General features: G+C 34.0%; 2 protein-coding genes and 1 long non-coding RNA gene across 3 annotated transcripts; all 3 read right to left on the bottom strand.

The window, feature by feature from the left end:
- Nucleotides 1-28,642: 28,642 nt before the first annotated feature.
- Nucleotides 28,643-30,503, bottom strand: LOC116123069 (MADS-box protein SVP-like). Its single transcript, XM_031408856.1, has 6 exons — nt 30,434-30,503; nt 30,095-30,194; nt 29,943-29,984; nt 29,422-29,463; nt 29,232-29,296; nt 28,643-28,893 (listed from the first exon to the last, which is right to left on the bottom strand). The coding sequence occupies exons 1-6, from the start codon at nt 30,472-30,474 to the stop codon at nt 28,875-28,877; spliced, it is 309 nt and encodes a 102-aa protein (XP_031264716.1). The 5' UTR covers nt 30,475-30,503; the 3' UTR covers nt 28,643-28,874.
- A 6,139-nt stretch (nt 30,504-36,642) lies between these two features.
- On the bottom strand, nt 36,643-37,383 carry LOC116123078. Its single transcript, XR_004126993.1, has 3 exons — nt 37,342-37,383; nt 36,835-36,876; nt 36,643-36,710 (listed from the first exon to the last, which is right to left on the bottom strand). It is a non-coding gene; the product is annotated as an uncharacterized LOC116123078 (long non-coding RNA).
- Nucleotides 37,384-43,431: 6,048 nt separating this feature from the next.
- On the bottom strand, nt 43,432-68,565 carry LOC116123217 (MADS-box protein SVP-like). Its single transcript, XM_031409018.1, has 9 exons — nt 68,477-68,565; nt 67,581-67,785; nt 50,968-51,049; nt 45,223-45,284; nt 44,884-44,983; nt 44,732-44,773; nt 44,211-44,252; nt 44,021-44,085; nt 43,432-43,682 (listed from the first exon to the last, which is right to left on the bottom strand). Exons 2-9 carry the CDS (start codon nt 67,760-67,762, stop codon nt 43,664-43,666), a joined length of 594 nt encoding a protein of 197 aa, XP_031264878.1. The 5' UTR covers nt 67,763-67,785; nt 68,477-68,565; the 3' UTR covers nt 43,432-43,663.
- Between the last annotated feature and the right edge of the window lie 3,524 nt (nt 68,566-72,089).

Raw genomic sequence — 72,089 nt, 5'->3', positions numbered from 1 at the left:
TTTTTATGACTATGTAGAGTTTATTCCTATATAGAGTATCATTAAAGCTAAGGTTTTACTATTATAACCTCTTAAAAACAATTTTCTAATTTTATTTAAGAGAAACTGAATGTGGATAATTTGGATTTTTGAGTTATCTTGAATATGGATGAGTATGATTGATTTTAAATACGTTATGAAATTTTTAAAATTATTAGAAAAATACATGTATGTTTTTTTCCAAATAAAGAAAACAAAGATAATAAAACTTTAAAATGGTTAAACAAAATAATGACCATCAAGGTATTGATCAAATAAACTTTTTGCTTAATTCTTTTTATCATAGTAATATTTCCCTTAGTTATTTTCTTAATATTTTTCCTTATAATCTTATTTTCTTAAATTATGTCCTTTATTCTTTATACCATAATTATATATTTTTCTTCCATGGTCAAGGAAGAAGCTTTGAAAATTTTAATATTTACTTATTTTTTATATTTGATCTTGGTTAATTTGTTATGCTATAATTCATGTGTTTATATAGTAATGAAAATCCATAATGATATTTCTACTTTTAATTATAATATTCTTGGTAATTTGCGAACAAGTATATATCAAATGTATAAATTTGTATTCAAAATAAATCTTTACATGTAGATTTAGCTTTTGTCTGATTAGATTTCAACATAATTGAATATATGTAACTTCTTGACATTTATTAATTATTACTAATGATTTCAGATTAATTATATAGTTTATTAAGTTTAATTTATGTAACTTTTTGTATGATTCCAAATATACTTGTAAGATTTGAAATTGAAAGTAGGGTTATAATAAAGAGCAAAAGACGTTTACCCACCCAAGGTTTGGCAAATCTACAAGTTCCCACCCGTGGTTTCATAAATTACAAATTTCAACCCTTAAATTTATAGAATCATTTCTAGTAATAGTCGAACGGTAAATTGATCATTGACTCTAATTTGAAATTAAAATGTCAACTCCTAAGGAAAAGTAGTGAAACATGTACAACAAGGTTACTTTTGACGGCTAGATTAATGAGAATACAACACAACTCTCTTATTCGCATTTCTCTAATCCAAGCCAAAATTGTAAACCAGAGAAAACCAAATGACAACCACCAACTTCAACCGGCAGACCACCATATGCGTTGCCAACACAGAACTCATCAAAAACGCAGTTGAGTTATCATTTTTGTCATTTGCGTTTTGAGAATACCAAATGACAATCCTAAACTGACGAAAACCAAATGACAAACACCTCTTTCAACCAACAGACCACCATACTTGTTGCCAACATAGAAACCATCATAAAAAATGCGATTGAGTTATCATCTCTTTCATTAGTGTTTCGCAAATACCAAACAACAAACCTAAACTGATGAAATTGAAACGACAACCACAACCATAAACCAACATGCCACCTACCAGTTCCATAGACTGAAACCCTAGACAACAGTTCGACGAGAAGATAAACCTTAACGGCTGGTGGAAGACAAGGTATCGATGAGAAGAGAACGCTTGATGAATGGAGGAATACGAGGTTTAACAAGTACCCTCGCCGGCTAGAGGAAGACGAGGGGTCAACGAGAACGATTGGCGGGTAGAGGAAAAAGAGGGGTCAACGAAAAGTAGGCTATGGCGATGAGGTCTACAACTAGGTATATCGCATCACATTTTTTTTTTTTTCATTTTATTGTATATGGCCTGTCTTTGTGTTGAATCAGTAGGTAAAATAATGAGATAAAATGATTATGGTTAGTATTAGGGACTTTGTGGTTATGGTAGGTTGTGGTAGGTGAATTTTTTGGTGGATTAGGGTTATGGTTGGTGGTCTATGTTTGGGGGTGGTGGTGATGATGGTGGCAAGGTGGGGGTATGGTGGTGATGGTGGTTGTCTAGTAGTGCTTAGGTTGTGGTGGTGGTGGTGGTGGTGTTAGAGTAGTGGTAAGTTGGTGGTTGGTGTTTTTTTCGGTGGATTAGGGTTAGGGTGGTGGTCTGGTGGTTGTAGGTGATTATTTGTGTTGCATGGCACTACTAGTGTTGGTGGTGGTGGTAGGGTGGTGGTGGTGGTAGGGTGGTGTTGGCTAACAAAATGATTTGGTGATGTTGCTGCTAATGTTTAATATGTTGCCATGTTTAGGTTATGTTTTTGCTACTGCATGTTTAATTTTTTGGTAGGGTTATGTTTTTATTGTTGCTACTATTTGGCAATTTTAAGGGTATATTGGCTAGAAACTAGTATCTGTCTTAAAAACTGCCTAGCAATTCTTGATGACCTCTAGTGTAATAACGCCTCGTACCTAGAAAAATTGCCACAACCTGCCAACATCCCCACCACCCACAACCATCACCCCCACAATTTTTAAGGGTATATTGGTTGGAAACTAGTGTCTGTCTTAAAAAAATTGTTAACATTACTTGATGACCTCTAGTGTAACAATGTCCCATACCTAGAAAAACTATCATGACCTTCTCACTGCCGCCACCCACTTGCCAACATCCCCACCACCCACAACCATCACCCCCCATAGTTTTTAAGGGTATATTAGCTGGAAACCAGTGCTTGCCTTAAAAACTATCTTGTAGTACTTAACGATCTCTAGTATAATAACATCACGTTCTCATTGCCTAGTATTATTTGTTCTGAATTGTGTTTATAGAATGTTTTTGTTTGGTTGTGTTTGTTTATGTAGGCTGAAACCAAAATCGTTTAACTTTAAAATTCAAGTGCTTGGTTTTCAATGCGAGATATTGAATGTTGATCCAGATGAGAATAGTTATATATGTTTTATTAAAGAAACATTGTGTGGCTGGTGAGAATCAGGTTGTCCAATTTTACCCTGATGAGAGGTTCAAGGTAGAGGCTGAGTTGCCTTATCAAGGGCTAGATACTTATTGAATAGGGATAATGATATGAACTTCATCTTTTAGGACTATGGGATTAAAGGCATGAGAATAATTAGGATTTGTTTAGAAGCCAAACCATTACATTTTGTTGAAGCTATAGACTTATTAGAAGTACCTAATCAGTCTGAGAATGATAGTGACTCTGATCTCCTATAAGGCAGGCTAATGATCTAGATGAAGTGGGTATTTTAGATAAGTTCCACTAGAGTGATGTAAGTGATGATGATAGAGATAATGACGTTGGGCAAGGAACTGGTTCTGTGGAAGGGAATGAACATGGTGCCTAGGATGGGTAGGGAAGTGGTGGTGTAGTGAAGAATCAAAGTGGTTAGGTTAAAGGGAATGAAAGTGCGGGGAGAGGGCAAATTGTCTAAACACCAGGAGGATTGTGAGGATGTAATGAAGTTGGAGTCTAGTGAGGATGATGACATAGTCTCTAGGTTTAGCAAGAATATGAAGGGTCAAGAGTTTGCATATGGGGTTGATAGGAAAATCTACTTCAAAGTTGGTCAAGTGTTGATGTTGTCTGGCCAAGAAGTGAGGAATTTGAAGTAAAAGATAAGAATTTTCTTCCCACTAGACATTATGTTTTAGATATACAATCTCAAACCTGTGAGTGTTGAATATGGCTTCTCTCTAGAGTCGCTTGTGTGTAGTGAGTGAGTTGTTTGCTTTTTAGAAACATCACAAATATGAAAGAGTATATAGACTCTTCATTGACCATCACTTCATACATGAAGACCTATGCTGATCACATTCACCCCATACCTAACCCACTTAGTTGGCTTGCGATTGGGAGTCGAAAGTTATACCCCTTATGAAACATAGCAAGGTTGGAAAACCTAAAAGTCTAGAAAAAAAGGATGTTGATGAAGAACCAAGGGTGACCAGAGCTACAACACTAAGGTGTGGTTTCATAAAACTCTAGGACATAACATGAGGAGTTGCCAACAAAATCCTCTCAATAGCAAGAGGCAAAAGGTAATTTAAAGCTTTTATTTAAGTTGATTTTCATTATGTATGTAAGGGAACTAATTGTAAGCTTACTAAATTGAGAAAGTCAATTTTAGGGATTTAAAAGACCAAATGAACTTCACTTCTTTGATTAAGTGAATAAACGGTAAGATTACAAGGATTGCTTACTTTATATATGTTTAGTAAAGCAAAACAGTAGCAAGTAAGACTGTGTAAAATAAAAACTAATCTGTACAAATTAAGCAGCTTCAAAACGACATCATTTTGGTCAAATAGTAAGTAGACCACCATATTCTGATTTCTGACTCTTTGGTCCACATGCCCACTCAAACTGAACCTTCCAGGGTTCACATGCCCACTCAAGCTGAACTTCCCATTTTGAACTTCTAAACTTCAGAATCTGAATTCCTGAATTGCAGTAATTTTGAACTTCTAAACTATAGTCATTCTGACTTTAGCAAGAATTTACCAATAAAGCATCAACGTTTAGCACCAAAGATGAGCTATATGCTAACCAATTCAACTGCCATGTAACTCAACCACCACAGATGATCATATCACAAGTAAACCAATTCAGCTTCACACAACTCAATCATCACAGATGCTTTAGAAACCAAAATCTGGGAAAATAAAGGAACCATAGCAAGAAGGAATCAAGTAGAACAAGTGACATGAATAACATTAAGTTTCTCCTTTAATTCCTGAATTTTAGCATTTGAAAGTGCTTTGGTTAAAATAACTGCAATCTACAACTTTATAGGTACATATTGGACTAAAAGTTACTTATCCAAGACTTGATCTCTTATATAATGAGCATCAATCTCGATGTGCTTGGTCTTGGCATGGAACACAAGATTAGTAGCCAAAGCTCTTGCACTAAGGTTGTCACACCAGATGATTGTTAGAGTAGGTGCCCTAGAGCCAATCAATTATTGTAGAATTGACTCTTTGTAATAATGTTCATTGATCAATAAAACGCATTTTGTTCTATATCGCGTAAATCATCATTGTATGTTTTGATATATGTCCTTAGAATGGTAGAACCGTGATGAGGGTATTAAGTGTTTCAAATCTTGATAGTGAGAACCCTATGAACACATATGGTGGCCATTCTAGAAACCTTCGTAGCCCTAGTATTATTCTGAAGTAAGGGCATAGATAATACGGTAAGGCTATCATAGTGTTGAATGATCCTATAGAAAGATAGTGACTGATCTCACTTGTCAAGGTTGTTTGGTGACAACCTGGTGCAAAGCATGGGTGCTTATTGTAGGCAAGTTCACTAGACTGACCCATCAGAGGATTTCATATGGATGGTAACCCTAGTGTCTATGGAACAAATCCTCTAATGAATGATGGTGCATGTGATCCTTAGACTTGAGATCACCGGAGCGCCTTGTGCATTGATTGGTGTAGTTTGACACTAGCCCAACACAGTTCTATTCAGAGCAGTCAATACGGTAGTGATTGGCTGCATCAAGGAGTGTATCAAGACTATGGTGGATAGACAGAGGATTCATCACTCCCGGGTATGGGGGAATTTATCTCATGGCGCGATTCAGTAAATGGCAATGACACTAAAATTGTGGCCACAGTGGGATTGAGTTGTTGCTCTATCCAGTTTATAATTCAGGTCATTGGTCCAGTAATTGAATACATAATATCGAGAGTAACCGAGGTTGACACTATTTCTATGCCTCGGTCTCGTTGAGATAACGAATGATGAAAGGATTAGATTGTACAATAATCATATCATTGACAGGTAGCTGCTTTGCTGAATCCGAATCTATCGGGTAACCATGATGCCTTGCTAGGGGCCAATCTTGGTCTGTGTGTAGTGAGACAATTAATTGGTGTTAATCGCGATACTACACACGACCAGTATGATGAAGAGCCAATGGGTCACACATATAGAAGATAATTTAAGAATCATTTTATAAGAAGGGCATTTTCATCTTTTTAGGTGAAAAGGGTATTTTGGTAATTTCACAGTACAATTAAATTTGCTTAGGTCGTAGAATTAATTATGTGTTCGCATATATTTAAATGAATCATTGTTATTGTTAAATGTTAATATATATATATATATATATTTTTTTTTTTTTTTTGAAATAACAATAATAATTATTAAAATATCTAAATTGGACTGTTTGGACATAGGGGTTGTTTGGGTTGGTGCCCAAGCATATTCCATGATGGAATAGGGCATAGTGTGCACTATATATATATATATATATTTTGAAATAACAATAATAATTATTAAAATATCTAAATTGGACTGTTTGGACATAGGGGTTGTTTGGGTTGGTACCCAAGCCTATTCCATGATGGAATAGGGCATAGTGTGCACTATATAAGTGCAACACTTTGTGAAATTATTGTTTTTAATTCAATTCATTCACAAAGCAAAACTCCAACCCCCTTTTTCTCTCCCACGCCAGATTTCTTTTGCTTGAATCAAAGTTTCATTTTGTTTTTGTTCTTGGTTCTTAAGGCTAAAGAGGATCTAGCAAATCCCTCTTTAGTTCCTTGAGGTTATCTTCATGTGGACTAACGGTGGTTCGATCCTACCCTTGGATCGGTAGCGAAACCCATGCGGTGATAAATTTGGAGGAGCCTCTAAACATGGGTATGGTTTCTTAACTCTAGACTATTTTTCTGCATATTTGATTTTAATGCATAGATTGTTAAATTTGTACCCTGATCTTGGTTCTAAGGAACGATCCATGATGTTTATGATTTTTTGTTTCCACTGCCATAACTTGATCGTTTCCTTACAATGATAGGTGCTTAAGTGAAGTTTAATCCTAATTCAGAGAAAATACTTTTCAACCAAGCTACATCAGTTGTTGTATGAGCTAGTGCTCTATACTCGGCCTCTGTAGAAAACAAAGCAACAACTTTTCACTTCCTAGAACTCCACTGAATCAAATTGGGACCCAGGAATACACAATAGCCACTAGTGGATCTTCTATCATCAAATTGTTGCCCCAATCTACATCAGCATAGCATTCAACACACATTGATGATGCTGATTTAAACTAAAGACCATGATCTTGGGTGCCTTTGAGATATCGAAGCACCCACTTGCAAGCTTGCCATTGGATCTCTGTGGGAGCTTGCAAGTATTGACTTAGCTTATTAACAATAAAACTGATGTCAGGTCTCGTAAGTGTGAGATACTACAAAGCCCCCATTGTGCTCCTATACAGGGTTGGATCTTTAAAGGATTCATTATCTCCAGAGAACAGTTTAGTGCCCATGGCTAGAGGAGTTGGACATGGATGTGCATCTGCAATTTTCATTTTGACCAGAAAATCAGGGATATACTTGGTTTGTTTGAGATGAATGCCTTGATCAGTTCTGGTAGCCTCTATGCCAAGAAAATAGTTAACTGATCCAAGAATTTTGAGAGAGCACTGTTCATTAAGATCCTGGACCAGATTGTGAATAAAACCTTGTTCCCACTAGTGATCAAAATATCATCTACATAGATAAGAATGAAAGTCATGTGATCACCCTCTTTAAAGATGAACAAATTGGAATCTGACACTGAATTACTAAACCCTTTGTCAATTAAGGCTTGCTTCAACTTGTCAAACCAGGCCCTGGGTGCTTATTTGAGCCCATATTGTAATATACTGTCTAGCTAGTAATTCTTTAAGAAATACATGACAAAATCCACTAAATAACTTTTATAAACATATATACGTAGGGGTATATAATGTAAAATCCAAAAATTCTAATTTTAATTCATATAAATAGATACACAAAATAACTGATATACTTGAATAAGTACAAGGTAGTCTTGGACAGTGCCGCCAAACTCCTCCACTTCTTGACGTCCTACCCAATCGTAAATCACCTAGTACCTGCAAAACAGTAGAATAACAGAGTGAGCACTAATTGCTCAGTAAGTAAACCAAACTGCACTACTGTTTTTTCCTCCATTACTCATGTTCAGATTTTCCTTTTCTCACTTGAAACTTTGCTAATATTCTTCATTCTTTTCTGATATTCTGCATTCATTTCTGATATTTTGTTTTGCTACTTATCAACATGCAAAGACAATGAATAAAATTGTACATCGTCGAGCACATAAGAAATGCTAAATCATGCAAGTGGCATAACACATATGCAGAATAATAAACTTTCCTGAGAAAAGAACTTTCTTTTCTTTTCTGTTTTCTATCTCTTATCTTGTATCTCTTTCTTTTCTTTTCTATTCTGGTTTGCCGATCGGACTAGGTTGAGGCATGGATTTGGAACCCTAGCCATGTGAGTGTATACTAGGTACAGTCCTCATCTACATGCACTACTGACGGACTGTACTAATGTTGTTTCTCTCTGCTGAGGCCGCTCACTGATGGCGACGTGCATGTAGGTATTCTCTGTTTGGTATAGTCCTCATCCACATACACTGCTGACGGACTGTACAAATACTATATCTCTCTGCTGAGGACGCTCACTGATGGTGGTGTGCATGTGGGCATCTCTGTCACTCACGGGTTCCCTATCACAACAACCTTATAACATAACATGCTGTAGAAAGAGAATAGAACGAGATACTATACACATTTTAACATGAATTTCCAAGTTATGGAAATTCTACACTTGCATTCTTCAGTAAATGAGAAAAATACATATTTGCATGTTAGCTTAAAAGAAAACTACAAACCATTTTCTTTTCTTTCTTTTTCTCATTCTTTACTAACATATTCTTTAATATTCTCATTTATCAAATCAAGGCTAATACATAGATCATATGCACAATATATGTATGATCAAGCCCATTCTTTGATGTTCTTTCCAAGTTCAAATACACAAACTTGAAAATTCATTATGGCATAATGGTATGTCATAACATATTCTACCATTTTTATCAACAATGCCATATCAAAGGAACACTTTAACATACAATCCTTTTCTAACACTTTCATGTGCTATTCAAGAAGTAGTAAAGGTTCAGGTAACTAGAACCAAACACTAAGAGCCATTTCTTTCATGGAACTAACATGACCAAGTGATATTCTAAACTTTGGCATAACAATATGCACTCTTGAATACTAACATTTACACTTTGTTAAGCCCAACATAATCTTTTTACTTCAATTATTGTCTTTCTCTAACCCTTTCTTCAATAGGGTTTAGCCAACTCATGCATGCATTCTCTTTGGATTTTCATCAAACACTTCATATGCACATGCAACTACCATGTTGGCTACACTTCCACATCTCTCTAAATCCATCAAAATTTGAGCAAAAACTCACTAATTATAGCCATAAACCTGGCCGATTCCAATAAATCTCAACACTTCAAAATTTCAACACTAATTCTTCCATAACTTCACCAAATCACCACATACTCATACACTACTTCTCATGACTGGAAATTTCACATCATTCAACATCAAAAACAGCCAACAATTCTCACATACAATCACTTAAAAACATGCAAGAATCATTCTACACAAGTCTTACTCAAATCAAGGCTAAAATTAGGTTTACTTACATTGAATGTGTGATATCACCTCTTTTTTGCTAAAAGTCTCTTCCTCTTGGATCTAGATCATATAAAAACCATAAGAATTTAAAACTTTAAAGGTTAATCACACACCTTGTGCTAGAATCTTACCTTTGGATGCTTTAGAATTGAAAATCTATACAGATCCAAGCCAAATCCTATGATTTCCCCTTGAAATTTAGTGAAGAAAATTGAGAGAAAAAGAGGTAAAGGGTGGCGTGAACAAGGGTTAGAATGGTTGGGGTTTAGGTTATTGCAACCTTATAACTAAATAAATATATATATTCCCATTTTGCCCTTGCACTTTCTATGAAATCCTATCTATATCCTTTAGTCAATTACCAAAATACCCTCATTTTTTATTATCTTCTTAACATTGTTTTGCTTCCTTTCACTCCCCACTTTTTCATCTAATTAGGAGTGAAAAACCATTTTACCCCTAATGAAGTTTTAAGGAATTTCCTTCACATTTGTCTAAGGTAACTTCAAAGAAATCCAACCAAGGGTATTAGGGCATAAATAAAATTACGTACCTTGATGTGGGTGTTACACATACAAAACCTTTTGTAGTTTGCACACAAAACCAAGGAACTCAGGGTGCTCAAAACCTTTAGGTTGTTTCATTAACATAGTCTCATTTAGAGTACCATTCAAACAAACATTATTAATGTCTATTTGTTGAACGTCCCAACCATTGGTTATAGCTAAAGTAAGGACTATTCTGATACTAGAAAGTTTTACCACTAGTCTGAAGGTCTCAAAGTAGTCAAGACCTGGAGTTTGCTGAAACCCCTTTGCAACCAACCTTGCTTTGTATTTTTGAAATGAACCATCTAAGTTAAACTTGGTTCTAAAGACCCATTTATTCCCTACTACATTCATATCACCAGTAGGAGGAACTAAAGACTAGGTGTTGTTCTTAAGTAAAACATTAAATTCATCACTACAAGAATTTAGACTTCTTGCAACAAAATAATTTGTCACTATAAATATCAAAATTGTGACCATTTCGCTGATGTGAGGAATTATATTAGTCACCAGCTTGTTCACATTAAACTCATACTCTTAAGTGTATGGTGACGAAAGAGTATTTAGTCACCATAGCCTAATTATTTATTGTAACAATAATAATTTGTTATTGTAAACTAGTTTATTGTGATAAATTATTTGTAAAAATAGAAGACAATTTTTATCACTATAAGTAATATTTTGTCACAATTGATTTATATTTAAAGACCAAATAATAAGCTTTATGGTGAGAAAATAATATATGATGACAAAATTGATTTTGTCAAAATTGTGAATAATTACTAAATCATTTTCTCATAATTTTAATAGTGACCGAAATATATTTGTTATTGACTTTATTGTGACAACATTTATTTTGTCATATGTTTGTTTATATGATAATATTATTTGTCAAAAATTGTATAGTGATAGAAATAATTTTATAAAAAATTTAATAACATGACAAATAATTTTTAATACAGATATTTTTACATGACAAATTTTTAGTTGTCAAAAATTAAAATGATATAGGCTAGACAAATAATTTTTTTCATCTCAATATACTTCGTTTCTCTATCTTTGCATAACCCTTATTGTATATTTTTTGGGTAAAAGGTAATTATATAAAAAATAAAAGAATGAGTCCCAAAAAGAGGATCCCTACAAAGTCAAGTTCCTTGGACAAGCCCAAGCAACCAAGCCAAAGAAAACAAAAAAGGTGGCATGGATTTACATTCCAAAAAAGCCACCAAGCAAGCCTCAAAGAGGATTACAAAATGACCAGCAACACAAAAACAATGTCGGACTTTGGTGTACAAAAGCCAACTGCACATGCTATACACAAAAGAACCATCCACCCAAAGAACCCAACAATTCTGCACAACAACTACTGAAATCCTGCTTATATACACAACCAAAATAGAAGAAAAAGAGGGAGCAGTAGCCTGCAATCTATAAATAATTCCCCAACGAAAACAGCTCTAGAAAAGGTTCTGGTCAGCGGCGAGAAAAGTCTTCTTCCAAGCCTCCAAGGTTTCAACATGGAAATATCTACAAACCAAACAGTAATACTCGCCCAGCACACACGAATAAGTAAGCAAGAATATAGCAACTCCCTTGGAGGAAGAGACTTGGCAGCATCCAAAACCTGAAGAGTTAAAAAAACAAAAACAAAAAAAAGGATAAATATTGTCAATACAATATGAAAAATGTTTATAGCATTAAAATTTTTTGGAAAAGTATAAAGTGGTTGACGTTCTTAAGAGGGAATGGAAATGTAAGGTAATACAAAATAGCTACTATTGGGTGTTAAAGGTAAGCCCATGGAGGTTGCAACTAGTCAATTATGAGTAAAATACCCAAGAAAAACCAACATTATAACTATCTCCATTGACTTAAAGCTAGGAGTATTTGGCACATAAGGGTTAATCATTACTCCACACCAGGGCAACATCTTACAAATTATTTGCATTGGAAAACTAAAGATAATAAACTAACAGAATGATTTCTTGAATAAGCAGTTTGGCTGAAGGAATAAAAGCTACTGATTCATCAACACCAGTAGTACTGCCACATCAAAAACATAAACCAGATGCTCAAGAATTAATTATACCCATAGAACTTGATCATAGTTGTATCCTTCAACAGAACACACTTATCTTCTTATTACTTAATAAAGGGATAATAGAATATATGAAGTGATAAAATGATGCATCCTCGGAGAAGTTACAATTCTAGATTATTCTAGATTTCAACACTCATAGTCCAGCCAAGTGCATATCATACAAAAGTTATGCTGCTTCATGAGATGCACCAAATGCTTGTAGTTTGATCCTCACGCTAAACATCCAATAGATCATATCACAAAATAATGGAAAGTAATGTTTGTCTCTTACCCATAAGTGACACATGGCTCCACCTTTTGCAGCTGTTCTAATATGTCTTCACTATCCATGGCAAAGACATTGCTAAAGATTTTTGTCAATCTTTGTTTTTTGTACAGGATCTACCTAGTTTTTGGATGCATGCCATTTTGCCTGAATAAAATGATAGTGAGATATTAGAACCCAAAACAATACAAGGAAAAAAACTTTAGGCAAATCACCAAAGAATGCAACCTACCCTTGTATGTGTATGATAAAAAGCAGCTTAGATTTTGGCTTCACCAGAGCTGATGTCGCCCATTTCCCTCTATGTTTCATTCGGATAAGGTCCAATTCCTTTGTAGAGACACAGGTTAGTAATTGCTAATATCATACCATGTTTACACTAAACCGTAAACATTAAGGATAATGGGCAAACACAAAAAATTAATGTGTATCACAAACAAATTATCATCAAATTAATGATATTGAATCAAAGCTGAATCCAAGAACAATGGATTTAACAAGTAATATGATTTTGATTACAGTAAATCATAATAAAAACACCAACAAACATGCTAAAATCTTGTCTCTATATTTCTACAATTATATATTACAGGTCAATAAATTCCATTTTCCATTAATTTCTCCCACACAACCAACGCAATGCACCATATAATCAATTTAAACGCAATATGCCAACTCAAATGAAAAAAAAAATTAAGCTGAAAACACTAGAGATTCACTATATAAGCCTTAAAAATCAAACCTTCAAACGAAATTCACCACCGCCACCTCCCTGGTGACAATCCCTAGCCAGGTGACTATCCTGTTCTCAGTTGTAACGAGCCCCTCCGCCGCTGCCCCTTCCTCTTCTGCCTCCCTACCCACCACCGCCGTTGCCATAGCCTCCACCACCATCCAATTCGCACTAGGCCTAGGGTAGCACAGTGCGATTCCAGCAACCAATGCACCCTTAAACCATAATCGCAACAAACAAAAACCTCCAAACTACACATTATATTAACCCAACACAAGCAACCAGCATGCCCCAAACAACCATCAAATTCACCTTGAAAATGAACAAATCCATGAAAACATTAAACAAATAGCGAGAGAGGCAAAACAAGAATGAAGAGAAAGAAGAAATAAATTAGAGAAGGTGGCCACCTGCTAGAGTTTGTAGTGATTTCGATTGGAGGTTGTTAGATTTTGGGGGGGGGGGGGGGGGGGGGGAAGGAAATGACACGTTAAATTAAACAGAGTATCAACTAAACCCCGTATCAAACACCACCTCCAGAGTAGCTTGAATTACATAATTTACCTCAATCTTCTAATTTCATATGATCATATATTATATCTACTTTAGTATGTGATAACCCAAAAGAATGAAAGTGTTTTAAAGAGGATGAGACAACCGTCTGTATGGTCTAAAAATTATATTATTCATTAATCAAATACTAGTTGTAGGGTTTTTTCTGATATTAATTAATTTAGTCAAGTTTTATTAGTCTATAGTTATTATTAAAAGTTGGAGTAGTATTAGGATTAAGTATTGCTACGTATGATTAGGAATATTACTCATTACAAAATTAGGATATTATATCATTAGAATCCTTTTAGGATTATGAATTAAGATAACTTGTAAGTCTATGTAAGAAGCCTAAACATGGATTATCATTGTTTTTTATTGGATCAAGATATATTCTAATATGCCAAAATGGGTTCTTTTTTACTTTTCTTTTTCCAAATTAAGAGTAAATTGTGTGCAAAGATCATTGGTAGAGCTGCTGAACATTAATGAAATAAATTAGAAAAAAAAAAGACAAAAGAAAAAACATTTTTCTTTTTTTTTAAAATGAGTACTATGGGATTTTAATCTATGCACTCGTCTCTCAACTCTTTCCTTTGACCACTCAAGCAAACCTATTCATTTATTTTTTTTTCTTACTAATTATATATATTTATTTTGTTTGATATATCTATCTAAAAATACAAACTCAGCTAAAGTGTGAGGGAAACAATTACGTTTTAGAGTGTGTTTGTCCCCTCTCCTTGCTTCTTCTCCTTCTTGCGTTTTATTTTTCTTCTTTCAAGATTTGGTTTTCCCAATTCAATTTTTCTTAATTCAATTTTACAAAGAAAAGAAGAGACCAAAGGCGGCTCACTTCACCAAATTCAAATTTTCCCTTTTTTGTTGTAACACTGAAAAGAAAATTAGGAGAATCAAAAGAGATTTCATAAGGACATTCCCTTTTCGCCCAATTCAATTTTTCCCTTTTTCCCTTTTTGTAAACATGGCTAAATCGATTTATTTTTGTAATTTCATCTTTGATGTGAACATGTAATACAGACATTAATATTTAACATGTGATCGAAATATTAAGTCTATAACATTAAAAGTGAAAATGTAAATATTTGTATTCAGATTGAATTTGATTTGTATTTTTTTATATTAAAGCCATAAATGGTACATAATATTTACATTTATAAAATTATTAATGATTTTGTATTTTTTACAATTCTTTGGTCTTTTCGAGTTTTTAAAAATAAAAATTAAAGGAGACCATATTATATGTTTTTTTAGCAAATTTTTGTCACAAAATATCACATTTAATTTGACTCAAATNCAAGTTAGTAATTGCTAATATCATACCATGTTTACACTAAACCGTAAACATTAAGGATAATGGGCAAACACAAAAAATTAATGTGTATCACAAACAAATTATCATCAAATTAATGATATCGAATCAAAGCTGAATCCAAGAACAATGGATTTAACAAGTAATATGATTTTGATTACAGTAAATCACAATAAAAACACCAACAAACATGCTAAAATTTTGTCTCTATATTTCTACAATTATATATTACTGGTCAATAAATTCCATTTTCCATTAATTTCTCCCACACAACCAACGCAAGGCACCATATAATCAATTTAAACGCAATATGCCAACTCAAATGAAAAAAAATTAAGTTGAAAACGCTAGAGATTCACTATATAAGCCTTAAAAATCAAACCTTCAAACGAAATTCACCACCACCACCTCCCTGGTGACAATCCCTAGCCAAGTGACTATCCTGTTCTCAGTTGTAACAAGCCCTTCCGCCGCTGCCCCTTCCTCTTCTGCCTCCCTACCCACCACCACCGTCGCCATAGCCTCCACCACCATCCAGTTCGCACCAGGCCTGGGGTAGCACGGTGCGATTCCAGCAACCAATGCACCCTTAAACCATAACCGCAACAAACAAAAACCTCCAAACTACACATTACATTAACCCAACACAAGCAACCAGCGTGCCCCAAACAACCATCAAATTCACCTTGAAAATGAACAAATCCATGAAAACATTAAACAAATAGCGAGAGAGGCAAAACAAGAATGAAGAGAAAGAAGAAATAAATTAGAGAATGTGGCCACCTGCTAGAGTTTTTAGTGATTTCGATTGGAGGTTGTTAGATTTTGGGGCTATTGGAGGGAAGTCGGTGGGGATGAGGGAAGGTGAGCATCAGGCATGAAAGAAAATTGGGGGTGGAGTTTTTGGGGCGGCTCGGGAATGACACATTAAATTAAATAGAGTATCAACTAAACCACATTTCAAACACCCACCTCAAGAGTAGCTTGAATTGCATAATTTACCTCAATCTTCTAATTTCATATGATCATATACTATATCTACTTTAGTACGTGATAACCCAAAAGAATGAAAGTGTTTTAAAGAGGATGAGACAACCGCCTGTATGATCTAAAGATTATATTATTCATTAATCAAATACTAGTTGTAGGGTTTTTTCTGATATTAATTAATTTAGTCAAGTTTTATTAGTCTAGAGTTATTATTAAAAGTTGGAGTAGTATTAGGATTAAGTATTGCTACGTATGATTAGGAATATTACTCATTACAAAATTAGGATATTATATCATTAGAATCCTTTTAGGATTATGAATTAAGATAACTTGTAAGTCTATATAAGAAGCCTAAACATGGATTATCATTGTTTTTTATTGGATCAAGATATATTCTAATATGCCAAAATGGGTTCTTTTTTACTTTTCTTTTTCCAAATTAAGAGTAAATTGTGTGCAAAGATCATTGGTAGAGCTGCTGAACATTAATGAAATAAATTAGAAAAAAAAAAGACAAAAGAAAAAACATTTTTCTTTTTTTTTAAAATGAGTACTATGGGATTTTAATCTATGCACTCGTCTCTCAACTCTTTCCTTTGACCACTCAAGCAAACCTATTCATTTATTTTTTTTTCTTACTAATTATATATATTTATTTTGTTTGATATATCTATCTAAAAATACAAACTCAGCTAAAGTGTGAGGGAAACAATTACGTTTTAGAGTGTGTTTGTCCCCTCTCCTTGCTTCTTCTCCTTCTTGCGTTTTATTTTTCTTCTTTCAAGATTTGGTTTTCCCAATTCAATTTTTCTTAATTCAATTTTACAAAGAAAAGAAGAGACCAAAGGCGGCTCACTTCACCAAATTCAAATTTTCCCTTTTTTGTTGTAACACTGAAAAGAAAATTAGGAGAATCAAAAGAGATTTCATAAGGACATTCCCTTTTCGCCCAATTCAATTTTTCCCTTTTTCCCTTTTTGTAAACATGGCTAAATCGATTTATTTTTGTAATTTCATCTTTGATGTGAACATGTAATACAGACATTAATATTTAACATGTGATCGAAATATTAAGTCTATAACATTAAAAGTGAAAATGTAAATATTTGTATTCAGATTGAATTTGATTTGTATTTTTTTATATTAAAGCCATAAATGGTACATAATATTTACATTTATAAAATTATTAATGATTTTGTATTTTTTACAATTCTTTGGTCTTTTCGAGTTTTTAAAAATAAAAATTAAAGGAGACCATATTATATGTTTTTTTAGCAAATTTTTGTCACAAAATATCACATTTAATTTGACTCAAATATTTTGTCACTAATACCTCCATTATAACATTTATAAATGATAATTTTTTTTTTTTTTTTTGTAATGATAAATTAATCTTTTGTGACAAATTAGTTTGTAATTATAGAATGTACTATTAAATATAGTGACTAAAGTTTTTTATGACAAATATGTTTATCACGATAAACTATTTATCTCGACGCTTAAATTTTGACTCAAACATTTTGTCATTAATACCTCTATTTCAGCATATATTATGACAATTTTTTTTTTTGTAATAATAAATAAATTCTTTTGTGACAAAATAATTTGTAGTTATAGCATGTATAACTAAATGTAGTGACTAATATGTTTTATGAAAAAATATGGTTGTCACAATAAACAATTTACCCAGATGCCAAAATTTTGCGCCAAAAATTTGTGACAACATATTATGATAAAAATGTTTTTCTTCACTACATTTATTATGAGTCTCTTTATTGCCATAAAATATTATGACAATATTTTTTTTAGTGATTGTATATTTTCTTTATCATACTTAATGTGATGTTTCTTTATTTTGTCATAATAATTGTATTACTCATGACAAAATAACATTTGATAAAATTAATTTTGTCACAATATAATATATTTCTTGTAGTGCATTCTGCATTGCTTCTTGCTATTTAGTAGAACTCAAGGCTTCTTTGACAGAGCATGGCTCAAGTACAATAGGTGAAGTGAATGGTAAGCTGAAGGATGAGCTAGAGGTAAGTAGAACGGCTTTAGGATGAGTAGTATTTTTGGATTTGGCTCTAGTCACATAGGATGAATATTCTGACTGACTTAGGGAACACTGAGTGAAGCAGAGGACTATAATGAACCTGTATCAAATTCAAGGTTATAGGATGAGGCAGGTTGAGTTAAAATGGAAGTATAAGGAATGAAGTGTGTTTGAGTAGTGAGATCAACTAGCAGAAGACAAATGGGAGGAGAACTAGGTGAGGTATGTAATAAAGAAGATGAAGAAGGATAGAGGGAACCTGAATTGTTTAAAGAATGTCAAGAAAGGGAAGAATCTAATTGTTGAGAGGAGGATTGAGCCAAATTTGGAGAAAAGGATTCAAAAGTTGAAATTAAATCATTCTCACCAATTGCTGAGCAGGGACTAGTATGAGCACAAGGTACTGCAACAGGGAAAGATCCACCAATAGGAGTTGTATTAGAAGAAGTTGAGGTTTTGATAGACACAAAGGGAAAACTAATGACAGGGTTTTTAGACTGAGGTTCAATTAAAGTTGTGGAAGCAAGAATGGATGAACTAAACTAAGTAGCAGAAGGAAACTCTAACTCATTAAATTTGACATTTAGAGTGATATAAACTCTTCCAGTTGGACTTAAGGTTTTAAACCCTTTATGAATTAAACTATACCCCAGAAAAACACATTTTTCAAAATGAAAATTGAATTTATGCTGATGATAGTCTCTTAAGTAAGGATAACAAGTACAACCAAACACTTTCAAAGTAGAATAAAGAGGAGAATTGTGGAACATAACTTGATTAGGTGAAACAAAATTTAAAACAGAAGAAGCCATCCTATTAATCAGGAATACTGTTGTATCAAATGCATTCCACCAAAATTGTAAAGACATAAAAGCATGTGCTAGCAAAGTTAAACCAGTTTTAACCACATGTCTATGTTTTCTTTCACTCCTACCATTTTGCTGATGCACATATGCACAAGAGTGTCTAAACTGAATTCCAAAACTAGTAAAGTAAGAAATAAGTCCTTTGTATTCACCTCCTTGATCAGATTGTAAACACTTGAGTTTTGTACTAAACAATCTTCAACTAAATGGTGAAATTTAATGAAAACATACCTAACTTTACTCTTAGTTCTCAAAGGAAAAATCCAAGTAAATCTACTAAAATCATCTATAAACTAAACATAATATCTAAATCCTTCAAAAGACATAATGGGGGCAGGTTCCCAAACATCACTATGAACAAGTTCTAAAGGTGAGGTAGCTATAGACTGAGAAATAGGAAAGTTATTCCTATGCATTTTACCTAGATGACAAGCATCACATAAAGGTAGTGAGGAGGGACCATGTTTGGTTGATGATGAAGACATCTTAGGTATATGAGCCATAATTTTGTTAAACACCTCACTGTGAGGATGTCCTAACTTTTGTGCCAAACTAGAGCAATGTTGTCACTGGTTTTACTAGTTTGGGACTAGAGAACTGTAGGTTGTGATATATGATTAGAATGATTTTTAGAAACAAAGCAATTAGAAACATCATGCAAAGTAGTAGGAAAATTAACAGAATTAGAATTAGAATGCATTTGAGTAGAATCTAATGCAGCAAAATTAGGAAAATCTTCAACTTTATTAATTGAGAAAGAATTACAATTATTGGTGATAGACTCAACAACACTGGACTCATCAACATTCTCAATACATGGCATAGTAATGGACTGAACAAGATTGGTTTTGGCCACAATACAATCTGAAATCACAATGCTATCCTTATTCTCATTAACTTTGCTAAAATGATCTAAACTATCTACTTGACAACTTGACTTAATGGAATTATCAGAGAGAAACTGAACAGAAGACTTAGAACAAGCTAATGAAGTACTGACTGAAGGAAACTGTGAAGGTAAAGCAAAAGCAGAAGACAAGTTCAACTGATACAATCCAGTTTTAAGATCTCCCTACAGTAGCACTTGTTTGGTAACCTTTTTCTTAACCACACAGTAATCAGTAGAAATTTGAACAACAACGTTCTTATCCTTTGTAAACTTAGAGACACTAAGCAGATTTTTTTATATGAGGAACACATAAGACATTTTTCAAATTTAAAGACTTAGACGACAATGTACTAGGCAAAAGAGAAAAACCAACATGAGAGATATTAGGAACTCACCACTATCGACCTAAAGTTGTTCAATTCCATCGTAGTTTCTGCTTGCATTTAATTGTTTTAAGTCAGAGGTGAGATGGTATGTTGCTCTAGAATCCATATACCAGGCTAGATCTTGAATTGGAGTTGATGAAATATGAGCAAAGATGCCAAGAGGAATAGGGCTTGTTAAAGGATGAGCAGCAAAGTAAGCTTGACTACGAACTAAGGCAGGTGTTTGTTGGATAGGGATATTGTATGCTGAGGGTGCATTTGCTACTGAGTGTGCATGAGCAAAATTTGGTACTAACTACTATTGTTGTTGATAACCACCACTAGCTTCATACTTCTGATTTTCACCATATGAAGAGTTAGATGGATAGATAGATGTATTGATTTGCTGATTGGTTGATGGAGCACCATTATCAGCTTGATTACTTCCATGGATTTGACCTCCAAAAGGTGGAGGTGTGCCATTATAGGTGGAATTGTATTTGTGGTAACATTGCACTGCATTATGACCAATCTTGTTGTAGAGTTGACATATAGGTTTCCCTTTAGGATTTCCTCTACCACTACCTCTACCAAAAGGAGGAAAACTTGATGGTCTATAATTTTGGAAAGGGACTCCATATTGTCCAATATTAGCTGAGGCATGAAACTGATCACTTAATACAGATGTATTGGGAGAAGGAGATCCAATGTAAGAAGGATATTGGTGGTGCATCAGAGGACTTGGAGTATTTTTGGACAGGTGGATTTGAGGTAAAGTTGTTTGGCAAATTAAATGCTCCAGAAGGTGGCGTAGGAATGGATGGTGATGATACTGATGTAGGTAAAGGATTAACATGAAGAGAGTGAGATCCTAGGGTGCTAATTAACAGAACTGTTTAAGAAATCGACTGAATTGAACTTTTCAATCCTCATTTCATACTTCTGTAGTAAGTATTATGCTATTTGTATGGTAACTGAGTCAAATTTAGACTCAATTCATGATGTAAGATTGACTATTACAGCATAAAACCCAGGACCAAGGCCATCCAAAATAAATTGCAATAAATCTTCATCAGAGATTACCTGGCCACTAGCTGACAAACTCTCGGCTATTCCTTTCATCCTTTTAACATAGTCACTAATACTCAGGTTTCCATTATGAGTAGTTTGAAGCAAAGTTTTTAAGTGAAGAGCTCTGGATTTAGATTCATTTAGGAATTCACTTTCAAGAGTTAACCAAATTGCTGTAGAGGATTGACATTTTGAAACATATCCAAACATGCACTCAAAAATTGACGCTAACATCTAGATTACTAAAATTTATCAGTCCTTTTCCAGGAAACATAAGTAGGATTGACTTTCTCTTTTGACCTAACTTCACCTAATTCACTTAACACTTCATGATCTAAGGAAATTAAAGGTGCAAGACAAGGAACCAGACCTGTCAGATGATCTTCAAGTTCATGATCTCCCACGGCTGAAAGAATTTGTGATTTCCAGAAGAGATAATTGTCTCTATAGTTGTCTCTGGTCAATTTTGGTGTAACAACTTGAAAACTTGATGGAAAAACTAAGCTAAAGGAGCTGGAGGAGTTGTGAGTCATCTTTTCAAGCTAGTTCCAGACTGATTAGAAGTTGAGATCTTTGCCATTGACGTTAGTCGTTGGCTCTGATACCATGTGAGCTTAAAAAATTGAGAGAGTCAATTTTAGAGATTTGAAAGACAAAATGAACTTCACTTCTTTCATTAAGTGAATAAACAGTAAGATTACAAGGATTTCTTACTTTATATATGTTTAGTAAAGCAAAATAGTAGCAAGTAAGACTGTGTAAAATAGAAACTAATCCTGTACAAATTAAGCAGCTTCAAAACAACATCATTTTGGTCAATCACAAGCAGACCACCATATTCTGATTTCTAACTCTTTGGTCCACACTAATCTTAAGCTTTTTTTTTTTTTTTTTTTTTTGGTGAATTTGTTGTAGCGGTTTGTGGTGAATGTGGTGCAGTAGCATATAGAAATGTGCAGGAGTAGATAGAAATGTGCAACTTTTTTTTTTTTAATGTGCAAATCTGATACAATTCAACTGTGCAAATAGATAGAAATGTTTTAGGTTGTTTTTTGTAAATGTTGTCACTGTTGCAAAGGGTTTTTTTATGTAATATGCATAATTACTAGTTTGTTTATGGCTTAAAATATTTTTATGGAGTATTACTTTTTAATGTGATGTTATTATTGATTACACTAGATAAGTTCCTAGGTGCCACAATTTTTTATGATAATGATTTTTGTCAAATTTAGACAAGATATGTTTGGGTATGTCCCGGATGTGTTTGTGGGGGTTGTACATGATATGTCCAAGATGTGTTTATGGAGAGTTAGGCTCACAAGATGTGTCCAGCCATAGAGAACAAGAAGTCCAAGCATGACAATATATAATGTTGAATTTTTTGAAAAATTACCGTTATACTGTACCTCTCCAACATTAAAAAAAAAAAAAAAATTCAAATAAATAAACCAGACTTTCAAAAAATAGGGGCATTATGATAATTTAACTAAATTTAGTTATTCTTCACTACAAGGTTATTATGGGTCTATATAATAAATATGGGGCATTCTTGGTTTTTTATATGGTCATTCAATATTTTATTATCAAATAATGAAAAGTCAGATGTTCAAGAGCAATTTGGTAATGACACCTTCTATACCTGTGTCAGAGGGCAAAAGTGACTAACATTGTTAATTTAAGGATTAAAACTTGTAATTCATTAAACCACACATGGGAACTTGCAAATTCGTCAAACCTTGAGTGGGTAAATGTCTTTTACCCTTATAATAAATGGTAGAAGCGCAATTTTGTAATATTTAAGAACTCTTATTAGTATAAATTTTAACGGTTCACTAACAGTTCATTAATGACAAAAAATTTTGTTAGCTTAGAAATCTCAATAGAACTTTTGTTATTTTATTATACTTCAAGGTGTCCATCTCTTTAACCCTTAAAAATAAACATAAATTAATTGTATGGTTCCAAGTATGTTTTGCCTACTATCCGAGCCACCTCAGGTTTTAAGAAAGAGAATATACATAAATTAACCATACATGAAAGGGGATGAACAAAATTAACCACATCTCCCTCAATTATATATATTAACTAATAATTATCAATATTCTAAAATTAGCCTCGTATGGAAGCCAACCTTTCTCTCTCTCTCTCTCTCTCTCTCTCTCTCTCTCTCTCTCTCTCTCTCTCTTTTTCTAACTTTCTTTTTCTTTTTCTTTTGGTTTGAAATTTGATTTAAGTTTGGATTTTGAAAGGTAGTTTTACTTTAGGGAGTTGTTTTAATAAAATATATATAATGACAAACATTGAGAGTTGTGCATTTCATCGAAGAAGAAGAACTAGGGATTCACTTAACTCGCATACTTGAACTATGGGCTAACGTATAAGAACTTGGGTTAGCACCATACAAAGTGCTACAAAATTCAAAACAGGGGTTATTATAAACCAGATGACACTTTTATCACTTACAATTATATAACACTTATATTAGAAAAAACAATTAAATAATACTATACGGTTTAAAACAATATTAACTTTAACTTTATTAAGGATATTAAAATAATATTATGTGCAATATAGTTTGTAAAATAATTTGAAAAATATGACACATGTCAATAATTTGAAAAAAAATATATCAATAAAAAATGGCACATGTAAAATAAAAATAAATGAGGACATACTAGTACAAAAAGGTAAAAAAATAAAAATAACTGAGGACACATCAGTACAAAAAATTTGAAAAAATGGAAAACTAAGGAATGTTTTTTTTCTGAAACTATAGTTTATATTTTAGTTTTAATATTTTTAATATATATTGCTTTATTTTTTATTTTGTATAATTTTATATATTTTTATTTTTAAAAAATTCAAAGATGTATATATTGTTTTATTTCTATTTTTAAATTTTTAAAACAATAAAATCACTTACATATGAATATTTTAATCATTTAAAAAAAACTGTCAGTTTTATACCGTTAAATGTCCTACTATTGTCTTTTCTACTATTTGCATCATATCATTGTAAGTTTTTTTTTTTTTTTAATAAAAGTGTCATTTGATTGATAATAACCAAAAAGACAAATATAATAGGGATATTTATGCACCAAAGATGCATATGTTGGTAATATAATTTCGGGTTTGGAGGGGAGATTATTTTTGTTTAAGCCCTCTAAAATTTGATTAATTTAAAAATACCACTTTAAATAATAAGATCCTTAACCCCTTTTTGTTAAAATCCATCAGTAAAAATCTATTAAATTGGAAAAGGGTTATTTTACCTTCAACTTAAATTTCACAATTTATATGTAAAAAAACTGTAGAACTTTAAGGTGTGTTCTTTTATGAATTTTGTGTATCTGTTTTTCTTCTTTTTTAAATATTGAAAATAATTGGAAAAGATGAAAAAATGAAAACGTGTTTTACATGTTTGTCCGAAACATATTTAAAAACAAAAACAAATAAAAACATGTTTGTCTCAAAACACAAAAAAAAATAATGAAAAATATAAAATTAATCACCACCACAACCGTTAAAACCCCTTAAAATTATCACTTATAACGGTCGATTTCAGTTTGCAATTTTGTATTGCAAAATCTTAATTTAAACTGAGAACTGTTATTTTTAAAAAGAAAATAATAAAATATATAGAAAAATGAATATTATTTTAATTTTTAAATATTTGTATAAAAAGGTGGAGCCTATCATCTTTTAGTCTCTTCTGTTTTTTAGCTTAAACTTAAACAAAATAATAAATGATCGCAAATTACCCCTTTCCCAATGCAAAAAGAATAAAATGAAAACTCAAAATTTATAAACGAACGGGCTTTATAATTATTATACAAGTATGTATTCAAGGTTTAAACAAACACAGAGTGCAACTTAGGGCTAGTTTAGCATAGTTTCAAGTTTAATTAAAAGTAAACAACATTTTCCCACCCAAGGTTTGGCAAATCTACGTGCCCAACCCTAATTTCATAAATTGCAGATTCTCACCCTTAAATTAACAGAAAACTATTTAATGTAACAGTTAAAAGGGTAAAATAATCATTTCAAAGATGAAAATTTCAAAATAACCCTTCACTTCTCAAATTCACCCCACCGAAAAATTTTAAAATAACCCTTGACTTCTCAAATTCACCCCACCAGCGATTTCAGGCCATTCTGGCCTGTTCCCGGCACAGTCGACCTCTCCTAACACCACCATTACAATTCCCTTAACCCCCACATCAAAACCCCTAATCTCCCTGCCTGATTAAACCCCCCAATCGCCGGTCACCACTCTTAGTTTTAGTCGGCGTTTCATCCAAATTCTAGCAGGTCTCGGCACTGGAAACCACCTCCAACACCACCAATAGCATCACCAGCTTCTCCTTAACATTGTCAACCGCAATTGCTCGTCGATCACCTCCGCCTCTCCCTTAGGTTTTCCCCTTTTGTCGCACATTTCCAACCAAATTCTGACACCTTGCCGAGGTGCAATCAGATGGAAAAGTTAGGGGTTTTGGTGAGGAGAATAAGAGGATGTTGATGGTGGTGTCGAGGAGGTCCAATGGTGTTGGAATCAGGTTGGATTTTTGGCTTGGTGGGATCCTCTGGAGGTTATTTGAGAGAAATTTGAGATGTAGGAGTTATTTTGAGAGAAAGTAACGGTGTTAATTTAATGGTGGGAATTGCAATTTATGAAACCAGGGGTGGGAACTTGTCGATTCGCCAAACCTTGGGTGGGAAAATGTTGTTTACTCTTTAATTAATTAGCTTTTCCCCGAGTTTAGAAATAATCAGCTTTGAAAATAATATGTATTGTGTTTGGTGTAGACCTGGGCAAGGATCGGTCCCAACTGGGTCTGGGTCTGGGTCTGGGTCTGGGTCTAGGCCCGATTAGGACTGGTCCCATTTGGGACTAGTCACTCATGGGCCTGGGACCGGTCCTAGGCCCGTGAGAAATTTCAGGGCTCGGACTGGTCCCATGGACCTGAAAAATTTGATTCCACCCCCAACTCTTTTTATATTTAAGGGGTTAAATAAAATTATGTAGAGGGGTTTATGTAATTTTTAGGGGCTCGGGAAATTTTTTGTACCCCTGGAGATTAGTAAATTTTGTAAAATATCAATTTAACCTTCAATATTTTTGTCAATTTTAAAATTATAGAGGGGTTTTGGATATTTTTCAGATAACTTTTTTGAAAAAATGCAAAGCAGTTTGGGCTCAAGCTTGGGATTGGTCTTAGGCCCAGGCCTTGGAGGAGGACTTGATCTAGGGACCGTCCAATCCCTCCTCCATGGGCTTGGTCCAGGTTTGGGACCAGCCTCGTAGGACCGATCCTTGTGAGGACTGATCCTAGGACCGATTTTTTGGGACCGATCCCAAATGCCTAAGTCTAGTTTGGTAAATGTTATTTTTATAATTAATGTGGTTTCAAAATCTATAATTATGTGTTTGGTAAATTAAAATTTGAAATGGTTGTTGTATGTATAATGACCAAAAAAACCTTTTTATTTCTTAACATATTTTTCTAATTCAAAATTTATATAAATTTTGATAATTATTTAAAAATGTGTTAAAATTATTTGTATTAAATAAATTATTAATAATTCAAAAAATATTGGATTTGTTAGGCACTGGTCAACCACTAGTCAACATTGGTCAAACCATTGTTGACCGATGGTCAACGACGGCCAACAATGGCACGTTTTAGTCACAACTAGTTCCATTGGGACCGGATACTCCTGATCTAAGGAATTTGATGATTCACTAGATTCCAACTTTTATTTAGGCCACAGAAGGTAGACGAATATTTCGTCACCTCTTGAGGGAAAATAAGCGTCGAAATCAAGTGGAATACCAGATTCTTGTAGATTGAAAGTTTTCGGTCCTGATGGGACCAGTTTTGGCTTCAAATTGCTACTATTGACGAACATTGATCATCGGTCAACGGTGGTTGACCAACAATAACGCCAATAGCGACAATTGTTCAACACTAATAGTGCCATTTCTATTATTTTTAATTTTAAATAAATTATAAAATTATTTATTTAATAATATCAATTTAAGTTTACTGTGTAATTTGAAAGATTAGGTATAACTATATTTGTCAGTTTACAACGGGGAATCAACTTTAGAAATAATCTAATTTTTTAAAGCTATCAATCCTCGCTTTTAGAATCCATTTATAAAATTAATTTTTTTTATAATCAGCTACAAACTTAATATATTTTAAAAGTTATTTACCAAACACCTTTTTTTGTTATAGCTTAGGAAATAATTGATTATTTCTTAAACTACAACAATCTCAAACACACTCTTAACCCTTGCATCCACATGCATTATTCTAAGTTATGGATTTCATAAAATATAAATTCCAGAGTTTTTGTGCATATATGAATGTTTAATTACAATCATAATTAATAAAAGGTGTTCATCTTTGTCAAGAGTACCTGGCTATCAAGGAAAATGCATCCACAGTTATAGGGTTCATTTTGAACAAACTTCTTATAACACCACAAAAATTCAACAATTTCAGTACTCTGCAGCCCTAGCTCTAACATATTTCTTTTGATATTTATGCGTACAGTTTTTTCCTTCTCAGATATAAATAAGCTTCCTGACTCGAGACTGTTCTACCCATCATGCGCTATTCTTATTCCTATTATCACACAAACTATAACCATCAACCACCAACCACCAAGTTTATTATTTATACAGAGCCTGAATCCTCAAGCTTTGCTCAAGTTGCCCAGATTAATTATAAATACCTACCCAGCTCCCACAATTATTAATAGACACTAATGTTTTAATAACCAACCAGAGTGAAACCTATATTGCCGGTCAAACTGAGTGTCCAAAAGTTTAAAATTCACAATACACCCCCTAAATCTCCCGTTAAGTCTCTATAGATTTAAAATTTAGTATACACACCCCAAATACAAATTGGCAATCAACTGGTTGACAATGACGACACATAAATGCAATTTCAATCATCCCCTGAGCCATTCCCCAGAAAATCTACCCAAGATTTAACCAAAATCAAACTCTCACCACCGCTGGTGTAAACAACCCTCCCCATCATCATGAAAATACTTCTCTTAACCTCCTGACCAAAACCCATCTCACCCCACCCCTTTTCACCTCGCAAATCACCAGCAAAAGCCGACTGTTCCCACCATAGGTTTTTTTCGATTTTCGATCGATCCACTCACCGAAAATCACCTCTATACTACCATTGCACTCATCGACCCTTCCTCTTCAAAAACCCTAACATCCCAACCTTCAATTGTTCATCGATCATCATCCCAATTTCTAAGGTTTTCGGTGAATAAGAAATTTGGTAACCCGACCCAGTGAAGGCCCCAAGTCCCAGTTCAACCAACCAAGTCGGACCGGATTTTAAAACATTGCTGCACACACCACAGGAGTCATTTATTTATAGGCTTTTGGACATGAAGTTCAGAAAATTATATAATGCTTAACCCGAAAGCTTAAGCTATTAGGTGAATTTTCAAACATTAATATTTAAATCTAATAATACTGAAGTTGGATTACCTAGCGATTGTCAGTTTAGATACTAATAATAACAAAACCGGCAGAAATTAACTGAGTTTAGTACATAAATTCAAAAACAAAGGCAAACTTGTTTTCGGCTATAGATACTAAGGCATCGGCAGATCCTCCGTTTAGAATAAATGGCCATTTATTCTCAGTATTCTTCATTTGCTTCCACATCTAGTGAGGAAAGGGCAACCTGCAAGACATTCGAACAAAAGATGAAATTAAATGAATATATTTGCCTTATATCAAGCAGGAAGCTAAGCGAAAACAGAAGCACTTATATTACGATGCTGTTTGCATCGTTTTTGGGTTGAAAGTGTACAAAGACTGACTATGCATGTCAGTGTAGAATGGTTATGACAGGCGTAACGTGAAAAGTACTAAGAGGTTTGTGCTGCATCTTTGGGCTAGGATGGCAACGTGGGTTCATAAAATTTCGGCGCATTTGTTGCGTGGGAATGAAGCAATTTGTCTTGTGGTGTGATCATTAATTTTAGCAGTATGCATGGAAATGAAATTTAACAAACTAACCCCAACTTTAAGGAAGTATCAGAACTCTCATTGCAGGTATTGCCTCGTAAATGATTATTCTCTGTCTGCATGTCAAAAAACAATTAAAATAATAACAGTTCAATATGTATCTTAAAGACAGAAGAAACAGTCACTGTGAACTAATTAGAAAATAGGAAGCAAAAAGTACAAGGAATTTAGAATCTCTCACTCGCTTTTTCAAGTTCAAGTTCTCCTGCATCAGTTCAGCTCCCTGCATATATTTATTCAATAACATTAATTAAACATATATATGATAAGATTGTGCCGAGTACTTGGCCTAAGAATTTATGCTAGCTTGCTGTTTATCTCTTGCTAGGCTGATAAAACAATGATCAAAACTCTTAACGGCTTTACCTCTATCAATGTGAGTCTGCGGATATAATCTATGAAATACGGGTGCATGTTTCCTTAAATTTTCTCAGATTAAAGTGTCACTAATTCTGTCTTCATCTGTTTCCTGTTTCCAAAATTATAAACCCTAAATTCTAAAACATAAACCTAACAAACAAAAGCATGGGTGTGGGGAACAATCAAAACAAAAGAAAATCTATTTGTACTAAATAAAAGAAATCCAATCCCAGACGTCTCTCTTTTAGTACTCATTCTAATGAAATAAACAAACAAATTAAGGCCTGTGTATATATGAAACTAATTACATGAACCCTAGAACAACTAAGAGTTACATCTTACCTTTCTCCTGAGAGCTTCAATTTCTTTAACAATCCTGTCACCCTGAAATTAACACAATATATATGTGCCATATGTCAATAAAACATGAAAATTACAAAATAAGCCTCAGAACTTAAGCAAAATCAAGTAGAAGAAGAAAAAGAAGATCAGACTTTTATTTCTAGAACGCGGCTTAAACCTCCTTGAAGTGAGTTCTCCAGCTGCTTTAGTTGTTCAATATCTAATCCTTGAAGATCTTCTCCTTTCATCTGCCTGTTATGGTAGGATCATGTCTTAGTATTACGGCTAATATAAAAATAGTCATTCTCTAATTCGGACATTCTGAATTTTTTTCGTGCGGATTAAAGGCGAGCATTGAATCATTCACTTCAAACCCCATAATCAAAACCAGCAACTAGACGTTTAGCTTTAATCCGCAAGTAAAAAAAAATATATATATATATATTGCATTTAGGCAACAAACCAATATCTAGCTGTGCCTTTTTAATTACCTCAGTTCATGAGTCTTCTCTGCTATTTCCATACTCAACATGGCGTAGGTGCTGCTTTCAAGCTATGCAAACAGTGAATGTTTAATATTAAGTTATTCACCTTTCTAGCAACTTTTCTTCTTTCATTTTTTGTGTAAAGAAAATAAGTTTATCTAAAAGCTTAAATTATATATTATCTAAAAACTTAAACATTCATATTTAAGTCGTTCAAGTTCAATAGAGATAACATATGATGGATAAACCATAACAATTAACAAATGATTCATACTAACTCCATATACCATATACATGCTCACCAATATCAAGTCTTCTAATAAGAACCTACACCAACCCCGTATACCATATACAAATTCACTGGTATTAAACCTTCTAATAAGAATCTGCACAAATCCTATTTACCATATACAAACTCAATAGTATTAAGTCTTCTAAATCAAATCTGCATCAACCCCATGCCATATACAAACTCACTTATGTTAAGCCTTTTAATAAGATTTCACACTAAACAGAATAGATGACACCTAAAATAATTGAAAGCTGAAGTTATATAAAACTCAGAATACTTTGGTTCTAATACAGCGTTGAGAAACCACGTCATTCATTATAAAAGATAGTTTGTGTGCTCCATGGTGTATGAGTTGCATACTTTCGCAGAACAGAAGAGTTAGTTCTTTGGGGTGGATGACTTTGTCAATGCCCGTAGATTGTACTAGGTAACTTTAATGCAATTAGCAAGCCTAGTGAAAAGAGTGGTGGAGCTAACAAATGGAAGTCGGAGTGATTAGATATGAATAGGATGAGCTTAGATGCTAATCTTGATGACTTGAGGAATATGAGGTGTTTCTTTACTTGGAGTAGTCAGAGTAAGAAAAGTAGAACAATTGTGTGCAAGCTTGATAGAGTTCTTGTCAATGATCAATGGGCCTCTTCTTGTTAATGAACAATTGTGTTTCTGACCATAGTCCGGCCATGGTTGATTGTGGTACTCCAAGAGAGGTTAGGAAATCCCCTTTTAAGTTCTTCAACTTTTGGGCCCATGACACTAGGTTCTTGGAAATTGTAGAGTCAGTTTAGAGAGAAAATGCGGATGGTAGCCACATGTACCGGCTAATGACTAAACTCAAGAAGCTTAAAGGAGAACTTAGATTACTTAATCATAAGGAATATTGGTGTATCTTGGATAGAGTTAAAGAGGCTAAGGAATTGCTCTTGGAAGTTCAAAACAAATTGGTTGTCGATCCTTTCAATAAAAACCTTATTAAGGAAGAGAATGGTAAAACATTTAGATTCAAAAGATTGAGTTTGGCGGAAGACTCTTACTACACAAAAGGCGAGGGTTAATTGGCTCAGGGAAGGAGACCAAAACACAGCTTTCTTTTTCAAAACCATCAATGGGAAAAGAAATAAAAATAAGATTTCCTCTTTTGTTCTTGAGAATGGTGAGGTGACTCGAGACAATGCTAGAATCAAGGAGGAGTTTGTGGCATTCTACCAAAATCTTTTTTTGGAGGAGCCTAAAAGAAATTTTGAAAGCCTTGACTAGCTTATAACTCTCTGCATAAGGGATGAAGAGAAGATGTTCACAGAGGCCGAGGTGACCAAGGAAGAGATTAAAAGAACTTTTTTTGAGCTTGGTAATGATAAAGCGGTCAGCCCTAATGGATATGGTGCCTATTTTTTTAAACGAGCTTGGAGCATAGTGAGAGCAGATGTTATGGAGGCTATCCAAAAAAAAAATTAGATCCAGGAAAATCCTAAAAGAAATTAATTGTACAATTATAGCCCTCGTGCCGAAATGTAAGAAACCATCCACTTGTCATGACTTTAGACCAATTTCTTATTACAACACAATTTATAAATGTATCTTGAAGATTATTGCACATACAATCAATAATGCCCTCCCAAGCTTTATTGATCTAGTCCAAGCTGCTTTTGTTAAAGGTAGGAAAATTAGGAATAACATTCTTCTTTAACAAGAGTTTGTGCACCACTATGGGAGGAAATCGGCCAACAGTAAGAGATGTGCATTGAAAGTTGATTTAATGAAAGCTTACAACTCGGAGAATTGGGACTTCATCATCGAAATCCTTAAGAGGTATAGTTTCCCTCCTAAAGTTGTCCATTAGATTGAGGTTTGCATTAAGACATATATGTTTTCCATTGCCATTAATGTGGAGTTGGGAGGTTTTTTTGGTAGCTCTAAAGGGTTGAGGCAAAGGGACTCAATCTCTCCATATCTTTTTGTGATGGTTATGGATGTTCTCTCGCAGATCCTTGGGAAACTGGCTAAGGACCCCAGGTTCAAATTCCAACCGAGGTGTAGTGCAAAAAACATTACACATCTTTGCTTTGCAGATGATCTCATGATTTTTTGTAATGGGGACATATTATCTATTGGGTTAATTAAGCAAGCTTTGGGAACTTTCAAGGTATGGTTGGGGTTGGAGGCTAACGCTAGTAAGAGCAACTTGTTTTGTTCCGGTGTCTCAAAGGAGGAAAAATATAATATTTTGCGAGTTATCAACTTTAGAGAAGGAAATCTCCAAATCCGATATTTGAGCATCCCTCTTATTACAAGTAAATATGGTAATTGCAAAGTTCTTATTGACAAAATTCTTGCAAGTATTAATTCTTGGAGAAGGAAGTTTTTGTCTTATGCGGGACGAGTCATTCTCATCAAAGCTATTTTGTGAAGCATCCAAGTTTTTTGGTCCTAAATTTTCATCCTTCCCTTAAGAGTGCATAAGGAAATTGAGGCCTCCCTTAGGGCTTTCTTATGGTCCGAGTCGGATTTGAAGAAAACTAAAGCAAAGATTGCTTGGAAAGATGTATGTGTTCTTAAGGAAGAAGTGGGTCTAGGCATTATGAGAACTAAGGAATGGAACAAGGCGGCGATGATGAGACACATTTGGAACATTGCCCAAATTAATCCCTCATCGGGTTGAGTCTCTTGGATCAAAACTTATCTTTTTAAGAACAAAAGTATTTGGGAAATTCTCATTCTCATGATTGCTCTTTGACTTAGAAGAATGTTCTTAAGCTTAGAGGTGAGGCTAGGCTGAGAATCAACTGAGGTTGGTGATGTGAGAGATATTCGGCTTTGGCATGATAATTGGCACAATCTTGACCAGCTTGCCCTCAAATATCATCCTCATATTATTTACGAATCTGGTTTATCTAATGATGCTCGAGTTAATGAGATTTGCGATCAAGGTGAGTGAAAATGGACAATAGCAAACTCTTGTGCATTTTTGGAAATGAAAAGGTTGGTTAATTTCAATCCCACCACGAGGGAGGATAGAATTGTTTGGATCCCGTCTATCACTAAGGGTTTCTCTATTAGTTTGGCATGAACCGAAATAAGGATGAGGAAATCTAAGGTTAATTGGTCTCATCTTGTGTGGTTCCCGAAATCCATTCCATGACGTGCTATGATTCTTTGGATGGCTATCAAAGGGAAGCTCAACACAAAGGATAAGCTTGAGAGATATGGCATTTTGCAAACTCTTGTTTTTGTAATTCGGTCCAAGAAACTTTGGATCATCTCTTTTTCTCTTGCCCTTTCTCTAAGACTATTTAGAGTCGGATCCTTGCCATTAGCTTTATGGGCTACAAGGCAATGTCATGGAATGCTTATATTCATGGCTTATCCTTAAATTGGAAGAGAAATAAACTCAAGTATTTTTGGGTGAAGTTGTGTTTTAATGTCACTATCTATTAGATTTGGAGGGAAAGAAACAATAGGGTATTTGGAGGTGAGTGTAAAGATGTGCTAACTATCCACAATATCATTAGGTTAGTGGTAAGGGATAGACAATGGCGCCAAGGAAGATGAAGAAGACCATAGGAAATAGAAGCCTTGCACAAATTTGGGGGTTACCGATGTCTATTTTTTATAGGTGATCACTTTGGGTTTCCGATCTAAGGAATTTGATGATCACTAGATTCCACTTTTATTACGCCACAAAAGGCAGACGAATATTTCGTCACCTCTTGAGGGAAAATAAGCGTCGAAATCAAGTGGAATACCAGATTCTTGTAGATTGAAAGTTTTCGGTCTTGATGGGACCAGTTTACTTCAAATTGCCACTGTTGACGAACATTGACCATCGGTCAATGGTAGTTGACCAACAATAATGCCAATAGCGACAATTGTTCAACACTAATAGTGCCATTTCTATTATTTTTAATTTAAATAAATTATAAAATTATTTATTTAATATATCAATTTAAGTTATTTTGTAATTTGAAAAATTGGTATAACTATATTTGTCAGTTTACAATGGGGAATCAACTTTAGAAATAATCTAATTTTTTAAAGCTATCAATCCTCGCTTTTAGAATCCATTTATAAAATTGATTTTCTTATAATCAGCTTCAAACTTAATATATTTTAAAAGTTATTTACCAAACACCTTTTTTTGTTATCGCTTAGGAAATAATTAATTATTTCTTAAACTACCACATCTCAAACATACTCTAGCCCTTGCATCCACATGCATTATTCTAAGTTTGGATTTCATAAAATATAATTCCAGAGTTTTTGTGCATATATGAATGTTTAATTACAATCATATTAATAAAAGGTGTTCATCTTTGTCAAGAGTACCTGGCTATCAAGGAAAATGCATCCACAGTTATAGCGTTCTTTTGAACAAACTTCTTATACACCCACAAATATTCAACAATTTCAGTACTATGCAGCCCTAGCTCTAACATATTTCTTTTGATTATTATGCGTACAGTTTTTTCCTTCTCGGATATAAATAAGCTTCCTGACTCAAGACTGTTCTACCCATCATGTCTATTCTTATTCCTATTCACACAAACTATAACTATCAACCACCAACCACCAAGTTTATTATTTATACGAGCCTAATCCTCAAGCTTTGCTCAAGTTGCCCAGATTAATTATAATACCAACCCCAACTCCCACAATTATTAATGACACCATGTTTTAATAACCACCAGAGTGAACCTAAGTTGCCAGTCAAACTGGGTTCCAAAGTTTAAAATTCACAATACACCCCCTAAATCTCACTTTTAGTCCCTACAGATTTAAAATTTAGTAACACACCCCAAATACAAATTGACAATCAACTGGTTGACAATGACGACACACAAATGCAATCTCAATCATCCCCTGAGCCATTCCCCAGAAAATCTATCCAAGATTTAGCCAAAATCAAACTCTCACCACCGCTAGTGTAACAACCCTCCCCATCACCACGAAAATACTTCTCTTAACCTCCTGACCAAAACCCATCTCACCCCACCCCTTTTCACCTCGCAAATCACCAATAAAAGTCAATGTTCCCACCACAGGTTTTTTTCGATTTTCGATCGATTCACACTCCGGAAATCACCTCTATCACTACCATTGCACTCACGACCCTTCCTTTCAAAAACCCCAACATCCCACCTTCAATTGTTCATCGATCATCATCCCAATTCTAAGGTTTTCGGTGAATAAGAAATTTGGTAACCCGACCCGTGAAGGCCCCAAGTCCCAGTTCAACCAACCAAGTCGGACCGGATTTTAAAACATTGCTGCACACACCACAGGGTCATTTATTTATAGGCTTTTGGCATGAAGTTCAGAAAATTATATAATGCTTAACCCAAATTAAGCTATTAGGTGAATTTTCAAACATTAATATTTAAATCTAGTAATACTGAAGTTGATTACCTAGCGATGTCAGTTTAGATACTAATAATAACAAAACCGGCGAAATTAACTGAGTTTAGTACATAAATCAAAAACAAAGGCAAACTTTTTTCGGCTATAGATACTAAGGCTCGGCAGATCCTCCGTTTAGAATAAATGGCCATTTATTCTCAGTATTCTTCATTTGCTTCCACATCTAGTGAGGAAAGGTAACCTGCAAGACATTCGAACAAAAGATGAAATTAATGAATATATTTGCCTTATATCAAGCAGGAAGCTAAGCGAAAACAGAAGCACTTTATTACGATGCTGTTTGCATCGTTTTGGGTTGAAAGTGTACAAAGACTGACTATGCATGTCAGTGTAGAATGGTTAGACAGGCGTAACGTGAAAAGTACTAAGAGTATGTGCTGCATCTTGGGCTAGGATGCAACGTGGGTTCATAAAATTTCGGCGCATTTGTTGCGTGGGAATGAAGCAATTTGTCTTGTGGTGTGATCATTAATTTTAGCAGTATCATGGAAATGAAATTTAACAAACTAACCCCAACTTTAAGGAAGTATCAGAACTCTCATTGCAGGTATTGCCTCGTAAATGATTATTCTCTGTCTGCATGTCAAAAAACAATTAAATAATAACAGTTCAATATGTATCTTAAAGACAGAAGAAACAGTCACTCTGAACTAATTAGAAAATAGGAAGCAAAAAGTACAAGGAATTTAGAATCTCTCACTCGCTTTTTCAAGTTCAAGTTCTCCTGCATCAGTTCAGCTCCCTGCATATATTTATTCAATAACATTAATTAAACATATATATGATAAGATTGTGCCGAGTACTTGGCCTAAGAATTTATGCTAGCTTCTGTTTATCTCTTGCTAGGCTGATAAACAATGATCAAAACTCTAACGGCTTTACCTCTATCAATGTGAGTCGCTGCGGATATAACTATGAAATACGGGTGCATGTTTCCTTAAATTTTCTCAGATTAAAGTGTCACTAATTCTGTCTTCATCTGTTTCCTGTTTCCAAAATTATAAACCCTAAATTCTAAAACAAAACCTAACAACAAAGCATGGTTGTGGGAACAATCAAAACAAAGAAAATCTATTTGTACTAAATAAGAAACCTCAATCCCAGACGTCTCTCTTTTGTACTCATTCTAATGAAATAAACAAACAAATTAGGCTGTGTATATGAAACTAATTACATGAACCCAGAACAACTAAGAGTTACATCTCACCTTTCTCCTGAGAGCTTCAATTTCTTTAACAATCCTGTCACCCTGAAATTAACACAAATTATGTGCCATATGTCAATAAAACATGAAAATTACAAAATAAGCCTTAGAAGTTAGCAAAATCAAGTAGAAGAAGAAAAAAGATCAGACTTTTATTCTAGAACGCGGCTTAAGCCTCCTTGAAGTGAGTTCTCCAGCTGCTTAGTCTGTTCAATATAAATCCTTGAAGATCTTCTCTTCATCTGCCTGTTATGGTAGGATCATGTCTTAGTATTACGGCTATATAAAAATAGTCATTCTCTAATTCGGACATTCTGAATTTTTTTCGTGCGGATTAAAGGCGAGCATTGAATCATTCACTTCAAACCCCATAATCAAACCAGCAACTAGACGTTTGCTTTAATCCGCAAGTAAAAAAAATATATATATATATATTGCATTTAGGCAACAAACCAATATCTAGCTGTGCCTTTTTAATTACCTCAGTTCATGAGCTTCTCTCTATTTCCATACTCAACATGGCGTAGGTGCTGCTTTCAAGCTATGCAAACAGTGAATGTTAATATTAAGTTATTCACCTTTCTAGCAACTTTTCTTCTTTCATTTTTTGTAAAGAAAATAAGTTTATCTAAAGCTTAAATTATATATTATCTAAAAACTTAACATTCATATTTTGTCGTTCAAGTAAGTTCATAAGATAACATATGATGGATAAACCACGACAATTAACAAATGTTCATACTAACCCAATACCATATACATGCTCACCATATCAAGTTCTTCTAATAAGACCTACACCAACCCCGTATACCATATACAAATTCACTGGTATTAAACCTTACTAAGAATCTGCACAAATCCTATTTACCATATACAAACTCAATAGTATTAAGTCTTCTAATTCAAATCTGCATCACACCCATGCCATATACAAACTCACTTATGTTAAGCCTTTTAATAAGATTCACACTAAACAGAACGGATGACACCTAACATAATTGAAAGCTGAAGGTATATAAGACTCAGAATACTTTGGTTCCAATACAGTGTTAAGAAACCACCTCATCATTATAAAAGATAGTTTGTGTGCTCCATGGTGTATGAGTTGCATACTTTCGCAGAACAGAGGAGTTAGTTCTTGGGGTGGAAGACTTTGTCAATGCCCGTGGGTTGTACTAGGTAACTTTAATGCAATTAGCAAGCCTAGTGAAAAGAGTGGTGGAGCTAACAAATGGAAGTCGGAGTGCTTAGTATGAATAGGATGAGCTTAGATGCTACTGATGCTTGAGGATAGGGGTTTCTTTACTTGGAGTAGTCAGAGTAAGGAAAGTATAACAATGGTGTGCAAGCTTGATAGAGTTCTTGTCAATGAACAATGGTGTTTCCGACCATAGTCCGGCCATGGTTGATTGTGGAGAGAGGTTAGGAAATCCCCTTTTAAGTTCTTCAACTTTTGGGCCCATGACACTAGGTTCTTGGAAATGTAGAGTCGGTTAGAGAGAAAATGTGGATGGTAGCCACATGTACCTAATGACTAAACTCAAGAAGCTTAAAGGAGAACTTAGATTACTTAATCATAAAGAATATTGGTGTATCTCGGTAGAGTTAAAGAGGCTAAGGAATTGCTCTTGGAAGTTCAAAACAAATTGGTTGTCGATCCTTTCAATAGAAACCTTATTAAGGAAGAGAATGGTAAAACACTTAAATTCAAAAGATTGAGTTTGGCGGAAGACTCTTACTACACAAAAGGCGAGGGTTAATTGGCTCAGGGAAGGAGACCAAAACACGGCTTTCTTTTTCAAAACCATCAATGGGAAAGAAATAGGAATAAGATTTTTGTGGCGAATAGAGTTTGTGTTAGATGATGAAGAATGACAAGTTTTATTTTATTTTATTTTTGCTCTTTTCATGGTGCTGGGCAGCCTTTTAAAATGGTGAAAGATTAACTGTTGGACCTTAAAGCAATGGTTATATTCCATGCAGGAACTACTAATTTTAAGAAAGGCAAAATTGTCATTTCAATTATATTATTATGTACCAAATTGTTGTAAGAAAAGTGTTGCAACTCTTCTTTTGCTTTGAAAAGGGAATATATTCCTATCACTAAAATGTTCCAGTATTATTTCGTTCTTCTATTAATTAATTTATTTGTCATTTTAAAAGGAATATGAAAGATCTGTACTGCATACATTAATTGAATGCATGTGAATCATCCATATTTTATCAACACCAATAAGCAGCAAACACGGAAACCAATTAACGACATCTTAAATGGCAATCATATAACGATTCTCAGCAATCTTTAAACATAAAAACCCAATTAAAAAAAAAAAAAGAACAATAACAAAATGTTCTATTATAATCAATGTTTGACATATTTTTTTGTGAAACAATAGTCGTTTATAATTTCTTAAAATATAAAAATTTAATAATAAAATAAAAAAATATAATAAATAAATCCACGCAACGTGCGGGCGTGCCATCTAGTTATTATACAAGTATGTATTCAAGGTTTAAACAAACACAGAGTGCAACTTAGGGCTAGTTTAGCATAGTTTCAAGTTTAATTAAGAGTGAACAACATTTTCCCACCCAAGGTTTGGCGAATCTACGTGCCCACCCCTAGTTTCATAAATTACAGATTCCCACCCTTAAATTAACAGAAAACTATTTAATATAATAGTTAAAAGGGTAAAATAGTTATTTCAAAGATGAAAATTTCAAAATAACCCTTCACTTCTTAAATTCACCTCACCGAAAAATTTTAAAATAACCCTTGACTTCTCAAATTCACCCCACCGATTTCAGGCCATTCCGGCCTGTTCCCGGCACAGTCGACCTCTCCTAACACCACCATTACAATTCCCTCAACCCCCACATCAAAACCCCTAACCTCCCCGCTTGATTGAACCCCCCAATAGCCGGTCACTGCTCTTAGTTTTAGTCGGCGTTTCATCCAAATTCTAGTAGGTCCCGGCACTAGAAACCACCTCCAACACCACCAATAGCATCACCAGCTTCCCCCTAACATTGCTAACCGCAATTGCCTGCCGATCGCCTCGGCCTCTCCCTTAGGTTTTCCCGTTTTGTCGCACATTTCCAACCAAATTCTGACACCTTGCCGAGGTGCAATCAGATGGAAAAGTTAGAGGTTTTGGTGAGGAGAATAAGAGGATGTTGATGGTGGTGTCAAGGAGGTCCAATGGTGTTGGAATCAGGCCGGATTTTTGGCTTGGCTGGGATCCTTTGGGGGTTATTTGAGAGAAATTTGAGATGTAGGAGTTATTTTGAGAGAAAGTAACGGTGTTAATTTAAAGGTGGGAATTGCAATTTATGAAACCAGGGGTGGGAACTTGCAGATTCGCCAAACCTTGGGTGGGAAAATGTTGTTTACTCTTTAATTAATTAGCTTTTCCCCAAGTTTAGAAATAATCAGCTTTGAAAATAATATGTAATGTGTTTGGTATAAACCTAGGCAAGGACCGGTCCCAACTGGGTCTGGGTCTGGGCCCGATTGGGACTGGTCCCATTTGGGACTAGTCACTCATGGGCCTGGGACCGGTCCCAGGCTTGTGAGAAATTTCAGGGCCCGAACTGGTCCCATGGACCTGAAAAATTTGGTTCCACCCCCAACTTTTTTTATATTTAAGGGGTTAAATAAAATTATGTAGGGGGGTTTATGTAATTTTTAGGGGCCCGGGAAATTTTTTGTACCCCCAGAGATTAGTAAATTTTGTAAAATATCAATTTAACTCTCAATATTTTTGTTAATTTTAAAATTATAGAGGGGTTTTGGATATTTTTCAGATGACTTTTTTGAAAAAATGCAAAGGGGTTTCAAGCTTGGGATTGGTCTCAGGCCCGAGCCTTGGAGGAGGACCTGATCTAGGGACCGTTCAGTCCCTCCTCCATGGGCTTGGTCCAGGTTTGGGACCAGCCTCGTAGGACCGATCCTTATGAGGACTGATCCTAGGACCGATTTTTTGGGACCGGTCCCAAATGCCCAAGTCTAGTTTGGTAAATGTTATTTTTATAATTGATGTGGTTTCAAAATCTATAATTATGTGTTTGGTAAATTAAAATTTGAAATGGTTGTTGTATGTATAATGACCAAAAAAACCTTTTTATTTCTTAACATATTTTTCTAATTCAAAATTTATATAAATTTTGATAATTATTTAAAAATGTGTTAAAATTATTTGTATTAAATAAATTATTAATGATGTCAACCACTAGTCAACGTCGGTCAAACCATTGTTGACCGATGGTCAACGACAGCCAACAGTGGCACGTTTTAGTCACAACTAGTTCCATTGGGACCGGATACTCCCGATCTAAGGAATTTGATGATTCACTAGATTCCAACTTTTATTTAGGCCACAGAAGGTAGACGAATATTTCGTCACCTCTTGAGGGAAAATAAGCGTCGAAATCAAGTGGAATACCAGATTCTTGTAGATTGAAAGTTTTCGGTCCTGATGGGACCAGTTTTGGCTTCAAATTGCTACTATTGACGAACATTGATCATCGGTCAACGGTGGTTGACCAACAATAACGCCAATAGCGACAATTGTTCAACACTAATAGTGCCATTTCTATTATTTTTAATTTTAAATAAATTATAAAATTATTTATTTAATAATATCAATTTAAGTTTACTGTGTAATTTGAAAGATTAGGTATAACTATATTTGTCAGTTTACAACGGGGAATCAACTTTAGAAATAATCTAATTTTTTAAAGCTATCAATCCTCGCTTTTAGAATCCATTTATAAAATTAATTTTTTTTATAATCAGCTACAAACTTAATATATTTTAAAAGTTATTTACCAAACACCTTTTTTTGTTATAGCTTAGGAAATAATTGATTATTTCTTAAACTACAACAATCTCAAACACACTCTTAACCCTTGCATCCACATGCATTATTCTAAGTTATGGATTTCATAAAATATAAATTCCAGAGTTTTTGTGCATATATGAATGTTTAATTACAATCATAATTAATAAAAGGTGTTCATCTTTGTCAAGAGTACCTGGCTATCAAGGAAAATGCATCCACAGTTATAGCGTTCATTTTGAACAAACTTCTTATAACACCACAAATATTCAACAATTTCAGTACTATGCAGCCCTAGCTCTAACATATTTCTTTTGATATTTATGCGTACAGTTTTTTCCTTCTCGGATATAAATAAGCTTCCTGACTCAAGACTGTTCTACCCATCATGTGCTATTCTTATTCCTATTATCACACAAACTATAACTATCAACCACCAACCACCAAGTTTATTATTTATACAGAGCCTGAATCCTCAAGCTTTGCTCAAGTTGCCCAGATTAATTCTAAATACCAACCCCAACTCCCACAATTATTAATGGACACCAATGTTTTAATAACCAACCAGAGTGAAACCTAAGTTGCCAGTCAAACTGGGTGTCCAAAAGTTTAAAATTCACAATACACCCCCTAAATCTCACTTTTAAGTCCCTACAGATTTAAAATTTAGTAAACACACCCCAAATACAAATTGACAATCAACTGGTTGACAATGACGACACACAAATGCAATCTCAATCATCCCCTGAGCCATTCCCCAGAAAATCTATCCAAGATTTAGCCAAAATCAAACTCTCACCACCGCTAGTGTAAACAACCCTCCCCATCACCACGAAAATACTTCTCTTAACCTCCTGACCAAAACCCATCTCACCCCACCCCTTTTCACCTCGCAAATCACCAATAAAAGTCAAATGTTCCCACCACAGGTTTTTTTCGATTTTCGATCGATTCACTCACCGGAAATCACCTCTATCACTACCATTGCACTCATCGACCCTTCCTCTTCAAAAACCCCAACATCCCAACCTTCAATTGTTCATCGATCATCATCCCAATTTCTAAGGTTTTCGGTGAATAAGAAATTTGGTAACCCGACCCAGTGAAGGCCCCAAGTCCCAGTTCAACCAACCAAGTCGGACCGGATTTTAAAACATTGCTGCACACACCACAGGAGTCATTTATTTATAGGCTTTTGGACATGAAGTTCAGAAAATTATATAATGCTTAACCCGAAAGCTTAAGCTATTAGGTGAATTTTCAAACATTAATATTTAAATCTAATAATACTGAAGTTGGATTACCTAGCGATTGTCAGTTTAGATACTAATAATAACAAAACCGGCAGAAATTAACTGAGTTTAGTACATAAATTCAAAAACAAAGGCAAACTTGTTTTCGGCTATAGATACTAAGGCATCGGCAGATCCTCCGTTTAGAATAAATGGCCATTTATTCTCAGTATTCTTCATTTGCTTCCACATCTAGTGAGGAAAGGGCAACCTGCAAGACATTCGAACAAAAGATGAAATTAAATGAATATATTTGCCTTATATCAAGCAGGAAGCTAAGCGAAAACAGAAGCACTTATATTACGATGCTGTTTGCATCGTTTTTGGGTTGAAAGTGTACAAAGACTGACTATGCATGTCAGTGTAGAATGGTTATGACAGGCGTAACGTGAAAAGTACTAAGAGGTTTGTGCTGCATCTTTGGGCTAGGATGGCAACGTGGGTTCATAAAATTTCGGCGCATTTGTTGCGTGGGAATGAAGCAATTTGTCTTGTGGTGTGATCATTAATTTTAGCAGTATGCATGGAAATGAAATTTAACAAACTAACCCCAACTTTAAGGAAGTATCAGAACTCTCATTGCAGGTATTGCCTCGTAAATGATTATTCTCTGTCTGCATGTCAAAAAACAATTAAAATAATAACAGTTCAATATGTATCTTAAAGACAGAAGAAACAGTCACTGTGAACTAATTAGAAAATAGGAAGCAAAAAGTACAAGGAATTTAGAATCTCTCACTCGCTTTTTCAAGTTCAAGTTCTCCTGCATCAGTTCAGCTCCCTGCATATATTTATTCAATAACATTAATTAAACATATATATGATAAGATTGTGCCGAGTACTTGGCCTAAGAATTTATGCTAGCTTGCTGTTTATCTCTTGCTAGGCTGATAAAACAATGATCAAAACTCTTAACGGCTTTACCTCTATCAATGTGAGTCTGCGGATATAATCTATGAAATACGGGTGCATGTTTCCTTAAATTTTCTCAGATTAAAGTGTCACTAATTCTGTCTTCATCTGTTTCCTGTTTCCAAAATTATAAACCCTAAATTCTAAAACATAAACCTAACAAACAAAAGCATGGGTGTGGGGAACAATCAAAACAAAAGAAAATCTATTTGTACTAAATAAAAGAAATCCAATCCCAGACGTCTCTCTTTTAGTACTCATTCTAATGAAATAAACAAACAAATTAAGGCCTGTGTATATATGAAACTAATTACATGAACCCTAGAACAACTAAGAGTTACATCTTACCTTTCTCCTGAGAGCTTCAATTTCTTTAACAATCCTGTCACCCTGAAATTAACACAATATATATGTGCCATATGTCAATAAAACATGAAAATTACAAAATAAGCCTCAGAACTTAAGCAAAATCAAGTAGAAGAAGAAAAAGAAGATCAGACTTTTATTTCTAGAACGCGGCTTAAACCTCCTTGAAGTGAGTTCTCCAGCTGCTTTAGTTGTTCAATATCTAATCCTTGAAGATCTTCTCCTTTCATCTGCCTGTTATGGTAGGATCATGTCTTAGTATTACGGCTAATATAAAAATAGTCATTCTCTAATTCGGACATTCTGAATTTTTTTCGTGCGGATTAAAGGCGAGCATTGAATCATTCACTTCAAACCCCATAATCAAAACCAGCAACTAGACGTTTAGCTTTAATCCGCAAGTAAAAAAAAATATATATATATATATTGCATTTAGGCAACAAACCAATATCTAGCTGTGCCTTTTTAATTACCTCAGTTCATGAGTCTTCTCTGCTATTTCCATACTCAACATGGCGTAGGTGCTGCTTTCAAGCTATGCAAACAGTGAATGTTTAATATTAAGTTATTCACCTTTCTAGCAACTTTTCTTCTTTCATTTTTTGTGTAAAGAAAATAAGTTTATCTAAAAGCTTAAATTATATATTATCTAAAAACTTAAACATTCATATTTAAGTCGTTCAAGTTCAATAGAGATAACATATGATGGATAAACCATAACAATTAACAAATGATTCATACTAACTCCATATACCATATACATGCTCACCAATATCAAGTCTTCTAATAAGAACCTACACCAACCCCGTATACCATATACAAATTCACTGGTATTAAACCTTCTAATAAGAATCTGCACAAATCCTATTTACCATATACAAACTCAATAGTATTAAGTCTTCTAATTCAAATCTGCATCAACCCCATGCCATATACAAACTCACTTATGTTAAGCCTTTTAATAAGATTTCACACTAAACAGAACGGATGACACCTAACATAATTGAAAGCTGAAGGTATATAAGACTCAGAATACTTTGGTTCCAATACAGTGTTAAGAAACCACCTCATTCATTATAAAAGATAGTTTGTGTGCTCCATGGTGTATGAGTTGCATACTTTCGCAGAACAGAGGAGTTAGTTCTTTGGGGTGGAAGACTTTGTCAATGCCCGTGGGTTGTACTAGGTAACTTTAATGCAATTAGCAAGCCTAGTGAAAAGAGTGGTGGAGCTAACAAATGGAAGTCGGAGTGCTTAGATATGAATAGGATGAGCTTAGATGCTAATCTTGATGACTTGAGGAATATGAGGTGTTTCTTTACTTGGAGTAGTCAGAGTAAGGAAAGTATAACAATGGTGTGCAAGCTTGATAGAGTTCTTGTCAATGAACAATTGTGTTTCCGACCATAGTCCGGCCATGGTTGATTGTGGAGAGAGGTTAGGAAATCCCCTTTTAAGTTCTTCAACTTTTGGGCCCATGACACTAGGTTCTTGGAAATTGTAGAGTCGGTTTAGAGAGAAAATGTGGATGGTAGCCACATGTACCGGCTAATGACTAAACTCAAGAAGCTTAAAGGAGAACTTAGATTACTTAATCATAAAGAATATTGGTGTATCTCGGATAGAGTTAAAGAGGCTAAGGAATTGCTCTTGGAAGTTCAAAACAAATTGGTTGTCGATCCTTTCAATAGAAACCTTATTAAGGAAGAGAATGGTAAAACACTTAAATTCAAAAGATTGAGTTTGGCGGAAGACTCTTACTACACAAAAGGCGAGGGTTAATTGGCTCAGGGAAGGAGACCAAAACACGGCTTTCTTTTTCAAAACCATCAATGGGAAAAGAAATAGGAATAAGATTTCCTCTTTTGTTCTTGAGAATGGTGAGGTGACTCGAGACAATGCTAGAATCAAGGAGGAGTTTGTGGCGTTCTACCAAAATCTTTTTTTGGAGGAGCCTAAAAGAAATTTTGAAGGCCTTGACTAGCTTATAACTCCCTGCATAAGGGATGAAGAGAAGATGTTCATGGAGGCCAAGGTGACCAGGGAAGAGATTAAAAGAACTTTTTTTGAGCTTGGTAATGATAAAGCGGTCGGCCCTGATGGATATGGTGCCTATTTTTTTAAACGAGCTTGGAGCATAGTGGGAGCAGATGTTATGGAGGCTATCCAAAAAAATTTTAGATCCAGGAAAATCCTAAAGGAAATTAATTGTACAATTATAGCCCTCGCGCCGAAATGTAAGAAACCATCCACTTGTCATGACTTTAGACCAATTTCTTATTGCAACACAATTTATAAATGTATCTTGAAGATTATTGCACATAGAATCAATAATGCCCTCCCAGGCTTTATTGATCGAGCCCAAGCCACTTTTGTTAAAGGTAGGAAGATTAGGGATAACATTCTTCTTTAACAAGAGTTTGTGCATCACTATGGGAGGAAATCGGCCAAGAGTAAGAAATGTGCAATGAAAGTTAATTTGATGAAAGCTTACGACTCGGTGAATTGGGACTTCATCATCGAAATCCTTAAGAGGTATAGTTTCCCTCCTAAAGTTGTCCATTAGATTGAGGTTTGTATTAAAACATCTATGTTTTCTATTGCCATTAATGTGGAGTTGGGAGGTTTTTTTGGTAGTTCTAGAGGGTTGAGGCAAAGGGACTCAATCTCCCCATATCTTTCTGTGATGGTTATGGATGTTCTCTCTCAGATCCTTGGGAAACTGGCTACGGACCCCAGGTTCAAATTCCAACCAAGGTGTAGTGCCAAAAACATTACACATCTTTGCTTTGCGGATGATCTCATGATTTTTTGTAATGGGGACATATTATCTATTAGGTTAATTAAGCAAGCTTTGGGAACTTTCAAGGTATGGTTGGGGTTGGAGGCTAACACTAGTAAGAGCAACTTGTTTTGTTCCGGTGTCTCAAAGGAGGAAAAATATAATATTTTGCAAGTTATCAACTTTAGAGAAGGAAATCTCCCAATCCGATATTTGGGCATCCCTCTTATTACAAATAAATATGTTAATTACAAAGTTCTTATTAACAAAATTCTTGCAAGTATTAATTCTTAGAGAAGGAAGTTTTTGTCTTATGCGGGACGAGTCATTCTCATCAAAGCTATTTTGTGGAGCATCCAAGTTTTTTGGTCCTAAATTTTCATCATTCCCTTGAGAGTGCATAAGGAAATTGAGGCCTCCCTTAAGGCTTTCTTATGGTCCGAGTCGGATTTGAAGAAAACTAAAGCAAAGATTGCTTGGAAAGATGTATGTGTTCCTAAGGAAGAAGCGGGTCTAGGCATTATGAGAAATAAGGAATGGAACAAGACGGCGATGATGAGACACATTGGGAACATTGCCCAAATTAATCCCTCATCGGGTTGAGTCTCTTGGATCAAAACTTATCTTTTTAAGAACAAAAGTATTTGGAAAATTCTCATTCTCATGATTGCTCTTTGACTTAGAAGAACGTTCTTAAGCTTAGAGGTGAGGCTAGGTTGAGAATCAAGTGAGGTTGGTGATGTGAGAGATATTCGGCTTTGGCATGATACACAATCTTGACCCGCTTGCCCTCAAATATCATCCTCAGATTATTTACGAATCTGGTTTATCTAATGATGCTCGAGTTAATAAGATTTGCGATCAAGGTGAGTGAAAATGGACAATAGCAAACTCTTGTGCGTTTTTGGAAATGAAAAGGTTGGTTAATTTCAATCCCACCACTAGGGAGGATAGAATTGTTTGGATCCCGTCTATCACTAAGGGTTTCTCTATTAGTTTGGCATGAACCGAAATAAGGATGAGGAAATCTAAGGTTGATTGGTCTCATCTTGTGTGGTTCCCGAAATCCATTCCAAGACATGCTATGATTCTTTGGATGGCTATCAAAGGGAAGCTCAACACAAAGGATAAGCTTGAGAGATATGGCATTTCGCAAACTCTTGTTTTTGTAATTCGGTCCAAGAAACCTTGGATCATCTCTTTTTCTCTTGCCCTTTCTCTAAGACTATTTAGAGCCGGATCCTTGCCATTAGCTCTATGGGCTACAAGACAATGTCATGGAATGCTTATATTCATGGCTTATCCTTAAATTGGAAGAGAAAAAAGCTCAAGTATTTTTTGGTGAAGTTGTGTTTTAATGTCACTATCTATTAGATTTGGAGGGAGAGAAACAATAGGGTATTTGGAGGTGAGTGTAAAGATGTGCTAACCATCCACAATATCATTAGGTTAGTGGTAAGGGATAGACCATGGCGCCAAGGAAGATAAAGAAGACCATAGGAAATAGAAGCCTTGCACAAATTTGGGGGTTACCGATGCCTATTTTTTATGGGTGATCACTTTGGGTTTTGTGGTATTGGTGGTGGTGGGGTTCTAGGACAATGTTGTTATTGAGGCTTTTTGTCGAGCACAGGGTGGCAATGAGAGTAGGGGTGTTTTATTTTTTTTTATTTTTTTTTTTTTTTTATCTAAAGAGTTGGGTTGGTCAAGGCAAGCCCTGGGGGAGGTTTTCATCCTGTGGGGAATAGTGGAAGGCAGGCCTTGAGGCAACTATCTTTTATATGGTGCAAGCACGAGCACGCACACGTAGTGCTGGACGTGCCAGTTTGTGTGCGTCTACAACAGTGGCGTATCAGGTGGTTTTTTTTGAGTTCTTTGCCCACTTTTCAGTCATTTATGATTTTTTGAATGTTACTCCAACCCAAGGTATACAAAAAAAATATACATATATATATAATTAAAAATTATTTTGCTCAGTGCCTTGGGCTATTGTCACTACAGATGGAGTCTTTGCCATTTTCGATTAGAGGAGAGCTGGTTTTTTGGTTTTTTTGGCCTTTTTGGGCATTGTCTTCTGGCTTTCTTGATTTTTTTCCTAACCCGAGGCATGTCTCGAGGTAGGAAATGATTTTTGTGTTAATACCTAGTCTTGTATAGGCCATTTTTTTAGGTCCTAACCCAAGGACTTGTCTTGAGGTAAGCTGGCCACTTTTTATAGGCCTTTTATACATTCTTTTTCTCTTTTCTAATGAAAGCTTACTTACCCCAAAAAATAAAAAAATAAAAAAATAAAAAAATAAAAAAATATACTACAATTTAAGACTTCAACATTAATATTTAAATATAACAATAAATAAATGTTAAACAATATATAAAAGATAAATCAATGAGCTAAATACTCATAAAGTGGGTGAAAAAAGAGATTCAAAGATCGATGGGCAATAAATCTTTATAATATAGTAAGAAATACTGTGTGAAAACAATCTTTCATTCCCCCAAATCAAAAGAAAGTGAAATATGAAAAAAAAAAAAAAAAAGAACTTCGTGTCTTAGAAAAAAAAAAAATAGATAATCTGTTTCTAGGTATATAATCTAAAGAGAGCTAAAAGGACATCTCCCAGCAGTTCCAAGTTCCAACCTTCTCTTATGAAAAGCAAAACATCCTAAAAACCTGAAATGAATTATGCTTTCAATTAAGCAAACTAAAGGTAAATGAAGTTTGAATTAATATCAACTTATCTTACTTCCACGATTTCTACTATTAGTTTTCTACAAAAAGAAACAGCCTTAAATCTAAGTTTTCGTAACTATCTTATATGCTCAACTTTTCATACTTAGTACTTTTAGATATAGTAAGAAAAACAGTAAACTAGATATAGTTATTTTCAAAAATATAATTTTCCTTTATATTATATTCCAGGTTTACACTTCTTATTTATAACATAAACGAAAAGAAAAAGAATCTTTAAAACTAAAGATTTCTGTAATACACAGTTCCTTTGGGGACTTTTAAATCTTTTTAACTTTTCTTTCTGCTTGTAGAAACCATTTTCCATGCTTTTCAATGATCAGTCTATTTCAAGTTTTTCTAATGTACACTTCCTAAGTTTTGATGAGGTTTAAAATTTATGGTCTAGGATTAACGATATATGAGAACATTCTCCTTCACACGTTGATAGCCAACCCAACCAATATACTGTGGATATATATCTTTTTTTCCTTTTTACCATGTGATAACTCTCACCTACTTGAACTTTATCTTTTCATAAACTAATATAAGTAACAGTTGTTATAACCAAGTTGACAGAAATTGATTGAATGCAACGTTAGGTCTTTTCAGAAACAAGTCATCAATCATTCTTGTTTGATAATGATAACATGCTACTCAAAGTCATTACATAATATATAGAATAAATCTATGAATATTACATTGTACCTGCAATTCGAGAGATGGATGACCTATTTTGTAGAGGCGCTGAGATTGTACATTGTTATACCTTTCTATTATCTGCTTCATACTTCATCTCAAAAGAAACAGATAGCATTGTCACTTGTTGAACTACATAATCTTAAAAGATAACATTTGTATAACAGGTCTTTGGAAAGCAATATCAAAGAATAACAGTAGTTTTAAATTTCACTATGACAGATTTAGGTTTAAATATTTCTATGATTTCCCATTGGTATAATTATAATTGATAGGATTTTAGTTGATATTTGGATATCATGGTGCCACTACGGTGGAATTTCATTGCTACAAATCAATGGAGTAACATCAAATGAGAATTCTTACTTGTTCTCTAATCTCTCCCTTACTCAACAAAGATGTAACAACCCAATTGAATCCCATACAGTTAAGCTAAGGCTTGATAATTAGGATTATAAGCACTTGGGATTATTAGTTTATTGAGATACTTTTATTTACGTATTTTGTAAATTGATATGATGTAATTAGACAAAAAATATATATATATATATATATATTGATATCCTATCAAGAAATAGTAAAAAGTCATGCATGCCATAATATTATTTTTATATGATAAGAAGTAATAGATGCATTCAAATAATTGATAACACTAATCATGATGTTAAGTATTGGCATTCATGAACCCCAATTGGTTATAAAGTTTGGTTTAACACTGGCAAATCAATCAATTGGGTTTTGTGCTATAAAGGTAATGATTAATGAAATCTCCCATACGAATACTAGAAGTCATTGACGTATCTTACTCCTAATATTTTATTATTATAATATATTTATATTATTTAGTATCTTATTATTTAATTTTGATCTTAATATCTTATTTATCACATAAAATACTAGTTATGAAGGCTATGTTGAGTTTGATCTGTCAAATTGAGTCTATTGAGCTTGTTTTTCTTTCTTCATAGCTACTAGCATCAAGTGGATCCAAGATTATTAGAATGTATTAAACATACCCTATCAAGTACGATTTCAGTACTAGAGGGTAGACAATGCTAGAGTGTATGTAATACTTTTCAATAGCAATGGTAGGTGTGAAAGTTAGCTCAACATAAGGGTTGTTAAGTGACAAAATTCTATTATGGAGTTCAGTTTGAATGTTGGGCGGTAAAGCTGAGCAAGAAGACGAAACCTGAATCTGCCAAACTTAAAATTTTTTTTCAAGTCAGTGAACTTTCGGTTGAAATAGGCAACAACTTGTTTGTGTAAGAGGACATAATTCAAGAAGGATTAGGCCGGTTAGAGTTTCCTTGTAGGGATAGAATGAGCAAACATTGCATCCGAATTGGAAAAGGTTAGGTTCTTTATGCCCTACTAGAACTTTGAAAAGTCTTTGTAAACCATAGCTAAAAGACTTCACAAACACTTACATGGTTTGAAGCAAGCTCCCGACTTGATAAACTAAAGTATGTTTTGTTGTAGTGAGGAATTCAGAATTTCATATATGATAACAAACTCTTAATATCCGATGCAAAAGTAGTACATGTATACTTAGTAGTCTATACTGATGACATGTTTTACATCTTTTTTTAAATTTTAACACAAAATTCTCTCAAAGTATTGGGGTCATTAATTTACATGGTTTTGAAACTCAAAGGTTATCTGTTACCTAACTTTATCCTAACATAAGTACATTACTGACTTGCTGCACAAAACTAACATGGCAAATACTAAAATGTCAAACTCTCAATGCATAATGAAACATTTTTTTATTAGTCCTCTGTTTATAAAAGCTCCACAGGAGCTTTGCGATACTTAGCTATAAAAAGACCTAACATTTCATTTTTTGTGAATAATTAAGAATTTGTAAGGCCCTATAGCAGTTTGTTGACAAGCTTTTAAAAGGGCATTAAGATATTTGAAGGCTAATATAAACATGGCTTAATTTTTAAATTTGCAACTAATTTGATGTTGGAACTTGAAAGGTAATAGCATGCTAATTGAGCCCACAATGTTTTTGATAAAAGATTAGCATCATGTTATTGCATATACCTCAGTGATAATTTGATAAAGTGGAGCTCAACGAAACTAAAAGTGATTGCCAAGTCATCAGCAAAATCATAATAGAGCTCTTTATTTTAGGTTACTAAAAAAAATATAGCCATAAAGCTTGTTTGGATAGAACATTGAAGCTAGTTCTCCTGTTGGAAATATAATGTTTTATTTTAATATTAAACATGTTGAGATTTTGAACTGGGGTATTAGGCTACGGAGAATCAAGTGGCTAATTTGTTAATGAAACCTCTCTTAGCCTTTCTTTCATGCCTTTAAGAGACGAACTCATTCCTCTTTGCATATCAATATCACTCTAGGGTTAATCTTGATAAGAGAGACTATTATTGTGGTCAGTACAACTTAGTACTTAGTAGTCTATCTACTACACCTCTGTACTTTTTATAATCTAAACTAGTTAACATAAGCTCACATGAGTTGCATGAATATATGAATTGGCTTGACAGGTCGGTTTCAATTGAAAGTAAGTTTGACATGTCAGTTTAACTTTGTTAAAGTGTTCTTTAGAGCGTAAATATTTAGTTTTAGCCCTTGCACTACTGATATAATACAATCTTGTATATTAAATCATTAAGAATTACTAGATTTCTTGTTCCAACTATTTCAAAATAGATTTTCATTCATTATATTAAGGTAGTCATTGTAATGTTTGGTGGCTCATTATAGTGTTTCTAGGATGATAAGTTCATATGGGAATTGTGGCTAACAACTTGGTGTAAGGGAAAAACAAGAATTTGGTACAGTAGTAGATTTGCTATAACGAATCCTATTTTTCTGTAGTGAATCCAATTTTCTACAAGTTCGTTGTAGCAGGTTTTTCACTGTCAAGTTCGTTCACCGTAACGAAAGCCAAGTATGTCGTAGTGAGCCATAGTTCGCTGTAGCTAATGAGGATTTGGCAATTGTGATATTTGCCTACTTTGGAGGAATTACTTCCTAGTTTTGGAGAATGATTGCTTAGGAAGAATCCTCATGGGTTTGTATCTCCTAAAGAAAAGTTCCTAATTAGTTTGAATCATTTTGGAAAGTCCTTGTAAAGGAAGGATACAATTAATACAAGTAATACTACTTCTCCAAATAATCTTCAACTACAAAAAGAGTCTAAATCCTAGAATAAGCATATTAGAGCATTAAACACCAAAGAGAGAGTCTTTAAGAGAGTTAGTATTCCTCTAGTGAGTGAGTGGTTACAATCTCCATAGAGATTAAGGATTGTCACTACGGTTGTGTGGAAGGTTTTCTACATAAGGGTTTGTGATTGTAAATCTCTATAGGGTTGAGTGTGTGAGCCAAGGGCGGATCTGTGTTGAGTGAGAGAGAGATTAGAGAATAACTTGTATTCTCATCTTATTGTACTCCATTGATATATAGTGAAGAAACTCTATTGTAGTAGCACCATGGATGTAGCTAGATTTAGGGTGGACCACTTATATCTTGACTCTTCTTTATTTTATGTTAATTTCTTATTACTTCTGTGTGTTGTTTTGTCAAGTCACAAAGGGCTTGATCTTTTGGCTTGTTTTTCCACTGTGTAATTTGACAACAAATCAGTATCTTAGGGTATCAATTTTACAACACTCATATCGTATCATTAAGTATGAATTGTATTCATAACTAAAATTACTTGTGTAATTATAGTCATAAGCTATTTTCACACTTGATTATATTATTATAGTGTTTGGCTAAAATCCAAAATTATGTATATTACGTTTGAACAAAAAAGATGAAGATCATTAGACGATGAATAAAATTATGTCTTTTTTTTTTTAATATAAAATATGATTAGAACTAATTTTGTTTAAAATCTTAACACATCTAAATGACTAATTTTTAATGATATGTTTGTTTTTAAATTTTTTATGGTCAAATTTTAAGTAATAAGTTGTTTGTTTTTGGGAAGAAAACAGATCTTACAATTAACATTTAAATATATACATACTCATTTGATGTTTAATGTAGCCTTTTCTAAACAATGTTCTTAGTACTTAAAAAATATATGAGCCAGTATATAAGTTAACAAAACAATACACAAAATCAACATTTTTAAATCTTTTGAATTAATATTTTTAACCAAAAATAAAATAAAAATGATTAAATGTGTCAAATAGCTAATTTGCAATTGATTGTAATTCAATGTGATAAAGAACGAGTAATATTTAAATCTTAAACAATGTTAGTGTCGTTGCACAGATAAAAGCGTTTCTTTTAATGGGTATGGATTTAATTATGTTAGTTTCAAACAGTTTTATGAAAACAGATAAAGACTTTTTTTCACTAAATGAGAAGTAAAAAAATATTAGTTTTTCAATCCATTAATTTATCTAAAAGTTTGCTATCAAGTCAAAAAGAAACACCTTCAATCATTTGAATGACTTAAGTCATATTCAGACTTCGATTAAAAAATAAAAAAGTCTGGAGAGAGTCAAGAGTGTATTTTAGTGAAATAAATATTTTCAATTGTTTGAAGGTCACACATTTTAGTGAAGGACTACATAATATTAAATGTTTTTATTTGTATAGTTCCTAAATTTGTTTGAGTTGTCAAATATCACAAGTTCAAATCTGCACATCTCAATTGGATAAATAAAAAATAAATAATCCAAATTTCATGTAAGGAAACTTCTTCGTCTAAATATAATGTTGAACTCCTACATACTAGCTTAAGCTTTTATGTAAGTAGTAACTTGAATTTTTTTTTTTTTTTTTTTTTTTTTTTTTTTTTGTCAGTTTGTTAACTATCACAGCTTTTTTTCTCTTATTACAATTTTTTTATTTTGGCAAAAAAAAAAAAAAAAAAAAAAAAAAAAAAACCCCGCACACACATATAATTATATATAGTGCTCAATGTCAAAGAAATATTGTTTTGGATTTATCAATTAAACTGGTCATTAAAGCAACCTTAAACTTCTTCAATGGCCTATGTACTTCTACAAAAAATGCATATTAAAGAAAAATGATAGTAGATCATAAATCCACTGCTACAAAAATAACCCATCTAAAAAGGGGGTATCTCATAATTAAAGCAATAGATGTAAAACATAATTATTTGAAGCCAATTTGTTTCATACATATTGCATATAATATATGATAGATTATGATTAAGTTAATATTCATAGTTGAGCGTAAGACTAAGTTATATATTATGTGATGTATATGTATGGAAAATGTCTTGTACATGGAAGATATAAATCATGGGATCCTTAAACTTATCAAAGTTTATTTACAATTAGTACTTCATTAAGATTGTAAGACACTAATTTGTATGTCATATGGGATAACTTCTCTTAGTAATCAAAATGGAAATTTTGAATTAGTGTATTCGTGCATTTGGGATGTATGGAATAAGACCTAGTGAGATATTTATCCTATCAAAAGTTTATCATCTTGATAAATGTTCTCCAAGCTAGTTAGTTTCAAATTCCCTTAATCGTGAAAGGTAATATATTCGAGTCTAAATATTGGTCGCTTTTAAGTTAAAGCAGAGTGAGATCACAAAAAGATCAACACCTTCATATCAAATAATGTTTTGAGAATTGAGAACATATATCTTCATATGGAATCCATAAGGTCTTTACCGAGATTATTAATATCTTGTTTGGCTAACTTATGAAGCTATGGTCAAGAAATCTATGCATAATTATCCTAATAAAAAATTTGATTAGAATATAATTAATTACAAATTCTTTAAGAAATGATTTAATTTTATTCAATTTAATCCAGAAGAGGTCAAGGTCAAATTCAGATTGTTGTATTTTCATGAACATATGTATAGATGTATCATGATGATCACATTGTAACTTAGTGACTCAAGGAAATGAAAATAAAATATAATCTAAATAAGTTAAGAGTGCTTAAAATCAAATAAAAAAACTCTTAGATTATGTAAATTCAGTCACAAAGTCGAGGGCATAAGTTAATGTAAATAAAGTATGACTGCTTCAATATAATTTACGTAGGGGTCTAAAGTGAAATTATATTTTAATAGTTCTATTAAATTAATTAATCGATGAACAATATGTTAGAAGTTGAACTTGTTCCGTATCGCCTAGTTAGTAAATTATTATGGTCTATATATGTGATTGGGCTACCTCATTCCTTAAGTTAGTTTTCAGAAGTGGGTTCTACCCAAACTTATTTATCATGATATCAAAGATATTTGTTTGAAGGAGATGAGTTAGTGGATTGTTATAGTGTATATATGTACGTTTGTTTGAAAGCGTGGTATTAGAGCCACATTTGTTTGAAGGCGATGAGTTAATGAATTGTTATAGTGTATATAAGTACGTTTGTTTGAAAGCAATGAGTTAGTGGGTTGTTATGGTGTATATATGTACGTTTGTGTGAAAGCCTCTTTTGAAGGTGATGAATTAGTAGGTTGTTATTATGTATATATGTATGTTTGTTTGTTTGAAGGTGATGAGTTGGTGGGTTATTGTGGTTGGACGCCCTCCTCCCTTAAGCTAGCTTTTGCGAGTAATATAATTAAGACTTTGGTTTTCTATTGGAGCTGGTATTAGTCATAAGGTCTTTATAAAACCTCCTTAAGGCTAAAGATAGATGAGTTTAAAGTGAATTTCTTCATGCATTCCAAAAGAATGGATAGCCAAGTTCAGAAATAGCATTTTTGCCATCTAAGATCAATCTCTCATGGTTTCTCCAAGGCTTTTGGAGAGTAAGCGGCCAACACACCTGGTGACTCAAACCATAAAAGATAAGGTGGAAGACTTTAGGTTTTTGAAGAATGATTTTTTAAACCAATCTTGACAAAACTATCTTATTACTTAAGAGTCATACATTCAGCTAGATTGAGTGGGATTTTGGATTCAACTATATATTATAGACAAAATTATGCGCCTTTGTCTTAGCTTTTCTATGCCTCAAAAATCACATAATTTCGATAATCACATAGAAAGTTGAACTAAAGTATCATGTCAATGTCAAANCCCTCCTCCCTTAAGCTAGCTTTTGCGAGTAATATAATTAAGACTTTGGTTTTCTATTGGAGCTGGTATTAGTCATAAGGTCTTTATAAAACCTCCTTAAGGCTAAAGATAGATGAGTTTAAAGTGAATTTCTTCATGCATTCCAAAAGAATGGATAGCCAAGTTCAGAAATAGCATTTTTGCCATCTAATATCAATCTCTCATGGTTTCTCCAAGGCTTTTGGAGAGTAAGCGGCCAACACACCCGGTGACTCAAACTATAAAAGATAAGGTGGAAGACTTTAGGTTTTTGAAGAATGATTTTTTAAACCAATCTTGACAAAACTATCTTATTACTTAAGAGTCATACATTCAGCTAGATTGAGTGGGATTTTGGATTCAACTATATATTATAGACAAAATTATGCGCCTTTGTCTTAGCTTTTCTATGCCTCAAAAATCACTTAATTTCGATAATCACATAGAAAGTTGAACTAAAATATCATGTCAATGTCAAACAAAGATCTAATTCGGGATCGCAAAGAAAATCAAGGAAAATTAGTCTTTTAAATGACCTTTTTTGGTAGGTTTTAGAACTTATAGTGTTTTTGTGTTAGTTTCTAAAAAAAAAGGTCTCTAGGTAACCATACTTACACAGCAAAAGAAGGAATTAAACATTTCCTAGTCACTTTTTTAACTTCCAGAAAAGTTCTTATCTAAGTCAGCATACCAAACTATCTTCTGGCGGACTTGAATATATTTTAAGGGGGCATATGCTCCCCTGAAATTTGGAAACTCATTAATAACCCTAAATATTCATTCCTAATCGCAAATCTGCCCCTTTTTCAACATTAAGACAATTAGATACTTTTTCTTTTAATTTCAGCTTTTTACATATTATTTATCAACTTTTTATGATCAATTTGAACATTTCAATTCTGGTTTATCTTCTCTTAAATTTTAATATTTTTGTTTGATATAAAATTTAGTTAATATACAACTCGTCCATAATCATTTCAATTTTCACTTTCTTTACTTGATTATTCTTCATGACTCAGTCTACTTGAAACTGTTATCTTTGAGTAAACCTAGGATTTGAAAAAGGAAACCAGCTAGCTCAAATTAATTATACCACTTGTACTGGCTTAGAAGTTCTCATTTCTAACAATTGACAAACGATTCTCTTTATTGTTCATCCTTCTTTTTATCGTTTTTTTCTATTTTCTTTTTATATCAATTATTAATATTGTCACATGAAAAACAATTACTATAAAAAAAAACGATAGAAAAATAAACAATTAACTAACCCTGAGAACGCTATATAATATGTACGTTTTCACATCTTGCATGCAAAGCATGTGCCTTAGAGAGGTTTTGGTTGAGAGTTATTTGGAGACCTATTTTGATAGACTTTTTGCAGTAATTTGTGATTTGAGTAATTGATAAAGGTGAGATATTGAGGTATAGTTTTAGAATCATGTTATAATTTTGAGAGTTTATTTGTGTTGATTACGTTTTTTAATAAACACCACAAATCATTTGTGGGTATTTATTACGAACTCTAAGTGTCAACTACCATTCAAATGAGCATTTACTATGAATCCTAAGTGTCAACTACAATCACTGAAAACAATATTAAAATAAATTTAATGAGAAGGTTTTCTTGAAAAACTAATGAAACTTTAGAAAAACAAGAAGAGATCATAAAATTCAAGATTTTATTTGATAATTATATATCTCCATGTTGGTTGCATCAAATTTCTAGAATTAAAACCTCCAGGGTATTATCTTCATCAAATTTGTGGAAAATTTCAAAAACTAAAGTAAATGTTATCTTCGTCTTCCTTCCATATAAATCTTTCACCCGCATACTATTGACTTGTAAACAATATACATAATTTGATTGATTTAATGTTTGATATGATAAATATTCATATTTAAATGTTATAAATTGCAATATAAATAAAATCCTGTATAAGACTACTAAAATGATTGCAAAATGTTAAAGAGAGAATGTGTTTCATAATGTTTTTCTTTTCTTTTTTTTTTTTTTTCCTTTTTTTTTTTTTCCTTTTTTTAAGAATTCATTTGAGATATATGCCTAATTATTTATTTTTGCTGAGTCTTACAGCCACTTCTCTTTCTGTTATACCATGCTAAAGGAAGGAACAAAGAAGATCAGCATAAGTTGTTAAATTTATTTTAGACATATGCATAACTTTTTTTTTTTTTTTTTTTTAAACATATTTTTCATTATTTTTTTTTATAGGGTTGGGTGAAGCTTCAACGGTGTCTAAGTGAAACGCTGACGTTTTTGGTGTTAGCTTAGTGTCAATCCTCAGCATTGATTCTATTCAGATCTGACGGCTATTAGCTCATTAAGTCAAAGGTATAAAAGCAGCAAATCTGGAAAATTCGCACAGAAGCTTCGTCTTCTTCTTTCACGCATTTTCAACAGGTTTTAGTCTTCTGATTTCTACTTGAACATTGTAAAGGTAGATTCTTGTGAATCTTGTTAGCAGAAATTACAGAGTAGTGTTTCTGGTATAGGCTTTCAGTTTTTCGGTTAGCTATTGTGATTACAGGGAGGTTTGAGTGATTGTTGTATAAGTGTAGAGTTGAGAGATTTGGGTTGTGATTGAGTTGACTTGTAATTCTTTGATCCTAGTGCAGTGAGTCCCAATTTGCTTGGAGCTCAACGTGGACGTAGTTTATTCCATTGGAATAAGCGAAAACACGGTAAATCTTGTGTTCTTGATTGTGTTCTTGGTAGTTTAAGCCTTGTGATTCTGTTTGTGAGGTTGATTGTAGGTTTGAATTCTGTTCACGCACAACAGTGGTATCAGAGCGAGATTAGGGTTTATTCGGTCTGTGATTTGAGTGATTCTTGAAACCTAGGGTTTATACACAATTGGGGTTTCGGTATAATCAGTCAAATTAGTGGCTAGGGTTTAGAAAACCTTAGAATACCGACAATTTCGTGAATTAGTTCGAATTCAACCTTAACCACGATTAGGGTTTCTGTGTCAATTCTAGATCCAAACAGTAATCTGTCACTATGACTACTACAAGAGTCGAAATCACCCAATTTGATGGGAAAATTGATTTCAATAGTTGGAAAAAGAAAATGAAGGCGTTGTTATTTCATAACAAGTAGCCATCGCACTGGAGAAGGACGTGACCAAATGTCAGGAGAGAAACTGAAAAAAAAGGCAGAGTTGGAGGGGAGGCGTACAATCTGTAATCATGAACCTCTCCGACGCGGTCCTGCGAAAGGTAGACGGTTTTGAAACTCGACAGCGGTATGGGGTAAACGAATCTCTTTATGCATTACAATCTGCTCCTAATCAGCTTACTTAAAAGGTTTTTTATTTGCATATAAAATGGATAGCTCTAGGACTATTGATGAGAATATTGATGAGGTCTTGAAACTGACCCAAGGTGTGAAGGGGACAGATCAAGAATCGGAGACTCGAGTTTAGCTATGATTCTTTGAATCTTTGACTGAAGATTACCAGGTTGTAAAAAATGACCTTCAATATACTGGTACTGTCCCAAGCGTAGACTTAATAGTTCTGGATTAAAAGCTAGGGAATAGAGATTAAAGTGCAGAGAAGAACTGGTAGTAATCTTTTTGTTAAAGGAAAGGGTGATTTAATCAGAAGTAATTATGTCCAGTCTGATAGTGGGCCTAGGAATAAGAAAAAGGGAAAACAAAAAACGTTAAGGCCAAAGGAGAAACCAGGAAGTGTTTCTTTGTAACAAGGCTGGCCATTTGAAAAAGAACGTTATGCCTGGCTAGAAACAGAAACAAGGGAATATGAAAGCAACCTAGCAACCTCTAAGTCCGTTTAGAAGAATCTGAAGTTTTAACTGTTTCTAAAACAGAAAAGATAAATGATATTGGGTATGGACTCGGGTGCTCTTTTCATATGAGTCCCAATAAAGACTGGTTCAGGACTATGAGGAGAATAGGTTAGAAACTGTCTACATGGGGAATAATAATGCATGTAGGGGTGAAGGGATAGGCAGCATCACATAAAACAAACAGTGGTAAAACGTCAAGTTGACTAAAGTGAGGTATTCCAGAATTAAAAGAAACTTGATTTCATTAGGTATCTTAGATGAATCTGGTTGTAGTTATAAAGCTGAAAATGGTTGCCTGGAGTTTATAAAATCACTGTGTTTGCTTGAAGGAAAAAAGAAATGGCTTGTATATTCTGTCTGGATCCATATGCTGATTGTTTAAATTCTGCTTTGGTTTCTACTAACCTGAATGTTACTGAAAAATGGCACTTAAGATTAGGCCATATGAGCCAAAAGGGCCTGGACATCCTCTATAAGCAGGGCCTATTGGTAAGGACCTTATCAGACTCTTGATTTTTTGTGAGACCTGCATATGGGCAAGCAACACAGGTTGAGTTTCAAAAGGGGACTCACCTGGCTGCCAACTGCTTAGAATATCTGCAGCTGATCTGTGGGGACCCGAAAGGGTCAAACACACGGGGGTAGTAGTTATTTTCTGTCTATAGTAGATGATTACAGTAGGGAGGTGGGGTTTTCTGCTTAGGACTAAGGATGAAGCTTTGGGTAGGTTAAAAGTTGGAAGGTCCTTGTAGAGAACCAAACTGACAGAAAAATTAAAACCCTTAGAACAGACAATGGTTGAGGTTCTGTAACCAGGAATTTGACTCCTTCTGCACTGAACATGGCATCCTAAGACATAGAACTGTTAGGAGAACTCCTCAACAGAATGGGGGTTGCTGAACGAATGAACAGAAACCCTTTTAGAGAAGGTGAGATGCCTTTCTTCACATCCTGCCTTCCTAAGTCCTTTTGGGGAGAAGCCCTAAACACATCGCCATCTTATTAACAGAAGTCCCTCTAGTGTGCATCAGCTTTAAGTGTCCTGAGGAAAAATGGAGTGATAGGAAACCTAATTTAGCAACTTGAGGACCTTTGAATGTGCTGCCTACGTCCATAACAGTGAAGGGAAATTAGATCCCAGGTCTCTAGGTGTGTCTTCCAGGTTATCAAGAGGGAACAAAAGGGTATAGGCTTTGGGATAGAAGTACCCCAGGGTTAGAATAATAATTAGGAGGGATGTAATTTTTAATGAAAATATATTTCCTTGCAAGATTGCTAACCCTGATGCAGGATCAACAAGCAGCAATCCTATGAACCAGGACCAGCCTGAGGAGTCCAAATTGAGGTGGAGTCTGCTGAAATTCAACCTGGATTGGAACATCAGGAAGCTGAAGTAAATGAACCAGATCTGGACCCTGACTTGGATGAGGAAAAGCAACAGAACCTGCTTGAACCCCATTTATGACCTTTGCCCAGTACCAGCTAGCCAGGGAAGAAATAGGAGAGAAATCAAGCCCATCAAGATAATCCTATGCAGATTGATCTACACAGCCCTGGGGGCAGGGGCACAAGTTCAGAGGTCAGAACCAGACTGTTATGAGAAGCAGTTAGATTAAAGACAAAGCACAATGCAAGCTGCAATGAGGAAGAGATGCTGTCCCTTAAGGTAAATGGAACCTGGTCTTTGGTTCCAAATCCCAAAGACCAGAAACTGGTGGAGTGCAGATGGTATTCAAACTGAAGGAAGGTTGACCTCTTCGACCCTCTAGATATAAGGCTAGGTTGGTAGCTAAAGGCTACACACAGCGGGAGGATAGACTTTAACGAGATATTCTCCCCCGTTGTGAATATATAAACCATTAGGATCATGTTAGCCATTTTTGCCATAAGGACTTGGAATTAGAACAGTTGGAGTGCAAAACCGCCTTTTGCATGGGAATTGGATGAAAAAATTTAATGAGACAGCCCAATGGTTTTGTAGATAAAACCTGCCAAACCATGTAGCCTTCTTCACAAATCATTATATGGACTGAAACAGTCCCCTAGGCAGTGGTATAAACGTTTTGATGCTTTTATTCTTAGTGTTGGCTTCAAGAGAAGCAAATATGACAGCTGTTTCTATTATGCTTATAATGATGATATCCTTTGTATTTGCTACTGTTGTTGATGACATGCTTTTAATTTGCAAGTCTAAATCTAGGATAGAAGAGTTAAAGAAAAAATTAAACTCTGAATTTGATATGAAAGATTTAGGACATGCAAGAGAATTTAGGCATGGTCAGATAGAAACAGAAAGATAATGAACTAAAGGTGCACAGATTCATATTTGCAAAAACTGGTGACCAAATTGGCATGACAGGTTCTAAAGTAGTAACAGTACCTTGGCTGGACATTTCATGTTAAGTAAGAGTCAATGTCCCAAACAGAAGCAGAGATTAATTAAAATGGAAAATGTCCCTATGTAATGTAATTGGGTTGTATGATATGCATGAGCACTAGACCAGACCTCTCCTTTGCAATTTCCCTTTAACGATTTATGTCAAATCCTGGCTTTGAGCATTGGTTGCCCTCAAATGGTTGCTTAGGTATATAACAGTACATAAATGTTGGTCTGGAATATGGAAAAAGATTTGACTCACTTGATTTGTAGGTTTTGTAGACTCTGATTTGCAGGTGACAAGGAACAAGAAAGTCAACTAATGCATACTGTTTACCTGGGGGGAATTGTGTGAGCGGAGTCCCAGCTTCAGCAATTGTTGCACTGTCCACCACCGAGGCAGAATATGTGGCTGTCACGGACGTATTCAAAGAAGCCCTTTGGCTCCAAGGGTTACTATCAGAGGTAGAGCTGTGGATGGTACAGTTACTGTCTATTCGGACAGCCAAAGTGCAATCCACTATGCAAGAATCGGTGTACCACGAACGGACAAACATGTTGATGTCAAGTACACTTTGTGGGGAGCTAGTGAGAAAGGAGTGATCACCTGAAAAAGGTACCAACTGAAGACAATCCGCCGACATGGGAACAAAGGTGGTGACTCCGATTAGTTCAAGCACTGCTTGAACTTACTGCATGTCAAATGACCTGCAACAATCGAGCTGTGATAAGCAACCTGTGATGAAACCGCACTAATAAGGTTATTTTTTTTTTTGACTTGGTGGTGTGTTAAAGCTTCAAGGTGGGGTTGTTGGGTGAAGCTTCAACGGGTTCTAAGTGAAACGCTGACGTTTTTGGTGTTGCTTAAGTGTCAATCCTCACATTGATTCTATTCAGATCTGACGGCCATTATTGCTCATTAAGTCAAAGGTATAAAAAGCAAATCTGGAAAATTCGCACAGAAGCTTCGTTTCTTCTTCACGCATTTTACAACAGGTTTTAGTCTTCTGATTTTCTACTCTTTGAACATTGTAATCAGGTTAGATTCTTGTGAATCTTGTTAGCAGAAATTACAGAGTAGTGTTTCTGGTATAGGCTTTCAGTTTTTCGGGTTAGCTTATTGTGATTACAGGGAGGTTTGAGTGATTGTTGTATAAGTGTAAGAGTTGAGAGATTTGGGTTGTGATTGAGTTGTACTTGTAATTCTTTGATCCTTATAGTGCAGTGAGTCCCAATTTGCTTGGAGCTCAACGTGGACGTAGTTTATTCCATTGGAATAAGCGAACCACGGTAAAATCTTGTGTTCTTGATTGTGTTCTTGGTAGTTTAAGCCTTGTGATTCTGTTTGTGAGTGTTGATTGATAGGTTTGAATTCTGTTTCACGCACAACATATAGGATATTATTTTCATTAGTTACACTCCATAGTTTATCAGTTCACTGATCCTTGTGAAGAAGGTTGAGATTATGGCCACCTATAAACTTTTGTAATCCCAAGCACCATACTCTGTGAAACAGACATTCTCTTTTAGTTCTTAGCTAATTATGAATATCATTAATTAGAACAACCGAATCCCAATCGTTTTTTTCTTAATCTTGTCGATTCTAGTGAATTGTGGCAATCTAAAGTGCAAGAAGTCTCACTCAAAGTTTCAAAGATGAGATATTATCTCCATCAAGCGGCCATAGCACTCTTTGGTGGCCTGAACGTGAAGATTATGGACAAGGAGCTTTTTGTTGGTTGCCAAAAGAATTTCGTGAAAGTCCAACTATTTAAGATGGAGTGAGGTGCAGTTTCTAAATTTATGAAGATTTGGATATTTAAATCCTATAAGGATTAAAGATCCTAAGGCAAAATAAGATTTAACTTGCCAACTTTGGTTGTAACTCTTATTAGAGTACTTGAAGATCCTCATCCACCAATCAAATTAGTTACATACACTAATTTACCCAAACCTATTTATAGTGAATCTATAAGCAACTGGTTTCTTCCCAGATTTGATTCTCCCTACTTTCATTCTTTCAATCTTAGGAATCAATGTGATTTCTAGAGCTATTACTTGAGTTCAATTATGGCAAGGGAACTTCTAATATGATAATGACTTACAAAAAGAAAAACAAAGAATAAATGCAAAATTTAGGGTTTATATGCATGTATATTCTATAATATTAGCTTTGATGTTAAATACATCAAAATGTTACGCAATATCCAAAATATTATTATAATATTAAACAACATATCAACATGAGTCCATCAAGAAAATCTTTTTTCCTTAGAGATTGACCTTTTTTCCCTAAGACGTATCATCCTGCATGCCCATGTGATTAATTACATAATCCTAGAACCTCTACATATATTTGTTTTGAATCAAAATTGATAGTTATTTTCATGAACTTTAGTTAATTAGTTTTTTGATAATGTTTTCTTATATCTTAATCAATATGAACTAACAATCTTATATTATACTAGGGCAAATTAACTCTTTCTTTATCTTGTAAGAAATTCAAGCTTCTAATTTCTAAATTAAACTTAATAAATTGCAGAAATTTACTACTCTTGCAATGCTCCAACAGATTTCACAGTTTCCTATCCTAAAATACACAAATACATCCTTACTGTATCATGTTTTCTCTCAAGAGTCATTTGTATATATTAGCTTAATTACTTTCTAACCAAAAGTTTTCATTAATATTTAAGCGAATTACCACCCTCATTTCAAATTTTCATATATTATTTTATGAAGAAATTGTCAGAAACATGTAATTCTTGGTTGCTAGGTTGTTTTCCAAGCATGGCATTTCATTTAGACGAACAAAATACACAAAAACCTTTTCGTGAAATGATAATCAGACAATATATATATATACACACAACCGTAGCATTTAAATGTATATTGCAACTTGAAAACTTGTAGAATATATAAAAATAAAAAACATGAGGGCGATAAATAAACAGCCTAAAGAAAACCTTTAAAGAACTCCCAAATTCTACTATCTAAATAGCAGTAACATATATTATGCTTTAAAATTAAGTAGCAATAAGCACATTTAAAACTCTATGGAATTCTATATAGGCCATAAAATAATGACTCACTCTGCACTTTGCTAGTTACTAGAGTAAGTGAAAATACCATCAATAAATCTTTTTAATTTCGATATTATGTGTATGTGTGGATGGGTGAGAAACATGATCCAATTGGGGAAATAAAGGTATAAAATCATGTGATTAATTATCTTGTTTATTTGATTTGGATGGACCATCAAAATAAAAATGTAAAAAATACAAGCATAACAATGGATTAATGAATCCTTGCCATAATTACCCAAAAAAAAAAAAAAAACCCTTGACGTACGGAATACTAAAGTAATAAGATGAGAGAGGAACCTGGAGCTTGAGTATTCAAAGAGCTTTCCTGTTGTAGAAAAGACCATGACTGCTATTTCAGCATCACAAAGAGTCGAGAGTTCCTGTGCCTTTTTGAAAAGCCCCCTTCGCCTCTTAGAGAAAGTGACCTGCCTTGCCGATGGATTGACGATCTTCTTGATCTCAATTTTCTGCCGCGTCATTTTCCCAACAAAATCAACCGCCCCTTCAAACAATATCAACCAAAAGTATAAGCCAAAGATTTTGTGCATGGAAATTTAGAGAAAGAAGATCCTAAATTTGCAGAGAGAAATTAAAGATTTTGTGTTTGCAAACATATACATCGAAAAGCAAAGAGATGAGCAAGCTATCTAGAGAATTTGACACATTAAACAGAAAAATTTAGAACAATTAATCCTTAAAAAGATTTAAATCCGAGCGGGTATAGCTGTAAGAGAAGCCAAAAAAAAAAAAAAAAAAGAAGAAGAAGGAAGATAGGTTTTTTTCTTTCCTTATTTATATAAGGAAATCAAAGAATACATAACCCATTTAAAGGAAAAAAAGGAAATCCTAACTATTCATTACTCGAATCAATCGAGGAATGGCATAAACGAGAGTAAAGTAAAGCAGTTTAAGAATATTTCTATACAAAGAAAATGTAGAGAAATCTGTCATGCAAAACGAACAAAGAGCAAAATAAGAAATGGGTTTCTGAAAAAGAGAACAAAAAATATTGCAGAAAGGAGGAGAGCATATTTGCAGAAAGAATCTGAAACAAACCCTAAGATAGTAAAGAGAAGGAAGAAGAATAAGATGAAAAGAAAACATCAAGATCTTAAATTAGAAAAGGATTGGGTCAGGCAGAGCGAGAGATATTTGATTTGATTTTCAGTTCTCATATATTATAAAAATCTTACCTTTGTTTAATGTTGTTGGGTGTTGGATTTGTTAACAGGTGACACAAAACCAGAGATAAAGCTACCAATGGATATGAGAGAGAGAGAGAGAGAGAGAGCGAGAAGAGATGTATTGGAGAATGAAAGAGATGAAGTTATTTAAGGAAAAAAGAAAGGATTCCATTTATGGCCGGAAAAGACTACAGTAAACGGTGGGCTCTCTCTCGCCTGTCTTTGCAGAGCTTTTACTGCATTTTGTATTTTCAAAATTTTCCAAAATTAATTTTTTTCTCACATTTAAACATATGTTTAATAATAAAAAAGAATTATTATCTAAAATATTACAAACTTTATTCTATAAAAATATCTAATTTGTAAATGTTACAAAGTTTGCGTTATACATAAAAAAACAAAAAAAAAAGAGTTTTATATCAATGATATAATTATAGTGACATAGATAAAGGCAATTTAGAAAAGCTAAAATACTGATTAAAGGCAGGTCAAATCACAAAATATCTGTGAAGTATAAAAATATTTAAAGTTCAATAAATAAATAAACATCATTTTCCATGAAGAATATATGACTGGAAAAAATATTGATAATTATATATGAGACCAAACAATTGTTATTTAGTAACTAAAATTATGAAACTTTTTAAGTTAATTTTTGTCTATTCTGTTTTTTTTTTTTTTTTTTTTTTTTAAAAGTAAGGAGGGGATTTAAAGTTTTGTCATTGTCAGTATGGAAATGGAATTTTCACTTTTTGAAAATATAAAAAAGTTTCTATATTTATATGGTTAGATTTGCTTTCCGTACAAAGGGCCATGCTCCACAAGTGATCAGAAATTATGACACCTTTGTACCCTCGTACCAATCTTGTCCCCACATCACACACCCTTCAACTTCAATTTCTCGTGATATGAAAAACTTGATGCTGCACAATTAAAAAAATTCACTTTTCCCGAGAATACTATTTTAGTCCCTACAGTTTCAGCAAGTTAAGGACACTCATTTGAAAACTAGTAATTTGGTCCCCTGATTCAACAGTTTATTACTTGACCGTCGAGCGGGTTCGGATACCCAACCCAAATCCTAGGAACCAGAAAGAGAACCAATCGGTTCCAGTTTCTAAGTGCCTGAAGTTGGAACCTGAATTGTAGGCTCCGATTTTGGATATCCGATATTGTTTACATAAAATTACAATACACCTGTATTATTTACAAAAATCACAAATATACTTTGTGAAAATTAATACACTCCTAATAGTTTATAAAAAGTATAAATACATCCCTAATACCTATCGGTTCCATCCTGAGTACTCGGATCTCAGTTCTCATCCGGTTTTGGGTAGGAATCGTAACTAGGACTATCAGACAAGTCGAGCGGCTCGCGAGCAGGCTCAGCTGAACTCGTTTGGAGCTCGACTCGGCTCGAACTCGGTTTATTAACCGAGTCAAGTTCAAACATGGGGAGCTCGGCTCGTGGGCTCACGAGCCTAGGCTGGTTCGCGTATCTTGAATCAACCTCTCTGCTTGAACAATGGTCTTCTCCACATTATTCTGCCACCTCCTCACATTTTCTTCAATCTCTTCCACATTTCTTTCAGCAGCATCAACCTTACGCTCCACTCTATCTTTCGCATCCTTCAGCCTATTAACTTCTTCTCGGAGATTGTCAAAATTGGTATTATAGTTGTACAAGTACATAAATCGACTCCCAATCGGAGCAACCAACCACTTGCCAACTTGGAGAACAACACCCAAGACACTTGAAATATTCCCGACAAGTTCACCATTTTCAACCCTTTTTCAAGTTTGAAAAACAGAAGACAACGAAAGAAAATGAAAATAAAACAGAAATAATAATAAGACAACTAGGGTGCAAACTCAAGTAACAGAACAAGAATATAGAAAAATGTTGAAAGATATACATATATATATATATATAATTTTTTGTAAATAAGGAAGAAAAGATTTTTATTTTTCTCTTTAAAAAATAAAAAAAGGAGCTCGCGAGCCGACGAGAATTGCGACTCGAACTTGATCGAGTTCGAGTTGCAATTCCCAAGCTCGAGCCCGACCCTGTAGTGAACGAGCCGAGCTCGACAAATCGAAAACTCGACTCGACTCGGCTTGTTTACAGTCCTAAATGTTACCGACACCCTGGGTACCCGTCGGTTCGATTCTATCCTAAAAATTTGCTCACCCCTAATTATTAATGGGAAGTCATATTAACTTGGGAACTCAATTGAAAAATAGAATGTTTCTCAAAGTATCTCGGGGAATAGATTTATTCTAAAATGTAAGCACTTGTCGCACCAAAAGCCCTTTTCTTAACTTAAAAACTCAATAACCAACTAATAGGGTTTTATTAATCAATCAATCAATAGAAATCGATAGCATTTTTATCAAATAGATTTTATTTTGTTTATAGACTCTCTTTGATAGAAACTGATGTGAATCCACCTTCAAAACAACCTATTAACCTCCATATGGGCCAAGCAAAGTTCATGAGAGGAGCTATTCATGGTCCTATAAGCATTTCGACCCAAGTTGTAAAAATAAAACAAGGCAAGTGCAAAGGCTTGACCCAAGGAAAAAAGGCTATGCTAGTTGAGCTCATCTGTTCCAAAACAAGTCCAATACATCCCTGTGGCCCAATCCCATCATTTCGTTGCAACTTAATCTTGTCGGAGCCAAGTATCCAAATTGGAAGGGAAAGTTCAATTGGTATTCAAAATGTTAGCACATGGGAGAGCAAGAAGTTCAAGGAGACAAACCATGACAAGGGTGGCTCAAGGCTTTCCATATTCGGCAAGGACAAACCATGACATTCTTGGGTGTTCCCTCCCTCTTTGGGAAAGTCAAAGAATTTTGTTGTTTTCAACTTGCTTAGCTTAGGGACACTTAGAGTAGCCTTTTCAATTTTTCATTATGTCCCATGTTGTTGTATTTTGTAATTTTGAATTGATATCTCTTTGTTTGACTCCACATGTAAGGCCATACATAAGGCCGAATTTTCCTTGTATTGGAGCAGACATGGTGAATGAAATTTGAAATCTCTTGAGAGAGAGTTTACCCTTATTCATTTATCCAAGTTTTTGTCAAGTTTGGTGATGGATTTCAAAACCGGTGGTCTTGTCTTTACATTTTGGAGACGCTTTGCCGGTGGCTTTGCCTTTACGTCTTGGGAGGGCTTTATCTTTATTTTCGTTTGTAAGTGTTGTTGTTGTGTTATTTGTATTGTTAGTGTCATTTCCAGTGTTATTTGGCATTGTCGAATTTGCCTTATTTTGTTGTTTGAGATAGTTTTGGTGTAGTTGATTGGAGTTGGAGTATTTGTGTTGTGTTTGTTCTGTTGTAAACATTTGGAGAGTGCTTGTAGGTCATTTTAATACGTTTGTGGGCTGTTTTGTTTTGTTGAGGTGTGTTGTTGGAGGTTTGAAGTAGTTTGTAACAAATTGTGTAGTTTGTGTTGTTTTGGACTAAATTAACTTTGAAAACACTTCCAAAACTAATAAAAGTCATTGATTGAAACCAGTACAGATTGAATCCTAAATCAAAATAAACAATATCTGATCTATTAGGTGGTATTTAGTTGAAAAATAGTAATTTGGTCTAATCGGTGTGTAAA

The sequence above is a fragment of the Pistacia vera genome, unplaced genomic scaffold (assembly GCF_008641045.1).
Source record: "Pistacia vera cultivar Batoury unplaced genomic scaffold, PisVer_v2 Contig1027, whole genome shotgun sequence".
NCBI lineage: Eukaryota > Viridiplantae > Streptophyta > Magnoliopsida > Sapindales > Anacardiaceae > Pistacia > Pistacia vera.
Note: the sequence above shows the minus strand (reverse complement) of the source record. Positions and strands in the feature narration are given on the sequence as shown.

Bases quoted from the DNA above. Each gene is read 5' to 3' on its own strand.
- LOC116123069 (XM_031408856.1), bottom strand. From the start codon at position 30,474: ATGTTGAGTATGGAAATAGCAGAGAAGACTCATGAACTGAG. The intron at 30,195-30,433 runs GTAATTAAAAAG...CTACCATAACAG, and splicing joins GAGAAGACTCATGAACTGAG to GCAGATGAAAGGAGAAGATC. The intron at 29,464-29,942 runs GTAAGATGTAAC...AAATATATGCAG, and splicing joins TTGAAGCTCTCAGGAGAAAG to GGAGCTGAACTGATGCAGGA.
- LOC116123217 (XM_031409018.1), bottom strand. From the start codon at position 67,762: ATGACGCGGCAGAAAATTGAGATCAAGAAGATCGTCAATCCATCGGCA. The intron at 44,774-44,883 runs GTCTGATCTTCT...TGTTAATTTCAG, and splicing joins GCCGCGTTCTAGAAATAAAA to GGTGACAGGATTGTTAAAGA. The intron at 44,253-44,731 runs GTAAGATGTAAC...AAATATATGCAG, and splicing joins TTGAAGCTCTCAGGAGAAAG to GGAGCTGAACTGATGCAGGA.